The 69179-nt window shown below is 50.3% G+C and overlaps 5 protein-coding genes and 1 pseudogene across 13 annotated transcripts in view; 3 read left to right on the forward strand and 3 right to left on the reverse strand.

Annotated features, from left to right (window-relative positions):
- The window catches only part of LOC100822618, a 6868-nt gene extending 5072 nt beyond the window's left edge, over positions 1-1796 (forward strand). For 3 of the 5 annotated variants that reach the window (XM_024457941.1, XM_024457942.1, XM_024457944.1), the window contains 4 exons: positions 1-10; positions 167-434; positions 793-1119; positions 1363-1796. The exon at positions 1-10 is cut by the window's left edge and continues 80 nt beyond it. In XM_024457941.1, coding sequence (XP_024313709.1) covers positions 1-10; positions 167-434; positions 793-941 — 427 coding nt within the window. In that variant the 3' untranslated portion in view covers positions 942-1119; positions 1363-1796. Of the gene's footprint in view, positions 11-166; positions 435-792; positions 1278-1362 lie in introns of those variants that run through there. The other 2 variants (XM_024457945.1, XM_024457943.1) reach the window with 2 other exon arrangements.
- A 2809-nt stretch (positions 1797-4605) lies between these two features.
- Positions 4606-5953, reverse strand: LOC100829247 (annotated as a pseudogene).
- Positions 5954-14127: 8174 nt separating this feature from the next.
- LOC100829857 (WAT1-related protein At5g47470) lies at positions 14128-17860 on the forward strand. 2 transcript variants are annotated; one of them, XM_024457946.1, is made up of 8 exons: positions 14128-15468; positions 15570-16104; positions 16190-16255; positions 16367-16483; positions 16555-16771; positions 16860-17040; positions 17149-17300; positions 17481-17860. In XM_024457946.1, the coding sequence occupies exons 2-8, from the start codon at positions 15872-15874 to the stop codon at positions 17622-17624; spliced, it is 1110 nt and encodes a 369-aa protein (XP_024313714.1). In that variant the 5' UTR covers positions 14128-15468; positions 15570-15871; the 3' UTR covers positions 17625-17860. The 2 variants fall into 2 exon arrangements, with proteins under 2 accessions (XP_024313714.1, XP_010238289.1); XM_010239987.3 differs by having other exon boundaries at positions 14128-16104; positions 16879-17040.
- Positions 17861-18078: 218 nt separating this feature from the next.
- Positions 18079-24688, reverse strand: LOC100830162 (asparagine--tRNA ligase, chloroplastic/mitochondrial). Of its 2 annotated transcripts, XM_003560154.3 has the most exons (15): positions 24257-24688; positions 23380-23448; positions 22774-22878; positions 22265-22372; positions 21580-21717; positions 20572-20646; positions 20278-20355; positions 20109-20177; positions 19945-20019; positions 19715-19798; positions 19508-19594; positions 19001-19096; positions 18845-18919; positions 18594-18720; positions 18079-18425 (listed from the first exon to the last, which is right to left on the reverse strand). In XM_003560154.3, exons 1-15 carry the CDS (start codon positions 24671-24673, stop codon positions 18310-18312), a joined length of 1719 nt encoding a protein of 572 aa, XP_003560202.1. In that variant the 5' UTR covers positions 24674-24688; the 3' UTR covers positions 18079-18309. The 2 variants fall into 2 exon arrangements, with proteins under 2 accessions (XP_003560202.1, XP_014752205.1); XM_014896719.2 differs by lacking the exons at positions 19945-20019; positions 20109-20177.
- A 123-nt stretch (positions 24689-24811) lies between these two features.
- On the forward strand, positions 24812-28180 carry LOC100822932 (beta-ureidopropionase). The gene is made up of 6 exons (XM_003563062.4): positions 24812-25164; positions 25847-25954; positions 26170-26358; positions 26893-27120; positions 27213-27437; positions 27564-28180. The coding sequence occupies exons 1-6, from the start codon at positions 25027-25029 to the stop codon at positions 27927-27929; spliced, it is 1254 nt and encodes a 417-aa protein (XP_003563110.1). The 5' UTR covers positions 24812-25026; the 3' UTR covers positions 27930-28180.
- A 19-nt stretch (positions 28181-28199) lies between these two features.
- LOC100830472 (probable trehalose-phosphate phosphatase 10) lies at positions 28200-30900 on the reverse strand. 3 transcript variants are annotated; one of them, XM_003560155.4, is made up of 11 exons: positions 30539-30900; positions 30154-30449; positions 29923-30063; positions 29750-29821; positions 29538-29660; positions 29379-29435; positions 29207-29308; positions 29033-29110; positions 28808-28948; positions 28641-28733; positions 28200-28528 (listed from the first exon to the last, which is right to left on the reverse strand). In XM_003560155.4, exons 2-11 carry the CDS (start codon positions 30340-30342, stop codon positions 28469-28471), a joined length of 1056 nt encoding a protein of 351 aa, XP_003560203.1. In that variant the 5' UTR covers positions 30343-30449; positions 30539-30900; the 3' UTR covers positions 28200-28468. The 3 variants fall into 3 exon arrangements, with proteins under 3 accessions (XP_003560203.1, XP_010238301.1, XP_024313715.1); XM_010239999.3 differs by having other exon boundaries at positions 30545-30595; XM_024457947.1 differs by lacking the exon at positions 30539-30900 and having other exon boundaries at positions 28228-28528; positions 29923-30010; positions 30154-30344.
- Positions 30901-69179: the final 38279 nt, after the last annotated feature.

The raw sequence follows: 69179 nt of genomic DNA on the forward strand, positions 1-69179 counted from the left end.
AAGGCATCAGGTCTTTATATGCTACTGACTCATCTTATTCATGTCACAAGTCTAATTACTGGATTGTTTTGATTTTTTTTTCTCGAGCAGGGGGGAATAACGCCCCCTGACTTTTCAATTAAGTGGGTGAGTCGTATTTGTTTGATTTGATCTTGTGTATGATCAGCTAGTGGAGAACGACCGGATGAGGAATGCTAACAGGGAGGCCCTGACAGCTCTCCGTAAAAGAGCCAGGACAAGTAAAACTAGTGTGCCATCTCCATTTGAGATCATAATGAAAGAGATGGAAGGATCCTCTGGCAAACATCTGGTAAAGGAGATATGCCCAACTTGTGGGAATCATGACCCCAAAGAAAATACCTGGCTAATGTTTCCCGGGTCAGATATTTTTGCTCGTGTTCCATTTCATGTAGCGCACACTGTTCTGGATAAAGGTACCTTCTTGGATCTTGCCTGCTCGTTCCCTTTGTGTGTTCTAACATGCATTTTCCTTGCAACCTGTTTTGAATGCAAACTGTGAACATGGCTATATCACAAAATTTTGCTTTAGTCTAATGCTTGTTTATGTTCACCAATGCCATCTCTGGTGCTCGTAGCCCTCTTTGTCACTGCATGGACCCTTGAAATTGTTTTTGCTAAACTTCTGTGACAGTTTCAAGAACTTTCTGTTGACGGTTTCTTGTTGGTGACATTTTCCGTTTTTGTGCAAAACTAGTACTCTTTTTTGTAACCAACTATGCTTGACAAGCTAGTTGAGATGATGCTTATGATTGCAATTTTCTAATGATGCAGATCAAGAACGTCTAGACTATGACACCAAGAAGCTGCAAAGCTTTGTCAAGGAGAAATCATTTGTGATCTCGGAGAAAGGCGCCCTTGCGGACAAAATCAGCCCAGGCATCGTGAAATCCCTCGTCAGCCTTACGGATAAACCCAAGTAGGCACGTGCGACAGACCAGAGGTCAGATCATGTTCACTGGGCCTGGTCTTCAAAGAACTTGCACTAAAATGAAGCTTCCATCGGGCTCACCAACGTGTTGACAAGCATCTCCAATGGTGTTTTGGGAACATGTGGCTTAGTTTTGGTGTGCTGCGAACATTAGGCTGCTGCTGACAGAAGTAGGCAATCTCTAACCCTTGTTATCACCATGCGATGATTTCCTGGACCTGTAGCTATTTTACATTTAGCCATGTCGAAAATTCCATGTGCAAATAGTACTAACTATGGGAAAGAGTGTTTCTGTACTAGCCCGAAAACTCTTTCCCCCATTTGTGTTTCTTAGTCTTATTCTGCTCCTGTGCATAATTCCATTTTGTTCATGGAATAACCATTTTGCTCCGGTCGCGGCGGGGGTGCTGCAGGTCGCGGCAGCAGTGCAGCAGGCGCAGCGGCGACGGTGGAGGAGCAAAGCGCCATGGAGCAACAGCAGGCAAGACGGCAGCAGAGGTTTTGATGTTGATTTGGTTCCTCGGCCCTTCATTTTTAATCGCTCATGATGGATGTGGTTGACTGAAGATGATGGATTGACGATGTGTTACAGCTATATGCTTACTGATCTTGTTGTATGTGCTTGCTAATCTGATTAGTACCCGTCTTTGTTGGTTGTTCGTTCATTACAACTTAACACTGGCTGGTTGTAGTTAAGATTCTGGGATTGCCGATAAGAAGCAGCAAGAAGTGAATATGGGTTTTGGACGACTACTGCCATGCGGTGTCCTAACTAATTGTCATATTGTTGAGTCGCGTCATATCTAGCTTTCCGGGCTGGGATATAAATATATTACTATCTATTAAATTGGCTATTCCTCTACTATTTATTAAATTGGAGTTGGTGGTGTTGGTCGTGGGCGCCGTACGTCCCTCGAGCGACGTGGCCGCTGCATCCCTCCGCGTGAACCGCCGCCTCCCTCCGCACGCGCGAGAGACCGTGCCTGTCGCTGTCCCACATTCTCCATCCCACGCCTAACGGAAAATCTCACGCGCTTCGCCGGCAGCTCTCCACCTCCTCCTAGGCGCCGCCCCTGGCCCCCTCAACACCACGCCACCGCCCCTTTGCGCTTCTCCCTCATCGGCGATAGATGATGTCCCCCTCCTATTGATCCCGCGCTGCCTTCTCTCGCTTCCATCCGTGCGTCCGCCTCAACCGCCACCCTCGTATCCATCTCCCTCGCAGCCGCCACAAACGCCGCACCCTTAGCATCTGCCTCCCTCGCCGCTGCCGGTGTTCGCATCCATTTCCTTCTCTGCCGCCGCCACAAACCTCGCACCCACCTGCAGCCTCAACCGAGCCCATGAGCTCATAACGTCTAAGAAGCTTTCCCACCTGAAGTCCTCGTGCAAACTCCGATGCGTGCTCGCCCAGTCGCCCTCCTCTCCAATGCCAGCCTCTCCCACTCGAAATTAGTCAATTACTCACATCCTCGCTGCCGCCGCTGCTCCTCTGCCCCAGGGTGGAAACCATCTTTCCCCGTTTCGCCACCTTGCCCCTTGGCGGCTGCACATTCCTGTCCGTGCCGAAGATCGCTTGCTTCCTCCTGGCCGGCTTTGTGGCCCTCCGCTCCAGGCATCACCCTTCTTTGGTTCCTTCAACCAATTGATGAAGAAATGTGTTGGTTTCTTTCCAATAGTTAGTACTCCCTCCGTCTCTAATTAATTGACGCCAGTTTTTTTGCAAAAAAACACCTGTAAATTTCCGAAATAAACCTACGGCTCACATTCTATTGAAACTTTTGCAAAAAAGCCTAATTTTTTTTGAAATTAACGTGCAGTCCATGTTTAATTGAAGACGTGGACTGCAGGTTTATTTCGGAAATTCACAGAGGTTTTTTTGAAAAAGGCCGCGCCAATTAATTAGGGACAGAGAGAATAGCTGCATGATGTGTTTCCAACCAATTATGGCGAGAGGATTAATTTCAGCAGAACCGAACAAGGTATATTTCAGTCACAAGGTCGCTTTTCTTGGGATCCCGTATACTTGTGCTGCTTATTGTGCTAGACAGATGCCTCCTGAAAACCCAGACTTTGATATCTTTCACACGGAGATTTGGACGTCCACAATACCTCATGATCTGTTAAATGATTTTTTTTAGAAACACGGTACAAACGCAGACGCTGACACATGCGCATACACTCATCCTTATGAACGCACACACGCACATCCTACCCCTATGAGCACCTCCGAGAGACTGAGATGGCAATGTCAATAGTTGCGTACAATTTTCAGTTATGAAAAAGAAAAGGATTTCTCCACTCCCAACTCACTGCATGCTGTGTTTCCAGCTGCTGAAACACAAGACGGTTTGTGTGAGCAATTGTTTCTTTGCTGAAATTAGTAGACAGGTAAGCACTGTTTCAATGTATTGTTTTTCTATTTTGTCGGCATTTGGTAGTTTTTCTTTGAGGCTCATGGCATGTAGTCATGCACCAAGGTTGTTATCTTAATCAAACAAACTGCTGGTGATGATTAGTATGCTTGGAACCCCTAAGGCTGATGTTAGAGGGAAAGTGCCCCGAGTCATTGATACTCTGTGTGCTCAGCCAAAGTACAAGCAGGATGATTTTTAAGTAGAAATCCAATCCAGAAAAAAAAAGCTCTCAAGGTTACGGTCGGTAAGCATGTATAAATCTGTTGCCGCTTCTAACTCTTTTTTAATGGGTGAAATGAGATAGAGAACTAAAAAAAATTAAGCGATTTAGTCTCAAAACTTCTTTCACTAGGTGATGTTATTTAATTTTCAGAAGAAAATGTATTGTTGTATTTTCAGAGAGTAGAGTATGGAGACAAAATCTTCAGAAGAAACCTTTTTTAAAGGATGTTTGGTGATCCTTAAAGAAGACCAAAGAGAAGTTTTGATCCATGTTTTTTAATGTATCATTTTATTTTGTTGCTCCGTTGCAACGCACGGCATTTCAGGTAGTATTACATAGTTGTCTTGTTGTTTGCTCTTAATTGTCATTTGTTTGGTCGTAAATGTCATGTTGTGTAGTTCTACTTGCCATTATGTGTACTACCTAGTGGCCATGTATGTGTGTATAAGCCGCTAACTAGACGTGAATAAACCGATAAGTTGATAAGTATAAGCTGGCAAGTTAGACATAGTTAAATCGGCAAGTATGCATGGCAACTAGCACATTTAACATGGCAATTAGACATAGTTAAACCGACGAGTAAGCACATTTAACATTGCAACTAATCATATTTAACATGGCAAGTAGACATAGTTAAACTGGTAAGTAAGCATATTTAACCTGGCAAGTAGCTACATTTAACATGCCAACTAATCACATTTAACATGGCAAGTAGACATAGTTAAAAGGGCAAGTATGCATGGCAAGCAGCACATTTAACATGACAACTAGACATAGTTAAACCGGCAAGTAGGCCTACTTGACCTGTCAACTAGATACAATTAATCTGACAACTAGTCACATTTTACATGACAAGTAGATATAGTATTAACGGGCAAGTAGGCATAATTAACCTGGTAACTAGCCATAGTTAACTCGCATAGGCATATTTAACCTGCCAAGTAGGCATAGTTAAACGCCCGCCGCTGACACATAGCGGAGGTCAAGGAGAGCATAGTCTAACGCGGAGCATACAATTATATGGTCACAATGAGGAAACCTTTCTTAAAGGGATGTTTGGTGCCGTCCCCCTCCATGGTTTCATACACCCCGGTGTTGATGTTGACCCTGGCCACCTTCCTCTCGAGCAGCTCCTTCCCGATTCCTATGAGCACGTGCATGTTCTTCTTCGTGGCGATGTCCACCGACGAGGTGTCACCCTCAAGGGAGTCATGCTGGATCCGGAGGTAGTTCTCCTTGACGCAGAGCGCCTTGAAGAGCACAGCGGCATGGATGTCCACCATGTCGGCACTGGCGTGGGAAAAAATGTCGATCAGCGGCGTGAACCCGTCGTCGTAGAGCCAACGCAGCACGCCCCACTTGGCACACTTCGGCGCCGGGTACTTGCGCTTGGCGGATCCTGTCCCGAGAGAGATGATTAGGTAGTTGTTGAAATCGGCGGGCTTCCCGAGGGAGAAGTCCAGGTTCCTGCCGAGCACCTCCTTGGTGGTCATCGTCCTCCTTAGTGATCATCGTCATGGCCACCATGGTCGGGTTGTTGGCGGCGACCCCGCCATCGACAAGGTGGTACTCCCACTCCTTGACCTTCGCCTTGGGGTCTGAGTCATAGGTTTTGAATAAGTGTGCCGGGAAGTACGTCGGCGCCGCCGAGGTGCTGATGCAGATGTCTGAGAGGTGCGCGTTCTTGAGGGAATCCTCCTTGGCCTCGTAGGTGGAGAAGATGATGGGTTGCAGGGTGTTGACGTCGAAGGTGGGCACGATGATGTTGGTGATCATATCCTTGATTTTGGCCTTGTGGGTGAGCTCCTTGATCTTGTCATGGAGGAATTTCCCGTCATATTTCGGACCCATGACAGCGCCGAACATGTTCGCCGCCGGGTTCAGGAACCCGAGCTTCTTCCGCGGGAAGATCTTGGGCCCGTTCTCCAAGTAGAAGTCTTTGAGCTTGCTGGCTGCGAAGAGGGGCCGCTTGTTGGGTCCTGGCGCCGCCAGCATGGATGTCACAAGTGCGCCAGTGCTTGTCCCCGAGATCACGTCGAAGTAGTCCGCGATCCGCGCCTCCGGCCCGTCTATCTCATTTGAATTTATCAACAAATTAATCAACCCAGATTCCTGATTATAAATTTATAATTACATGAGGAGGAGCTGAGGAAGAAGAACAACAAGAAGACCGACGCGGATCAATAGAACTTGTGAATGTACATACTACTTACTTGGAGCTTGGTCTCGAGCTAGGCAGACAGGCAGTCGATGATGGTAGAGGGAATGAGGCCGCGGATGCCGCAGCCATCGATGCTCAGCACGGTGATCAGCCGGCCCTGCGATGGTGGCGGGCACGGCCCCGTGGCGGGGTTGCATTTGCCCCCCTCCATTGCTCTACCTGCTCCAGTGCTCCACACCACCGGTACGTGCTCTGCTCTAAGCGTTAAGCTTAATTACTAAGCTGGTGGACTTTGATTTGGATCGAGACTTTGCCGGGTGCTGCTGATATAGTATAGACTAGAGGCTGCTGTACACTGTAACTATTGCACAAGTAGAGTCATCAGTGGCGGTTTTAGTGCGGCAGATTCCATATGCACGTGTCTTTCAAAACCATGCAAATAACTATTTTGTCCTCGCTGGGAGATAAAGTGGCGCGGCAGATTTCAGAGGGAGGAAGCGCTGCAGGTAAGCAAAACCATAAAAGTACTCCCTCAGATCCATGTTACACTTAGTACAAATTAATTTGTGCTAAATTTTAGACACTTACTCCCTCTGTTCCTTAAAGAATGTCATATTAACTTTTATTAAGACAAGCCTTTGATCATAAATTACTATGCCAATATGTGGTTTTTATGACATGAAATTAGTATCGTTAGATTCGTTATCAAAAGTACTTCATGATACTTGTGATTTCATGTCATATAAACCACAATTTAACATAGTAATTTGTGGTCAAAGCATTATCTTAATAAAAGCTAATATCCCAATCTTTAAGGAACGGAGGGAGTATTATGTATTGGAGGGAGTACATCTCACTTGAGGCTAACAAATGAAAATCATCTCATTAATTGTGTCTCAGGGCTGTCTGCTCATTGCCAAGTCCATACTCTTGGTTCATTGAATTTTAGACACTTAATTAGCTCATCACACTGAGTTGAATCTAGGTTATGAGTTAACTACAGTGACTAAAGACTATAAAATCAGCATCATAGAATACATAGTCACACAAACAAATCATGTATTTGTCGACACACACGTATCGCTAATGATGTTTAAAAACAATTACATTAAATAGTGAATACATGTGAAATATCAGCGTGTCATATGATTGCTTCTAGGGTATATCTCTAACACCTCGGCCACACGGCGAGGCGGAACGACGTCCCAGCCTCACCCTGCCCCAATTGAGCTGTTGATGGGGTACATTGCGCGGTGGGCTTGTCGGATGGCGGAGGACGGTTTACGGTGGTTGGCGTGGATGAAGAGGGGAACATGAGAAGATGGACCCGTAAATCGTCCCCTGTGCATCGTGTCAATGACCACGTCAGGGTGGTTGGGCCACATGGTAAGGCTCTATTTGGTAGGCTTAAACGTGACTTCCGACTTTTGGCTTATAAGTTACAAATACATCTATAGATACATGATTTGTTCGTGTGACTATGTATTCTAATTAAGAATATCAAATCAAAAGCCAAGCTGATAGCACATTTAAGCCAAAAAACTAAAAACCACATTTAAGCAAAAAACCCCAAAATCACATTTAAGCATAACCAAACAGAGCCCAAGTTATTTCATCACTGGTGTGGTGCAGTAACGACGACAGCGAAGGAAAGCTATTGCACGACAATTGAACCGTATAAAATTTTTGTCAGACCGTTGTTACCAGCCATGTGCATGCTCGCGTTGTTAAGCTTACAGTCAACGAAACTAGATCTGACTTGCTAGCATGAGTACAAAATTCGCATGGAGAACTCCGGCTCTACCGAAGTACCGATGCTAAATTATTAGCGTGTTCAACGTATGTGCTACTAGTTGCAAATATTCTTATTAGATCCTAGCGAGTAGCGACGATCAATCAATCAATCAACGAACCTACAAGCTGTCAGTAGGGTGACACTAGCTTCTGGTAGCGGTAATACGCTACCGTGATACTCCAGCAGTACGTCAGCTTATCCTACTCTACTGACGCCGGTTAATTAATTTACCTGCAGCTTTGCAGAATCAAAAGGAATCAATCCTCCCGCAAAAAAAAAAAATTCAATCCTGTGAAGAAGAGGACGTGCGAACGTTGGGTCTCAGGTAGTCGCATATGCCGTCCAATGCCATGCATGCACATGGGCAATCACGTGGTCGTGGATAATTGTGGACACCGCCCGCTCACGTGCGCTGCGAGCTTCGGTCTGCTTCACGAGTCTAGCCGATCTCCAGCCGTCCTCCGTGAAAGCCCTCTAAATGGGTTTGGGGGCGTCGGCGCCTAAAATCCGATTCAGCCGGCCCTCTCAATTTTTTTTTTCATCCGGCGCGGTCTAGAAAGTTAGCCGGCGCTCCCAGGTCGAACCAAATCCACAGGGGGTTGAGCGGGGGCGCCGGCTGGGGCGCAAAACCATGCGGGCCAGCAGTGTCAGCGGCACAACCCCAAAAACAAACCCTATTTGCCTCGAATCGCCGGCTTCCGCCCCAAATCGACTACTTCCACCCCGCATCGCCGCCGGAACCAACCCTCTCACCGGCGACTTCCACCCCTGAACCTGCCGCCGCATAGATCTTCCCTTGCCGCCACAGTTCCAGTTCCGCCGTTCGTCGCCGGCCAGTTCCAGCACCGCGTCGGTGCCCACACAGCGGCCACCTCCATGCTTCTTGCCGTCAAGGTGTTCGACGATTTGCCAAGGCCATGGATTCGGACGACAAAGAGATGCTCGCCGCGCTTTTTGACGAGGAAGTCACCGCTGCCGATGATGCTGCCTCCGGCGGCGAACAGGAGCATCAACTCATCGTCTCGTTGCCTCTCGCCCTCATCGCCAAAGATGCAGAACCGCCGGGAACGGGAGGATTGAGGAAGGGCCGCCGCAAGAGCAAGGCAGGGCAAAGGATGGAAGGCTACTGCTTGTTGTACGCCGACTACTTCGCCGATGATCCATTGCACAACGATGTGATCTATCGGTGCTGATTCAGAATGTCTCGGTAGCTTTTTTTGAAGATCGCCGAGTACCTCCGGAAGTACGACGATTACTTCAAATTGAAGAGGGACACCGTCAGCACACTCGGTTTCACATCAATTCAGAAATGCACGGTATCCCTACGTTTGCTTGCTTATGGAATTCCTGCTGATACACAGGACGACTACCTCCGCATGGCCGAGTCCACGGCCATCGATTGCATGTACATGTTCTGTAGGGCAATTTGTGGCGGTGTTTGGAGAGCAGTACTTGAGGACACCCACTGTAGAAGACACGGCTCGGTTCATGGCACAGAATGCAGAAAGAGGATTCCCAGGTATGCTTGGCAGCATCGACTTTATGCATTGGTCATGGAAGAACTGTCCATTTGCACACCGGGGCATGTATAAAAGCCACAAAGGATCATGCAGTGTGGTGCTTGAGGCGGTGTACGATCAGGATCTGTGGATTTGGCATTCCTTCTTCGGTATGGCGGGATCGCACAATGACATCAATGTGCTGCAATGCTCGAATGTGTTTGCCAAGCTTGTTGAAGGCACTGCTCCTCCGGTGAACTATGAGATCAATGGCCATGTGTACAACAAGGGATACTACCTGGTAGATGGCATCTATCAAAGATGGTGGACCTTTGTGAAGACAATCTCAAACGCACCCGCAGGAGGAGCAAGATCTTGGTTTGTGATGCAACAGGAAGCATGCAGAAAGGATGTTGAGCGGACATTTGGTGTGTTGCAGGCTCGATTTGCCATCGTCTAGTACCCTGCTCTCATTGGGTCGAAAGATCAGATGTGGGAGGTCATGACTGCCTGTGTGATCATGCACAATATGATCATTGAGAGCGAGCAGGAATTTCCGGTGTTTGACACTGAACCGTATGAATGGACCCAATCACCAGGTGCCGGCCGCCTTTGCTGCTTTCCTCGCCCGGTGGCAAGAAATTCAAGACGACGGTACTTATCAGCAGCTTCAAGATGATCTGGTCGAGTATTTGTGGAGGCTCCGAGGAAACGTCTAGTTTTTCTTATTTATTTGCTTGAATTTGATTAATCTTTTTTGAAACGTGATTCAAAACTTATCAAATAATGTGCGTGTTTTAGTTTGCAATATTTGTAAAATTTGGTTTGCAGAGGCGTTTGGGGGCGCCGACTGGACCTTAAAAACAAATTCTAGCCGACGCCGCCCCCCCCCCCCCATACGGCTGAAAAAAGTGGCAGGCTGGACGCAAAATGGGGGGCGCGGCTGGAGATGCTGGTGTGCAATTGTGGCTTTTATACATGTCCTGGTGTGCAGATGGACAGTTCTTTCATGACCACTCCATACAGTCGATGCTGCCAAGCATACTTGGGAATTCTCTTTCTGCACTTTGTGCCATGATCCGAGCTGTGTCTTTTGCAGTGGGTGTCCTCAAGTACTGATCTCCAAACACCGCCACAATTGCCCTACAGAACCTGTACATGCAATCGATGGCCGTGGACTCAGCCATGCAGAGGTAGTCGTCCTGTGTATCGACCGGAATTCCAGAAGTAAGCAAACGGAGGGATACCGTGCATTTCTGAATTGATGTGAAACCGAGTGTGTCCACGGCGTCCCTCTTCAATTTGAATTAATCGTCGTACTCCCGGAGGTACTCGGCGATCTTCAAAAAGAGCTTCCGAGACATTCTGAAACAGCGCCGAAAGATCATATCGTCGTGCAATGGATCATCTGCGAAGTAGTCGGCATACAGCATGAAGTAGCCTTCCATCCTTTGCCTCGTCTTGCTCTTGCGGTCTTGCGGAGGCCCTTCCTCGATTCTCCCCTTCCTGGCCGCTCTGTATCTTCGGCGATGAGGCCAAGAAGCGATGAGACGATGAGTTGATGCTCCTGTTCGCAGCCGGAGGCAGCATCATTGGCAGCGGCGACTTCCTCGTCAAAAAGCGCGGCGAGCATCTCTTCGTTGTCGGAATCCATGGCCTTGGCAAATCACCGAACACCTTGCGAGCAAGAGGTGGCCGCTGGGTGGGCACCAACGGGGTGCTGGAACTGACCGGTGGCGGACGGCGGAACTGCGATGGCAAAGGAATATCTACGCGGCGGCAGGTTCGGGGGTGGAAGGTGCCGGTGAGAGGGGTGGTTCTGGCGGCGATTCGAGGTGGAAGTCGGTGACTCGGGGCAAACAGGGTCTGTTTTTGGGGTTGTGCCGCTGACAGTGCTGGCCGGCTAACTTTCTAGGCCGTGGGTTGGGTTCGGCCCGGGGGCGCCGGCTAACTTTCTAGGTCGCGCCTGATGAAAAAACAATTTGGGGAGGCTGGTTGGGTCCGAATTTTCACGCCGGCGCCCCCAAGTCCGTTTCGTGGGCCTTTAGGGGGGACGGCTGGAGATGCTCTTAGAGCATCACCAGCGGGGAGACCCATTTTGTGTCCGATTTGTTGTCTTTTTTAGTCCGTTGTCCGTTTTGGATTTGCCATTGGTCCAGCGGAGGCCACCCATTTGGTCCACTTTATTACTCATAGACATGCGGGCCAGGCGAGGAAAAATGATCAAGATGCGGACCGAGCGTGGTACAAAAATGACCGTCCGCCCCGACCCATTCCTGGAGCAAATTTGGGTCGGAAATGGGTCGCGTCCGGACCAAAAAGCGGACTGGAGTGTCCATTTGGTCCAAAACGGACAAATGCGTCGCCCCATTGTGGATGGCCTTATACAATGGGAGGGTGGGTATTCCCCATTGTGGATGGCCTTATACAATGGGAGGGTGGGTATTCCCCATTGTGGATGGCCTTATACATTGGGAGGGTGGGTATTTTGTAGTATTTTGTACATTAGCAGTGGTTGGATCAATAGAAAATACTATTTTTTATGACTCAAAGAGGTTTTACAAGAGGGAAAAGTTCTTAGAGCTGGGTCCAATCAAGACCCACTCTGGGTCTTAAACATTGTAGTCATAGAACATAAGGTGGGATCCAGCTTATGACCTAGATATGAAACAAGCATTGGAGATACCCGACAACAAAACTGAAATTGAGATCGGGGATTTAACTGGAACCATAAATGCTAAGTTTTTGTTTTGTCTCTTTGAACACATCACTGGGTTTGAAGATTATTTTTCATAAAAAATGAACTTTTCTGTTTCGGTGATGCTGTGGGATCAATGCCTAATCAATTGCTTAGGCTTAAATATTTGAGGAAGTGTACTCTTGGTCAGGGTGAAAAGAAAACTGGCCAATACCACTTCTGGAATTCAAGATGGCAATGGATAGTCAAAATGTGGATATCCAGCCCATGGATTACAGATATGGAGCGGATTTTTGATCCATGAATATCCACAAATGGATACCCGTCAACTCGTGGAGCGGGCACGTATATCACATTTGGTCCATGGATACCCGGGTATTTATTAAAATAAATAAATCACTAACATGTTGGTCCATTAGTTAGCTATACGAGTCATATAAATAGTCCCTTTTACATTCAATCCTAACCTAACTCCCTCCTCTCCCTCGGTCCCACACTACCACCCCACGAGTCAAGCCACCGCCCCGGATCTGTCCTCGACTCCCGGTTCCCCCACCGATCATATAAATAGTTGATGATGTATATGCTGTTGTATATGTTGTTTATGATGTACTATTGCATGTATATGGATAATCCATGAATACCCGGATACCCGGTGGATATGGATGTGGATATTATTTTGTATCTATGGATATTTTCTTGGATGGATAGTTGGTTTGATGGTTGATATGGATATGGATTTGGTCGACCCGTCCAGACCCACCCCACTGCTATCCTGATTTGGAATGGGCTAATGCAGGTTAGAGAGATCTATGATTTATATAGTAGGAAGATTGTAGGTAATGGTAAACATATTAGATTTTGGAAAGATGTGTGGGGATGCAGCTTTTACTAGCAGGTTCTCTAGGAATTATAATTTTTCTCTCAATCATAATATTATAGTTCATGATGCTCTTGCAAGTAATTTTCAGCCATGTCCTTGAGGAGAAATTTTACTCCTGAGACTTTTGCTAGATGGCAGGACCTTAATCGCCGGTTGTGTTCTGTTGTGGTGTTAAATGATAATGAGGATAGGACTAAGTGGTTACTAGAGGAAAGTGGGAAATTCTATGTTAAGTATTTTTACAATGTTTTAATTACTCACCATATGTAGTTTCCCTTTATTCATTTTTAGAAAGTTAAAATACCTCTAAAAATTAGGGTTTTCATGTGGTTGATAACAGGGGCGGAGATACACCTGGGGCAAATGGTGTTGTAGCCTCAGGTGTAGCCCGATTACTGATCATATCATTAACTTGTAATTTTTTTCTAGATTACTAAGGAATAGCTCTATACTACAAGTTCAGTTCAGTTACCTTAGTTGTAGCCCTAGTATTTAGAAATTCCTAGCTCTGCCACTGGTTAAACCGGCAAGTAGGCACGAGTAACCTGGCAAATAGACACAGGTCCCAACAAGTAGGCATGACTAACCTGGCAGGTACGCAGTTAATATGACAAGGAGGTCTGGATACATCGGCAAGTAGGCGCAATTAAATTGACAAGTAGGTACGAATAAGGCGGCAAGTAAACAAAGATAAAATGGTAAGTTGGCACCGATAAACGGGAAAGTAGGTGTGGATACGTCAATATGTAGGCACATACTCTCGTTTTCCTGGGACCGTTGGTATATTGATGAATTTCAACACTTGATTGATAGAAAACACACACCGAAAAGTTTTAAAATTAGAGCTACACCGGGTGTACACAACAGGACGTAGTAAGAAAACAGAGCAACACGTAGCAGTAGTGATACAAGGTGCTTGCATTGATATGCCTGAACTAACACGGCTTAGCATTGAGCGCATCAGGGCATGTACAATGGCGCTGATTTATGTGTTTACGAGAGGTAGTTTTGATGATGTGGAGAAAAAAGAATGAGCTGTTTGTAGTTCTACCGAAAATCTAATAGACAACCTATAAACAGATTATTTACCATTAGATCCATGCTGTCTGTATATTATAGTATAGATTTTTTTAGACAACTGTAAGACACATGCAAAACACTGTAAACTGTTGGTTGTCTGGAGCTTTGTACATGCCCTGCCCCCACGCGAAAGCCACGTATGGCAGATGCCGATTGGTAACGTGCTGCTGGGCTTGTGGTTGGGCGGAACTGCTTCAGGGCGGGCGTGCGTTGTCGCGCAGGAGTTGGCTCGCGGGGGCAAGCGCCGATGCGGGTGTTTACGTGGGGCACGCCGCTGTGTAGTCAGCCCAAAATTTACCATGAATTCAGGAGTGGCATAGCCTAAAGCTCGCAGAGTGCAGCATTTGTCCGGGCATCTCGGAATTTCTACACACCCCAGGCCCCAGTAGCCTGTTGATTTGCTGCACAAGGCACAACTCGCTCATTTATAATATCACACGCAACAAAGCTGAAAAATACAACTTGGGCAGAAGATAATTTGAGATTTCACATCGCCTGCCACAAGTTGAACAGATGTTCCCAGACGACACATAACTTGTGGCCCAATGCTGCATGTTGCTCTCCTTGACAGCTGATACCGGGATGATCTCGCAGCATCAACTCTGGCTGCTGAGGCATTCCTTCTCATGTTACATAGAACGCTAGCTTTGATCTGCTGAGGCGCAGAACCAATGCAGCCCCCGCGTCGCTCCCACCCAAGGGCGACTCGAACCCTAGCGCCGCCACCACCCTCCCCCACGCCCTTTCCTCCCCTCGCCGTCGCCAGAGGATGCCGACGGACGAAGCCCCAACGGCGGACGGCGACGGCGGGGATTTTCCCTGCGGTGGTTCCTATTTCTCCAGGTGTTGGCGGCGCGGCTTGGGCGTCGTCGGGCCAGCAGTTCCGGGGCGAGGCAGCGGCCTGCTTCGTGTGGATCTAGGGGATCTTGCCCATATCTGCTAGGGGAGGCCGGCCAGGCTTGCTGGGTGCCCGGCGCGGTGGCCGGCAAGGCGCGGGGAGGCGGGGTGCGGGCCGGCAAGACGCAGGCAGGCGGGGTGCGGGCCCTTTGTGGGTGCGGGCGGGAGGGGGCGGGCGGCCGACGAGGTGACTGGGGCTGCAGATCTGGGCCGTGCGCGTGGATCCGTGGCTGCTGGGGTTATGGCGTTCCGGCCGGTCGGTATCAGGCTCTGTGGCGTGTGGCAGGTCTTGTCGACGCGATGGAGCGGTGGTGGAGGAGGCTTTGGTCAAGTGTGTCCTCTCTTCCTTCCATTCGCGATGGGGTTGTCGGTGGTTGCGAGTGAAAGCTCTGCGCTGACGTGGTCGGTGCGTAGGGCCTATCGGTGCGGCGACGACGGGTTCCGCGGACGTCGTTCTCCTTCTTGGAGGCGTCATCATGCATCCCCATTACAACCCATCCTTGGCAATCGAGGTGACTCCGAGCGAAAGCTCAGATCCGATTTTCTGGACCGGGCAATGGCAGCGTCTTCGGACGTCGTTTCCTCCTTGAAGGCGTTGCCTTTGGAGCCCTTGCTTGCGGCAGTATGGTCAGCCTGGATGAAGCTTGGCCAGGGATTGTGGCTTCGAGTGGCACGGGCTCACTGGTGCACGAGTTGTACCCGTCGGGGCGACCTCTCCTTTGCTCCGGTCGCCGGAGAAGCCCAGCTCTACCTACTTTCTCTGATGTTAGGAGTTGTTCCCTATTCGGTGTCATTGGAGCGGAGGGTGGTTCGTTTTTCGGGTGCAACTTGTTTGTCGGCGTTGCTTTGTAATGCTCGTAGTCAAGGTTTTTGTGCGTTTGTCCTTGAATAAGCTGTGCATTGTACGGTTTTCGGCTCAATTTTCTTCATAAACAGAGCCATTCTATTTTTTTTTAATGAATTGCAGGATCACGCTGGCCTCTCAATGAGGTTCCGTGAAAAAAAAAAGAACATGGTTGCTTTCCTCCCACAGCTAAAATAGGAAGACGAGGATCGAGAGATAACGCGCGACGCGCGCGTCGGAGAAGGGGGCACCGCACTTACGCGCGCGTGCACGCCAAAAAGAAGGGAAAAATCAAGGAACAGAAAAACCCACCGGCAATTAACAGGCAACCTCTGGGGCCTTCGACGACCCAACGATCGACAGAGTAAACGTAGTTAGCCTTAGCTAGGTAGCGCGCTCCGGCCGGCCGGCCGGGCTTGCCATACATGCATGGCAGCCACCGTGGCCGGCTCCCCATGCCGGCCCCGGGCACGACGCCGCGGTGGTGGGAGGACGCGGCGATCTCGCTGGGGCTGGTGGGCGTGCAGCTGGCCGGCGCCGCCTACATGGTGGTGCTGACGCCGATCCTGGCGCTCGGCCTCGACCCGCTCTTCCTCGTCACCTTCGGCAGCCTCTGCACGGGGATCCTCACCTTCCCTTTCGCCTTCAACCTCGAGAGGTAGCTATCCATATCCATTCAACAATCCAGCACTGCTAAATCCGGCCCATTTATTGCTGATTTCTGTCCAATTAACATGGAGCAGGAAGAAATGGCCATCGCAGCTGAGCAACCGGCTGGTCCTTCAGTTCGTCTTGCTGTCTCTGGGAGGGTACGCAATTATGCAACTGCTGACATTTCTTGATTGCATTTGCATGAGATGAATCGCTTTGTACCTTCCAAGAATAATTCCATTGCCCTGCATGTACGTTTTTGCTTCCAGGGTGACCCTGTTCCAAGCCCTCATGCTGCACGGCATGAAGATGACATCCCCCGCCATTGCCTCCGCCATGCCCAACCTTGCCCCGGGATTCATCTTCGTTGTCGCTGGCTGCCTCAGGTATATCCTTATCTGTCTGCCAAATTCTGTTTCATGGCCAGATAAGCGTGAACTGGTATGTACTTCTGCAGGTTTGAGAGGGTTGATTTCAGGTGCCACTACACCAGAGCCAAGATACTGGGGACCCTTCTCTGCCTGGGTGGAGCCATCACCATGAGCATCCTGCAGAGCCCCGCCGCTCCATCTGGCCGAAGATCGCCGGACCTCAAGTCACACCAGGACTGGGTCATCGGCTGCCTGTGCCTCCTCGGGGCGGTGCTCGTGCTCTCAGCCACAATAATATTGCAGGTTCGGTAAACCCATCACCATACACATAAGCAAACTTGATCACCGGCCTTGGATATATGGCTATGTTCTTCTTACCTAGGCACAATAGCTCTTTCGCCGAGCTGCAGGCGGCAACCATGATCCATTTCCCTGCACCCTTCACCCTCTGCTCCATGACCTCGTTGATTGGTGCCGCGCTGACGGGGATCTTCCAGGTGGCCACCACAGGGAGGTTCAGCCCTGGGACACCCCAGATCAGCATTCAAATCATCCTCTCCCTTGTATTTGTGGTACGCACCTACCAATAACTGCAAAATTAGATTGAACTCCAGACATGAAAAAAATCTGTGCGAAGGTGTGAAAATTGACCAGCCACTGGGATCCACGTACATGAACAGGGCGGGCTGGTGAGCTCGGTGTGCATCATGTTCCAGACGTGGGCGCTGGAGAAGAAAGGCCCTGTGGTTGTCTCCCTGTTCAGCCCGATGCAGACCGTCGGTTCGGCTATCTTCTCGGCTCTGTTCTTGGGAAGGGAGGTGCAACCAGCAAGGTTAATTCATGCTCCGACCCGACCTCTGAAAAAACAGACTACACTGCTTCCATAGATGGCATTCGGAACATACCAACTCTTCTGCATTGATCATAGATGTTGGATTCACATGTGATTTTATGTTTTCTATAGAAAAATGGCAAAGAAAAGGCTGATTTTTTTTAATGTTTTTCGCTGCAGCATGCTGGGGTTGGTATTTCTTTTCTCCGGCCTTTATGTTGTTCTGTGGGCAAAAAAGAAAGAAGGCCAAGTTCTTCCTACACACACAGCGGTGGCAGAAGGAACAGCAGCCGATATAGAGAAACCACTTCTGCTTCCAGATAGTTTGATTCTCTTGTAGTATGCTTTTAATATCTCAGACAGGCAGGGTACAGCAATAGTCAAAGAATGTATAGTTCTCTTCCTTTGGTTCTTGTAAACATGTAGTTGTATGTTTGTACAGACAAAATACAATATTAGATTGAATAGTTGAGTAGTATCAGATTGTAGAACACTAACATTGGTAACAAGAGAATCATTTGGGAGGAAGAGAATACCATATACCTCGCCATCTGTAATTACTTGCCAACTTGTCATGCTCCAGTGTCCTGTCCACTGTAAGGGCATCTTTGATTTGCAGAAACAAACAACTTGCTGAAAAGAACAAGTCTGAAATTGTACTTCATTGAGCTTGAATCTTTCAGGTGCTATGGATAAGAGAAAATTTACTAACAGTAACATTAATCAGCAGGACTGTGGAAACGTCATTCAAGCGATAATTGCAACAGATTCAAATCAGTTCACAAGGAAAAAATGGCATGTTCATTAAATAGTAATGTACATTCATAATCCATCAGCTGAAATTACAGTAACTGGTGAAATTTATAAGAGCAAACAATAATTTACTGCTTCATTGTCTTCCTCAAGATCAGAAATTAGTCAAGTAAATTCTGTACAACACAACCGTATGGTTTTCTTCAAATCCCAAGCAAGAATGCTTCTCATGATTATACCCGACACTTGACCAGTGTTAAAACTCTGCAGAGCCAGGAACCCTGGGAAATGGAATGGCATCTCTAATGTTGTCTATTCCAGTTGCAAACTGTACAAGCCGTTCAAATCCAAGACCAAAGCCAGCATGAGGAACTGTAAAAAAGAATGTAGAAGTTCATTAGGGCCCGTGACAGGAACAAAAAGCACACAAGAGTAAGATGTAGGTATATAAGAAATTTTGAATAGCATGTAGCAAAAGATATATAAAATTGCATTCTCCAGATCTTATCAATTTTTTTGCATGGTTAAGTCATATTTAACCTGATCCATATCGCCGCAGATCCAAATACCACCAGTAGCTATCCTTGTTAAGATTTGATTCATCCAACCGGGCTTCAAGGTGATCAAGACGTTCTTCTCTTTGGCTTCCTCCAATAAGTTCACCTACCTGAACTTCAACAAAAACATAATTATATTGACGAAGCTACCGTTTCAAAATAGAAAAAGGTTTTGCTTCACTTAATTCGTTCCTATGAATGATCTGATATTCAAGATTGCATCTATGTGCGTACCCGGGGAACCAATAGATCCATTGCAGCAACTGTTTTCCCATCATCATTTTGCCGCATATAGAAAGCTTTAATTTCCTAAAGAAAATGAAAGTTAGTTCAAGACATAATTACTCTCTTGCTGAACCAATTAAACACTGGGAAGTGGTCAGTACAAACCTTTGGATAATCTCTAATTATTACAGGGCGCCCGCTGAAGGCAACTTCTGTGATATATCTTTCATGCTCACTTTGCAGATCCAACCCCCACTTTACCTGTGTAAGGTATTTTCAACAATAATCACTAACATTTCTGCCTTTAGCATTTGCTTGTGAAGAGGAGATTTGAAGTCTAGACAAAACTACGAGTATTAGACTTTACAGTATGTGGAACTTATGTTTGTACAAGTAGAAAGAGCATATATGATTTTGTACATACTAATCCAAACCCATCATTTCATCCTCAACTTATGTTCAGTCAACATTAAGCCAGAAATGAAACTGGCAATAAAAAGGCCACTAGTGCCACAGCAGCATAGGGCCAACCATAACCCCATATTTAGGCAATATACTAGCCATTTTTTATTATGCAAAAGTACTTGAACTTCATAGACTATTAATGAAATTCCGATTACAAAATGCACGCAGGTAACAGTGGGAACATTATGCATAGAGGTCATGCATTACCGGGAACTCAAATTTCTTGTTGGACCTAATAAGTAGCTCGATCGCATCAGAATATGACATTTGAACAAAATTCTTCTCAGCTACATCCTGGGAGCAAGAAAGATTTCAATATTTCAGCACTCATCAGAACCAAAGTGTGAGTCAAACAAAGGTATACACTCCAGCCATAGATGCAACAACAGAAGAAGCTATAAATAAGAGGTTTACACTTAGTCTATCTATGATTCCTTTCTCAACCCATGTATTAAAGAAATCCATATCTTCTTTGCAGTTCTCCAGAATATACTTTACCTGCATGAAACAGAGCAATGATTAGATAAAATAAGGGTAGACATTTGCTTGATGTAAATGTGGAGCATCCATATCAGGTTCGCATAAAAGAGATAACTAAGAATAGACTAGATGTTAAGCAAAGTTTGATAAACAAGGGCACCTACTACATACTGGAGATATGCACTTGCACAAGCCATGTCATCATTTAGATCAGCAAAGGCAAGTTCAGGCTCAATCATCTTCATCCAGAACACAAGACACAAAAAGTTGTAAATTCAGTGTTCTTAAATTTAAAATTCTAATTTTTTTTAAAAGAATGTTTGGATACCCAAAATTCTGCCAAATGTCTTGAAGTGTTCGAATTTTCTGCCCTAAATGTGGGACCAAAAGTGTAAATCTGTAGAAAGGAAATAAATTTCAGGAAGTGATTAGATTGGTTACAGCTGGCAAAAATTACAGGGCAGCCATTTCGAACAAATCTGGCAAGTATAGTTTACATCAGATAGAGCTGAAGCGTATGTTTCGCCATTCAGTTGTCCAGACACCGTCAGGAATGCTGGTTTGCAGAAGAAATCCTAGCATAAGTACATCCAAATAACAATTGTTACAGAAATCAGAACACACTGGAAGCATAAAGATTAATTTTAAAAACGTGAAGTCAAAAACAATGCAGAATAGCAGAGCATATCAACAAAATCATACAGATAAAATTGCTTATAAGGACAAAAGAGTATTTGATATTTGAAAACTATCAAAGATTCATGCATTGGACAATCAAACCTAAAGTTTACCTGTGACCAATCGACCCTTCCATCCTTGGAGGGAATGTTGTTGACTAGGCAGCCACCTTCAGCAGTATTTGAAAGCTGTAAAACGAAAAAAAATTGAGCACCTTACAATACAAACATATAAGGAACAACCAGCACTAAGAAGCCAAAATGTAGAGTGTCTAATCATCCTAAGAAAATCATCTCTTTAAATATACATGTGGACTAACAATTGTACAATTTAACTACTTACATTTCATTCAAAAAAGACTAAATGATCAATGAAAACTGATCTAGTAGCGCACCCATTCAGCACTTATCTTCCACTTCTGTTGCGGATACTTTGTAGGGGAAGACCTAACAGCATTGGTCTTGGCAAGAGTTAGCACCAGAAGCAGCGGAATAGCTTCGGAGTCATAGTCATAGATTCATAGTCCTAGTCACAGTCAGCTAAGCCTTCCATATTGGTCAGGGTGATCCCAAGTTGAGTTTCGTTAGCTAGTCCCAGTCTTATCCTTATTGCTAAGGGGTAACAAATAAGGCCAGTCCCTCACAATCTTTTCAGTCAAACAATAAGAGTCCAGAAAATCCAAATGCGAGGATCAGTTTTGAGCATGGGGACAATCCCCTGTGCTGGATGGAAATGCCCTCTGGTGTGAGGAGGACAATTATTTGGCCCCACTAATCTTCTGGGCTCAAATCCCAGTTCCACGACCACCTTCCATATGATAATTTGTTCGACACAATGTGAAGTTCTACTAATAGGCCATAAAGGTAAAAAAAAAACTAGACATGTACATTATACACACGAGGAACAAAGGCACCTGACTAATCTAAATGGTTCTTTTTATTTGGAGCAAAAAGCCCAGTAGGGATTTTGCGCTTAACATATCAAAGGTGTTTGGCGTCAATAGCATTACAATATGAACACAGGAAATCAACACAGGGAAACACATTATGAGCAGAACATTCCACACGGCAAGTTTTCAACTGTGCCTAGTCTATATAGAAGCTTATTAAAGACATACTAACCAAAGTAGTCACATAAAACTGCTCCCCTGCTCCTTCACAATCTGAGGCAGTAATAATAGGGCTCGATACCCAAACAAATCCATTGTCTTGGAAAAATTTATGAGTTGCGAATGCCAGAGCATTTCTCACTCTTGCCACCTACATGAGCACCGCGGTCAGTGAGCAATCCACAGTAGAAACATATAATTGAGAAGAAACATAGAACATTAGCCAGCTTCTTATATTTGTAACTTTGTGGTAAGAAAGACATGGTCCAAACCAGAATTCATTTCATGTTAATACATAAAACTATTAACACGTGCATATATTATTATAAGAGTCAAACACGCCACTAGATTTGCAGCAAAGGTTGCTACGTCGGATTGCTGCTAACATGAGAACCATACACACATTGCCTTGGCACTACATTGGTAGACCTGCTCACCATTGGTAGACCTACAAAAGGTTTACATTCCAGCACTACATTGGTAGACCTGCTCACCATTACTGGCAAGAATGTCCTCTATAAACATATAGTACAAAAGAGGAGGCTGTGGGCACGCAATGGAAGGAAAGGACATGAATAATTTCCAAAACTGATCACATTTATGCATCTCTAAACAGAAACTCAAACCACTATCAAATTGGTAGGTCCTGAAAAAAGAAAAACAGAAAACAAAAACGCTAGCATCAAGTAAGACCATACTGCACCAAAAGTGTTTGTCCGAGGACGGAGATGTGCCACAGTTCTCAGAAATTCTCTTGATGCTCGCTTCTTCTGTATAGGAAAAGATGTGGGATCACTTTCCCCAATCTGTAAGAAAGAAGGTAAAAAGAATACATCAGAGCACACAGAAAAGAAATAAGAAATAGCACTAGAAGTATGTTTATGTGTGATTTTTGTTGACAAAATGAACAGGCAACTCAGATGCTCAATGAAAACTACCAGTGCGTGAGTGTTTCATTTTGTCTAAAGATAGCATAGAAAATACAGGCTTTGCGCCCTGACTTGGCTATACTATCTTCTTTAGAAACATTAGCATTCAAAAGAAAGAGAAATATAGCTCAGCTATTATTCCTGTTATAACTAATTTACAAAATAGAAAGCCTTGACAGTTCGGGAGAAATGCAGAACTTACAATTTAAACAGGGATTTAGTAGGCATGAGCTACAAAAAAGAAAAGGAAGGAAAAATATAGAGGAAGAAGCAATTACCACAACGATCTTTGAAACCTTTAGTTCCACTTTCTGCTTACCGCCTTGGCTGCTTGCTACAACTCCCTCCACTATCACTGAAGCCCCAGTAGTGACACAGTCTATCTGACATCCATTATTGAAAAGATTGAACAGTGAAACATATAACGGCCATTTACCATTAACTGCAACTAATGCAATGCATAATAAGAGGCATAGAGAAAAATAACAGATCACAACATCCGCAAGTATGGATAAAATCAATACTTCACCCCACTCATATAGAAGTATACTGTAAACAACAAGCTGAGAGCTGAGGTGCATCCTGGAGGCACATAAATATTTCTCTATTCTTTTATTTAATGTATCCTTGACCAAATGGAATAATGGATACTAAATAGAAAGTATCATTAACCTGATTAAGATTTGTCAGTGGCACAAAACCATTACCAGAGTCTGCTATGCTTTTTTTGACAATGTAACACTTTGATTGATTAACATATTTTTCCTGACCATAAGATTAGGAAGAAGCATAGCATAAGCTGTGATACTCTGTACTCCAGACGACCATTGTTTCTTAATACAATTATTTTAATTTCTAGGCCTAACAAGTAGACAAATGCATACCTGGTCATAGCCTTCTGTATCAGGAGTCAACACACATTGCATATTGGACAAGCAAGAGCCATCATTAACCTAGAAATTAGAGTTTTAGGATGCATTAGACATTTCAAGGAAAAATAATACACCCATTTTTCAGCCTCCAATGCAAGAAATTGACTACATTTTGTTATAACACTAGCAAATTAATACAGCGGAAAGAAAATATGCAGTTTAGGACTTGTTGCTCCCTTTATAAAGTTTCCTTTTAATTTTGGTCTTGCCTCCATACAGTTAATTTAATTTATTAATCACATTTCTCTCAATAGAAACCTGCCTACTGTTTTCCTCAAAAAATTAAAATAAACTGTTACACCTGCCAAGATAAACTCAAGATACAGTGGTATTGGTTCCTAGATGTTTTGCTATTTTTGGATACATGAAGAAACCATTGACTTGGCAGAATCACAGGTGTGGTACCATTAACTAACTAACTAGATTCTACAGATTCTACAGCACAAGAGGCCCCCAATATAGAATAGGGTCTAGTAGACATTCATCATCCAATGATTTGCCAAGCCATTGCAACCCAATCTCTGTGATCTACATTCCATCTGCTCCTAAGCTGACAATCCTTTTTTCTCTCTCCAGGAAACACAGGTGTGATATGGTAAGTTTAACGCATGATGTTCTAGAAATGTCAAACGACGATCCATCTCAACACCAAACTGTCCAAAATTAAGATATAATTATACGTAACTTTATCCAACTCACGAGTTCTTAGATCATAAAGCAAAACTGCTAGCTGTATACATCAACATTTCCACGGATGAAAAACCACTAACCATATGCCTCACCACTTCAGTCCTAGAAACTCGAAACTATCGCAACATGACCTACTCACCTCGACGAATGTGACGGTCCTCTGGGCGCGGCAGGTGCGCACCCACCCGCGAACGGTGAGCTCCTTCCCGACCCACGCGGCGCCCTCGTCCTCCCCGCCCTTAACTTCCGCCACCCTCAGCCTCCGCCGGAACTCCCCCACGGCCTCCCCCGCCGCAGCCGCGGCGGCGGCAGCGGGTGGAGGGGCGGAGGCCTGCGCGGCAGCACAGTAGCTGCGCCACCCCGAGGAGGCGGAGAGTGGTGTCGGAAACAGGGAGAGAGCAGTAGGCGCCGAGTGCCTTGGGCTCCGGAGACGGCGAGGTGCCAGCCGGAGAAGGCGACAGGCGGCTGCGGCGGCCGCCATCGTCGTGAAGTAAGGAAATCCAGGTGCGCTGTTCACGCTGTCGCGGCCTATCTGCTTGCTCTTTGAGCCGTCCATTTTGATCCGCTTTCCTAACGTTTTGGCGTACTCTAAATTTACGCCTTCCACCTCCGTTCGCGTACTCATGTCCTATTTTGACAACTTCGTTTGCGTACTCTGTCTCGCTGCCGTGGTGCCGTGGTGCCGTGGTGCTAATCTTACGAGGATCACATGATCACGTCACATGCGATTACCTCCAAATCAAACAAGACGCCAACCGAATCACACATGGGAGGAGGAATTGTATAAGAGGAGGGAGAAATCAATCGCTCGTGGTCTCGTGGATTGCGATTTCTCATCGGTGGAGAGAGAGAGAGTCCTGCTCGCTTCTCTCTCCTCTCGCAAGTCCAAATCCCCAGCCCCAGGACAGAATGGAGAGCTCCAACGGCAAGCCGCCGCAGGGGGAGGAGGAGGCGAAGGCGGCGGCGGCGGTGGCGGAGGGGTCGATTGGAGGGTACGAGTCGCTGCACAGGCTGCTAGAGTCCAACCTCTCCCCCGAGCTCTTCAAGGTACCCTGTCTCTTGCTCCCTCTTCAGATTCACTCGCCTTGCAGTCGCGTGTGTGCAAATTTGAGCCTGTATGTGTCAAGAAATGATGTTTGGTCTCGTGTCACGACGCTGGTTGGGTGAATTCGGAGATACTTGTACAGAGAAGATTATGAGGGACCTGACGAACTTTGTTGAACAGTTCAGGTGGTTGTTTCCCACGACACAACACAGTTCTCTGTCAGATAGCCACAATCTTCTACTGAAACAATCTATTCATTGCGAGAAGAATCCTACATAGCACCTATAATGATGCCGAATTACTTATTGATCAGAATTTACATGCATGTCCCAACTATGTGCGAAATCTGCTTCTTATAAACATTTAAGGAAGTTGTTTTTTTTTTTGAGGAAGGAAGTTGTGTGTGTTTTGCGAGTTCCTAGTCGAAGGTACTGTTGGTTATTTAACAAGATCAGATGATATGGACTTTAACTATCTCTGATGTCACTTTCCACTTAATATTTATCTCCAAATTGATCCCCAGTTGCGTCATTATGTGAATTTGTGTGAGATTTAGTATTCCAGCACACCAGCACTTGTATTATTCACCCTATGCTTTTATTTCGGATGTGAGTACTGATGATATTTTGGTTCAATTTATTTATACTGAGGTTTTGTTAACTCGTATTCTCTACTTGCTTACAGGAAGCAAGCCGGTTGCTGTTGGGGCTGAATTGTGCACTCCCTCTTCAGACTATTTCACTGCCTGGGGTCACAACAGCTCTTGCAGAAGAGCATGATTTTGATGTGCAGGTTATTGACGAATAAATTGCATTTATTTTAAATAGCAGTGGTAGATTATCAACTGATTGTTTAATTTGTTGACATCATATTCTTTGAAAAGCAGATAACGATTTTTTTTTGTTTGTCCTTTCTTGTGATGAAAATTTAAACTGTTTTTTTAAGGAGGGGATTGCCACCGGCCTCTGCATCGAATTTTTTTAAACTGTTAGCTATTTGTATTACAGGCATACCGTTTTAATGCTGACAAAGAGTATATAAGGCAACCACGAATTGTTCGAGTTGGTCTAATTCAGAACTCAATAGCTGTTCCAACGACTTGCCATTTTGCTGATCAAAAGAAGGCTATCATGGAGAAAGTAAAACTCATCATAGATGCAGCTGGTGCTTCTGGTGTCAATATTCTGTGCTTGCAGGTACCTTCTGAGATCGGTGATTTAGTTGTCGTTTTCTCTTCTAACTGGTATCTACATCTTCATTTCCAAATCTGGCGTTCTCTTATTCTTACTCTCATTAGTCTAAGCATCAAATACTCTGCCCGGCCTATCCTGAGCTTTTATTTCTGCCAACTAAAAGCTCAAATCAGAGCTAAACAGTCGTCCTCTCTGCCCATAATCTTGAGAAATTGAAACCCACCTATTAGAATAAGCCAGAAGCAGTCGGGAAGACCATTTTATGGCTTCTGCACCTTTTCAATCTCCTATCCCAAATACCACTGAAGGAAAATAAAATAGTCCATTGTATTTGAATTCCTCGACAACAAAAAAGTCCTACATGCTGATATTGTAAGTCTTACCAAACAGCCTCTCCACCATGAGCACCAAAAGTTAGCTTCTTGCACAAGCTTAAGCCAGTCCAAACAACTTACTATCTTGTTTATGTTTGCTTATATTGATATAATATTACCAAAGAAGATCATTTGGTGTGTGATTCATGCACGCAAATTTCAGGAAGCGTGGACAATGCCTTTTGCGTTCTGCACGCGTGAGAAACGATGGTGTGAGTTTGCCGAGCCCGTTGAAGGAGAGTCTACTCAGTTCCTTCAAGAGCTTGCACAGAAATATAACATGGTAATTATTAGCCCTATCCTTGAAAGGGATATAAACCATGGAGAGATTATATGGAATACTGTTGTTGTAATTGGAAATAATGGCAATATTATTGGCATTCATCGAAAGGTATGCGCATCAGTACATTTTTCTTTTCCGTGCTATCTTTTTTCCCTTCTATCTGAGAGCATTTCCAGTCTGTAACCTAAACACTACTCCAGAATCACATCCCGAGAGTTGGTGACTTCAATGAGAGCACATACTATATGGAAGGCAACACTGGGCATCCGGTGTTTGAAACAGCATACGGAAAAATTGCTGTGAACATCTGCTACGGAAGGCATCATCCCCTTAATTGGCTTGCATTTGGCCTCAATGGAGCTGAAATAGTTTTCAACCCCTCTGCAACCGTCGGTGAACTCAGTGAACCAATGTGGCCTATTGAGGTCAGACAAAACTATCTTCATAATGATGGCAGTCACAGTATATGTTTCCTGTAAATTCATTTAATTTTTGTGGGATGCATATGTTAATGTGGGCCGACCCTTAAGCTTATGTTGGTGCCATTTCAGGCAAGGAATGCGGCAATTGCAAATAGCTACTTTGTCGGATCAATTAACCGGGTAGGCACAGAGGTATTCCCGAACCCATTCACCTCTGGTGATGGGAAACCTCAGCATGCCGACTTTGGACATTTCTATGGATCCAGCCATTTCTCTGCACCTGATGCTTCGTGCACCCCATCACTATCTCGCTACCGAGATGGCTTGATGATATCTGACATGGATCTCAACTTATGCCGCCAGATCAAAGACAAGTGGGCCTTCCGCATGACTGCTCGTTATGACATCTATGCTTCCTTGCTTTCAGAGTACTTGAAGTTAGATTTTAAGCCTCAAGTCATCGCTGATCCCTTAATCAATAAGAGGAGGGCATAATGCTGAGATGATGCTGGATCAGCTGGATCTACAAGTAGGGCAGCCTGGCACTTGTGCAGTTAGCACTTTGGAGGAATTATCTTTCAAAGGTGCGATTTGGAAGAATTCGATGCCTTTTCTGTTTTTCACTTAATGTATAAAAATAAAAATAAATATAAATCAGTGTACATTCTTGCTTAAGGTTCTTCAAGCTGACTTTACTCAATGTTGGGAACGCTGAACATCCATAATCATTTCTTTTATGTTGTAAATTTGTAAGCAAATGTTCGGTGAAGAAAATGCACCACGTAATCTCCCATAGTTCAAACGAATCTCAGTTGCATTTACATCTATGACATATACACAACTGAGGATCATTGTTCAAAGAACCAAACAACTGGTATAGAATGGTGTGCATTCTTTTTACACTATAAAATGGTTTGCCAGTCTAAGAAAAGGATTTGCTTTAGGGACAGAATAGCCCATTAGATATTATTCAACACTTGTCATTTTAATTATTCTTTTGTTAGAAATCTACCCTAAAGTTAACAACAGACATATCATCTACTTGTTGCTTCTTGCTCCTTCCATATCATCAATCTCTTCAGGAAGTCCATCACCTGAACCGGAAATAGCACAGAATTACATATCTGAAATTCTGAATACAATAGGTTGCTGAAAATTAAGAGTGATCACATGAGAAAAGATCTACAAGAGAAGTCATTAACCTACCTCAGATGGGTCTACTAAAGAATAAAGGGCATGGGATTCTTTTGGTACAGATGACACCAGAATTCCAATACCTTGTTTACAGTCTCGAAGGACCTGTAAAATCAACCTGTCAAGATACATGAAAAAAGCCATATGGATTTCTTTGCATCAGGAACATAATGGTGCACCTTGAATGCATCCTCATCGGTACGGTCATCTCCAATGTAGATGGGGAGCACACTGTCGCTGTGAGCTAACCCCAAGGAGTCCAACAAGAACTCCACAGCCTTCCCCTTGTTCCAGTCTATCACTGGACGAACCTCAAGAACCTGCATTGCACCAATCAGAACAACAGGTGCCAACTTTAGTCATCAGCTTAGCCTTTAGGTGGACCTTAAGTTATACAAGATTACCTTTCGTCCATGACAAAGTTGCAGACGAGGGTACATCTTGAGGATGTCATCTGTGCACTGTGCAACGAGCGTCCAATCCTGAAAGTCAAGTGAATCAGAAAGCAATTAGCTGTTTATGGCCTGCATTTATTCCCTGATTAGTGGCCTTTTGGTGGATGAAACCTCCTCCCTCACCTTCTCATCGACATTGCGGTAGTGTACCGACACACAGAACTTGTTGTTCTCAACTTTTGCACCATGAATTCCCTTTGTACTTTCAACGAGCAGTCTAAAAACCTGAATCACATGACACTGGTGAATAGTAACTGCTGAGAATATGGAGCTGCGAAGTCTGCAATTTTCTTACCTCTTCGATCACCGGTAAGAATTCGGTAGCAGCCTGGAAAATCTTCACCTCCTTGCCCTACAAAATTAGTAGGAAGAAGAAACTTTTCATGTTCAAGAAACAGCTTTTATGGTAAAAATATACTACTTGCTGAATGAAATGCTAAAAGCTTTTCTACACCTTGTTGGAGTTGGTGCAGCTTCTATGGTCAGCAACACTACTAGATTTCCCCACTGGACCCATAATGTCCATTCCATGGCTACCAGCATAGTATAGTTCTGTCAGTTTAACAAAATCAAACACCTAAAATTGATACAAGGGAGTAAAGTTAAAACCAGGAAGAGAGGAAAGAACGACAATTTATGTTGAAATTTTGTCGATAACATACACACCTTATCAACAGCTCTTCCACTGATAATCGCAGTGGGGAGATGTATGGCAGCATTTCTCACCACCTCGCGCATCTGAGCATGTGCCGTTGTACATATGTTCAGTCAGAGACTCAGCACACAGCACGGCAAAGAGAAGGATACACTTCAGAGTTCAGATGTAGATGTTGTAATACCTGATCAGACATGACAGCATTGTCAGGCTCGTCAACGATTGGAGAAAGGGTGCCATCATAGTCTAAGAATAGCGCGATCTTCTTGCCTCTGCCGCAGGCAACAATTTTGTCAAACACATTTAGAGCTGAAGGATACTTCTTCTGTGATAACAACGAAATATGCACTAGGGTCAAAACTTCCAAGATCAACACGACGGTAACAAGTTTTCAGTGAGGCAAGAAGTTACTCACGATCCAAGCTCGGTAAACCGGATTGAACAATGTGCCAGAAATATCATTGTTCATAGGGGAAGCAGTAGGTGAGGACACCTTCATGTCATGGAGCCAGCCATTAGCACGCAATGGTTCCAATCTTATAGGAAAACCTGGTCCGTTCAGGTTCAGCTCCTTCACTGGTGGAGAATCATCATAGGAGCCCATATATGCAGATCTCTTGCTATCAAGGTTTGGAAGTTCTTGTTCGTGACACGATTAGACGCCTCTCTTGCCTTATTCCTTCAGTTTCTTGTTGCCATCACAGCTCATTTCTGATGAAAGAAAGCATATCCATGCAGTAAGTACAATTGCTTCCTACATAATTAGTAAATGCAAAAGCGAAAGGAAAATGCAAAAGTACATTTACTTCAAGTCTTCAAGGCACCCTTGAATCTCCACATGATCAGAACAAAGAAAAGCAATCTTGGTGTTTATATAAATACCCAGGTAGTAGTGACTTGCAGAGGAATCTGATTGCGATTCAGCAAGTAACTTCTGGGTTTGGAAGTCAAAGAAGCTTACGTTAGCTGTACATCACGGACTAAAGAAATGGGATGGCTTCAAGTCAAGAGCGACCGATATCGTAGACAAAGTCTTTTGAAGAACTGACAGCATCATCCATACAGACTAGATACACAAACAGCAAGAAAGATAGGAAGATATGTAACTCAGAACAATAAAATTAGAATTAATTCAGAGGTAGCAGGGAGTTTCTGTATGAATATTCGGTGCGCAGCCATGAAGACTATATATTGATCCTATATTCTAAGTGTAAAAACCAAACAAGCAACAATTCGAGTAAAGAAGTTTAGACACTCCAAGGCAGATCAAAAGGCAATTCATATTCATAAAGTAATGAGGATTGTATGACCATACAGTTTCAACAGACAATGCAGTAAGCACTGACATCTGCTGCAACTTTGGTTCCACCATAATTCTACTTTCGGACTTTCTCCAATGTTCTTGTAAAACCATACAGCTTAAGTTCTCTATATCTTATAAATTACTTACTTTGGTTGTTTATGAAGTTCCAGTCATTTTCTTCTTTTATAATGTTGGAATCACTTTCGGGCACTGTCCCCAGGGAGGAAAGAGGTACATAATTCCAACACAAGAAACAAAATCTGAAGAAAAGGGAGAACAGAGTCCAACATCCAATTTAAGTTCTGCCTTGAAAGCTTGGCACAATAAGGTTCAAATAAAAAGCGCAAAAAAATAAGAGACATGGACACGGCATCGAATTTTAGCGAGGGTTTGAAACTTCAGGTGCAAACAATTTCAATTAGGAAGTCCCTTTCACCTAAACTAAGCGTCCTTCCTGTAAACCCCAGCAGACTAGTACTAGTACTACACCAATGGAGTGCACTCCTTTTACCAATCAAGGGACATTTGATGGCATGAAGCAAAACCCAAATAAAGGATTTTTGGTACAACAATGGAGCGGATTGCAAGCAACAGATTAGGCAAATGCTTCTCAATCAAGGATTGTGCAAAAGTTGAAAAATTAATGCGGGCATTTTGTCCTAGCTAGCTTTTCAAACGACCCACGAAGAAATGGAAGCAAGTCAATGACTCAAGGTACTAGTTTGCATGCAAAAGTCTTACTTTGATTGAGTCTAAAAGGATATAGTGTGGACTTGTTCTACTAGCTCTGGGTTCTAAAAGGATAGAGTGTGGACTTGTTCAAAAAAAAAAAAAAGCTCTGGGTTCTCCATAGCACTGAGAAACGGTTCAGATTTAACGGAAGAACTGAGAAACGGTTCAGATTCAAGTAGAAAATTAGTTTATAGTGCCGTGTATGCAAAGATATAAAGTGTAATAGAGGAACGTAAGTCAATTAAATGCGAGCTTATGTAAAATAGTTTATGTAACGAAATTGAAACTTGGTATAAACTTGTGCTTACAGGGGGCGCGCACACGTATCTGTGTGCGCAGTTGTCTGTCTGTCTTGTACTCACAGGAATGACAGGTTAAGAACACGAATCAAAATGGAAGAGGCATGCACATCGGCTGAAAGGTGACCCAAAATTATATGCAAATTTGGGCCTAATTTTTTGCATTTCTATGACCCAAATTAAAAATCTCACACTCCTAATGAAACAAGAACCAATATAAAAAAGTGACTTGAGTATGCACTGTTTCCACTAAAGATCAAAAGAATATGTAAATGGAGTTGAATAGTCAAATCTCATCCACAATATGACATCCATCTGGGAGAAGAGATGCATTTCATTATCTAAAAACTGGCATCTATCTGGGACCAAAGCTAATTACAGCGCATGCATTTCATCAATTTACCCAACATCTTTTAATCTATTCCAATAGCCAAATCGTGCATGATCTGTTTAATTACCAACTAGTTTTGCCCATCCACTATCTGATCTAAGAAGGTTAGGAAATTCTCACCTGAACTGGAGAGGAGAGAGAGCTAGAAATATGGAAATTGGAAACCGGTCCTAGCTACAAATGGAAGGAGAGCAAGTTGCATGTAAATATGTAATGGTCAACGAAATGAGGCGAGAAGACAGGAGAGGGACCTACAAGGAGGGCATTTATAGACGGAGAGAATCAGAGAGATGATGTATGCATGTCATCTCGTAGTGCTCTAGCAATTAAAATGTTTACACCCCTTAAAATTATCTGGTGATTTAAATTTAACAAAAAAACGTGTGACTAAAAGATGGCATCTGAAAGTTTTTTTAAAAGAGACGACGTCTGATACAACGGAGAAAAAAGCCTTTACTTGGGCGCCAAGAGATAATCTCTTGGTTGAGAGAAAACCGAAACCATTTTTCGTATTTGAATTTATAATGAACGAACGTTCGCTCCTTAGTCTGATAGGTCAAGCTGACAAAGTATGTATTTAGAAGGTACTCCCTCTGATCCTAAATTCTTGACTGAAATTGTTCAAATATGGATGTATCTATTTTTAAAAAGTATCTAGATACATGTAATATTTCGACAACAATTTAGAATCGGAGGGAGTTGCAGGAGGATTGTTCAATCCAAGGCAATCCCGTCGGCAAGGTTCCTATCCATGGTCCCGGAAAAAAAATCCAATAGAACACAGCAGCTGGACCCATCGCGGGATTGTTGGATCGTACAAAATGAATCCCAACTTCTGTTGGCTCTCTTCTTTTTTTGGAGAAAACTCAAAAGCTTTGCGTCTCGATGCATTGATAGAAAGAAGTTTATGTACAAGACCACAAAGGGCCACACCCGAATTACAACGCGACGCGCCTAACTAGAAATTGCCGGCAGTAACACCCCTAGGCCTGCACGCCCGCAGTTGCCCAACACCTAGCATCAGTCTTGACCTGGTCAGCGAGGGAGGTGATGTTGGGGCTTGCATTGTCGAAGACGGCGGTGTTGCGATGTTTCCAAATAGACCACACCGTAAGCATGATCAGGGACGCCGTGCCCTTCCGTGTGGTGGGAGGGGAGGAGCGGATGGACTCCTGCCACCAAGTCACAAAAGAAACGCCGGCGGTCGACGGGACGTAGGTGGAGCGGATCCACGAGAGCGCTTCGTGCCAAAGGACATGGGAGAACGGACAATCCACAAGAAGGTGGTTCATGGTCTCCAAGGTCTGGTCGCACAGCAAGCAACATGGCGCTTGGGTGAAGCCATGACGTGCCCGTCTCTCAGCAGTCCAGCAACGGTCCTGAAAGTCCAACCAAATGAAGAATTTCACCCATGGTGGGGCCGAAGATTTCCAGTTCAGCTTCCAGGATTCGGAGGTTATCCCACCCTGAAAGAGGGCCCGGTAGCAAGACTTGGACGAATACTGGCCATCCATCGTCCAACACCAGGAGAGGACATCGGACGAGTACGAGAGGCGAACGGTGCGGGTCCATCTCCAAACCTGGATGTAATGCCAAAGAGCCAATAGCCCAAGCCCTGGATATCACGGATCCAACGTCTACCCGTGAGGGCTTCGCAGACCGTGCGGGTTTTCCGAATGCGCCTCGGGACGAGAAGGTGGAGGTTTGGGGCCAGCTTAGATAAAGCCCGGACGTCCACCCACCTGTCCTCCCAGAACAGGGTAGTGGCGCCATTGCCGACTACCATCTTGGTAGAGGCGAAGAAGATGCCTCGCTCCATGTGAGAGAACTGGAGGTCCAAACCATGCCAAGGTCGGAGGGGATCAGTTCTCATACGCCAAAGCCAGCGAGCACGCAGACTGCCAGCCTGGCGAGGTCCGGGATACTGAGCCCACCATAGCACAATGGGCAGCAGCACTTCACCCAGTTGACATGACAGTTTCCGGCCCTGGCCTCAGCCCGTCCCGACTAGAGGAAACTCCGCATGATCTTCTCAACCTTCTTCTGCACTTTCCGGTACAGACCTAACACCGTCACCTGGTGTACGGGCATGGCAGACAAGACCAATTTGATCAAAGTCAGGCGTCCCGCCTTAGTCATCATTCCTGCCTTCCAAGATGAGAGATGGTCAGCAATTTTATCGACCAAGCAATCGAAGGCCTCGGGGGATGGCTTTCGCAGCGCCAAGGGATCATCTCATTTGTGGGAAATGGTCAGCAATTTTATCGACCAAGCACTCAAAGGCCTCAGGCGTCCCACCTTAGTCATCATTCCTGTTGGCTCTCATTGCTCGCCCCGCCCCGTCAATCTAGATCTAGCTCGAGTCTCGCCAAAACAAATCCTCTGCCGAGAGTTTTAAGGCCACTGCTGAGTGTCCATGGCACTCGGCAAACTAGCTTAGTCCAGTAGTTAGCCGCTGGTGTGTGCAGGACACGATGGCCGATTGGCCACCGGCTAGAGTTAGGCGATGGTGGTAAGTCTCGACAGTCAGAGATGACATACGAGTAGATAGAGGAATCGAGATCTTTCTCGAGGAAAAGAGCCGTGGACGGTTGAAGTCTCTTGGACGTGCGGACGAGAGAATTTCGAGTGCTCCCAACCCCTCAGAGACACTCCAGCTGTCCCCCCCATATGGCGTCCGCCCTGCCAGTTTTTTCGGCCGTATGGGGGGCCGTCGGCTAGATTTTGTTTTTAGCCCCAAACGGCTCCCCAAGCCAAATTTTACAAATATTGCAAATTGAAACAAGAACATTATTTAATAAGTTTTGAATCACAATTCAAACAAATAAGAAGAACTAGACGTTTCCTCGGAGCCTCGAGGGTGGAACTGGCCGGCGGCGGACGTCGGAACTGAAACTACGGCGGCCCTTGGAAGATATATGCGGTGGCAGGGTTTTTTCTATCGGCTGTGTACCGTCGCCGGTGAGAGGGGTGGTTCCGGCGGCGATTCGGGGGTGGAAGTCACCAAAGTCGGCGGAGAGGAGTGCTGGCCCGCGAGGTTTTGCGCCCTAGCGGGTGCCCTCGACAGCGCCCCCCCCCCCCCCCATGGGTTGGGTTCGGCCTGGGGCCGTGCCGGCTGAAAAAACAAAATGGGGGCGCGGCTGGGCGGGTTTTTTGGCGTCGGCGCCCCCATTTGGCCTTTGGGGGGCCTTTAGGAGGGCGAGTGGAGATGCTCTTAGGTGCTATAGTGCTACCAACGCACGGTAGCACCACTAAATTTTTTTTTAAATTTTTTGAAATAAATTGAGTGGGTTCATAAGATATGTATCTATCACCTTGCAAAGTTTCAAACCCATTATTCATGCTTGCATTTGTCTTTTTTGTTTCTCTATGCATATAATGAATTTCGGGTTGAAACTTTGCAAGATGGTAGACACACATTTTATAAACCTACTTAATTTATTTTGGATTTTTTAAAAACTTTTTAGAAATGCTACCGTGTGTTGGTAACCCGGTAGCACCTAAAGGGTTGGGAGCACCGGATATTCTCTCGCGTGCGAGGACGTGCAGTTCGGCTAGGCCTAGGCGATGCATGCGGCCGGCCGCAGGTGAGGTTGGGCTGTTCTTTTTCTGATGGTGGTAACCTGAGTCAGTTATTCGCTCTTTTTTCGGTTAACAGAGGCAATAATCAAACTAAAAGAATAAAATTCGGTTCTTCAGGAACGCTGACTGAAGATTTACACGGTTCCTCAGTTTCTTTGGTTTCTGGTTCTCCAGTGATCGGCTTTTGTTTTTCGGTTTTTATGCCCACACTTAGGTTCAAGTATACGGTTTTTGCCTGTATTTCTAACTTTATTTACACTAAAGAGGTTGTCGTCTTGAAACAATTCCTTAGAGTAATTCTTCACTCAGGAAAAAGACACTTGCCAGCATAAACAAAATATGACACATTTCTTGCCTTTTCATATCCGAACAAGGTAAAAGACTGCAAAAGATTACTCCCTCCGATCCATAAAAAATATCGTCCATCTGTTACAAATTTGTACTAACTTGATACAAGATGGGCGACAATTTTTATTAATCAGAGGGGTATCTAACTCAGCTCTCATGCTAGGGAAGAAGTAACAAAACACATATAGACGCAACTTTTTTTAAATGCAATGAACGGACGGGCATAAAAAATTATTAATCCGTAGGACGTGCCGAAGCAACAAAACAAATAAACTCTGCTTAATCTCGCAACGCGCCAAAACTTTGCTGATGATCGTCACACTCACTTTACCGCACCGCTGAAACAAACGGAAGTTTCTCTATTCTCTTTAACGGAACGAACGTGTGCGCCGCGCCGGGACAGGGTGCCTCACTGGAACCAGAACATAGGCAACACCCTAGACACAAAGGCCCCGTGCTAGCACCAGTGAACGAAGCCCCACAGCACGACACCTCAACAAGCGGCCATGTATCTTGTGTTTTCTCGATATTGCATTTTTTTCTTTTGGGTAGCCCGCTTTCAACGGGCTTGTCTCGTGTGGCTCAGCTATTCTACACGCCTATATAGAACGCATTGCCAAACAGTGGTCCGTTGTATTTTAGCTCATGTGCAACCGCAGGCGTTGCTCCGGGGTTCAATTTCAGGGTGACATGGATGCGTGCTCTGTCCGTGTCTCATCATGCGCCCCCGGAAGACACGCTCGCTTGCGCACACCTGCCCCGTGAAAGGCACGCTGACGCGTACAACCCCCCACCAACGGTCAGCCGCACTCCCTCGGTCTACAAACAAGCGCAGACACGGAAATTCCATGAAAATCAAAAAGCGAGACGGCAAATGCATCAAGAAGGTGGCAACCAGACGGCTTCCTCCTCAATTTTCCCACCACCGACAAGCGAGGTGCACAAAGGGATGCATGTAACCGTGTTTAACCCCAGCCTAAAGTGCTCTGGAAAGAAAAATGCACATTCTTTCGTGGGCAAGCCTAAACCCAAACGGCCATCCATCCGTGGACGGAGGGAGCAATCGTTCCCGTGAGAACTATCATCCGCAACAATTGGCACATGCACAAGCACTGGCCAGTTCGTAGAAACAAAATCGGGCACACGTGCATTGAAAAGAAACAGAACGACGTTTGACACGCCCTTGGACCCCCGATCTCGAGAAACGAACGGCCTCACGACTCGCACCTTGCGTGCTAACTGCAAGGGACACGAGCAGATTCCCACCCCGCTCGTTAACCGGGACAGTCCAAGAGACACACGAAAGCACGCCTCTTAAACGCGAACAACACCCGTTTCCCGGGGGCACAGGCACAAACCAGACCACCCTTGATCCCTCCTAGAAATTGCTTTCTCCTGATACCAAACCTTGCTCAGCCAGCACCCATGGAGATGGAGGCGGACACTCCTCGTCCCAGAGAGCGAAACACGCCGTCGGAAGCCGACAACACCAGAGAAGCAGTGGCGGCACCGGTGACGCCCGCATCGTCCGAAGACGGCGGCGGCATCGACCTAATCGGGAGCCTCCCGGACGACATCCTCGTTGAGATTATCTGCCTCCTCCCCATCAAAGAAGGCACCTGCACCCGCACTCTCGCGTACAGATGGCGCGACCTGTGGCACGTCACGCCGCTTAACCTTGACTGCTGCCGATTCCTTGGAATCCCTTCAGAGAAACGGCATCGGCGTCTCGTCGCCAACATCGTAAGCAATCACCGAGGCCCCGTCCGCCGCTTCCGTTGCATAGGCACCTGGGTTATGGACGACCCTGCCATGCACGGCTTGCTAACGTCCAGTCGCTTTGATGAGCTCCAGGAGCTTGCGTCTGAGTTCATGTTAGCCGCGCCGTACCCTGACAGATCCTTCTGGTTCCGCTACTCGCACACAATACATGTTTTTAGCCTCAGGTGATGCCTAATCCACGACGACCACACCCCAGAGCTTCACTTTCCTCGGCTAACGCAACTCGAGCTTGCCCGGGTCGGCATCTCGGAACAATCGATTGATAACCTGATCGGCGGGTGCCCTGTTTTGGATTCGCTGAACATCAAAGGTTGCTTTGGTTTCACTTTCCTCCAGATCAGATCCCAAACTCTCAGAATCATGGTCGTCGACAACGACACGTATGATGAAACCTGGCTAGAGGAATTGGTTGTAGAGAGCGTCCCTTCCCTCGAATTGTTGCACCATTTGCAGACGACGGATCTGGTACTACGAATCATCCATGCGCCTAGGCTTGAGAACATAGGCTGCACCTCCAACACAATGCCTTTCTTTGGTCCGACAGCTCAGGTATTTTTCTACCCCTAATCCATTATTGCGCAGAGATCAAACGCAGAGGAGAAACATGTACACATCCGGTTGGCCTAATACCATGTTTCATGCTTCATGAAGGAACTCGGTCTGACGATGGTATCGCTCGCGATCAAGACTCTAACCATCGGTGTCAAAAGCGACGATTCAAGTATGGTTATTGGGATACTGAAACGCTTTCCATGCCTGGAGAATCTGAAGATCCTCCTGGCGGTGATCACCCTGAACTGATAACTCATCTTGTTCACGTGCTTTTCCGATCGTATAACTGCTCTAAGTATCTCATTTTCTGCGATTCTTTCAGAACAGCACTACCGACCAGGGAAAAAATAGCTGGAGCCATGAAGACCGGAGGCCACTCGATACCCACGTGAAGACCGTAGAAGTCTACTTCTTCAACGGGAAAGAGGTGGATATTCCGGTTATCTCGTTCTTCCTGACGAACACAACACACCTACAGTCGATAACACTTCGGGGCTGGGACATAGACGAGAAGTTTCGCGAAGAACTAAAAACAATATTAATTCTGCAAAGCCAAACGGCCCAACATAAAGCAGCCACCCCAACCATGAGAAGCGGTTTCAACCTTAAATTAACCTCCCGTAACCAGGACCCTAACATATGAGTAACATCACGAGGGGGACAAAGATTCACTACTACAGAAAGGCTTATTAGTAACGGTCGAAAAACAACATCAGTAACGGTCGGGGCCGTCGTTACTAACTTCGTGTTACTGATGATGGATATCATCAGTAAACGGTTGCTGCGACCGTTACTGATGTACCATCATCAGTGGCGGGCGGCCTGACCCGACCATTACTGATGAATACCATCATCAGTGACGGTCACGTTTCCGCGCCCGTCACTGATGATATCTACATCAGTAATGGTCGCTTTGCCACATTAGTGTCGGGCGAGCGACCGACACTGATACATTTTTGGTAATTAAAAAAATAATTAAAACCACAGAAAATGCACAGAAAAATATATATTTGAATACACGGCACAACACATCACAGCACAACACAGAAAAATACACAGCCACATCATTTAAAGCATACAAATGTATATAAAGCCGCATCATTTAAAGCATATAAAGAATACAAATGTATCTCACTTCACGACATTGATTACAAAGTGTCAAAATTTCATAAAAACATATAAAAAATACAAATGTATCTCATTTCAAGTTTGAAACTATTGTTGTGGGTGAACCCTAGTCACCACTTGTTCCACGCGTTCGTAGAAGTCCCCACTAGACTTGATGACCTCATTGTTGATGAGATGGGCGAACTCCCTTTGAATGTTATACACGACCCATTTAGGTCGGTGTGCCAATGTCATTCGAGGCCGCTAGTACTCTTCCGCAGCCGCAACTAACCCCTTCCACTCAGACTTGAACATGCTGGCATTCTCCAAAAGGATGTGACAGCAGTAGTAGACACAGTACACACTGTCGGCCGGCTGTTGCTGGCAAGGGAACTTATGGTTGTGATGAGGCTTGTCTTTATAGCCTTAGCAACTAGTTTTCCCTTGGTCGCCACTTTCCAGACAGTGTTAATGAGTGATTTGATGGGTTTCCAGTACCGACCTCGAACACCCTTCTTCGGAAGTAGTGAATCGAAGTAGTACACCATGGACCAAGGCAAACAAATGAGTAGTGTCACCCAATGGTCTCTGTTTTCAAAAGAAACAAACTTTAGTATCTAAGGGTGTATAAGAAAGACTGAATTAGAAAAAACAAACGGTTCCATATATAAAATTCAACTTACTCCAAATTAAGGAAGAAGCGGATAAAGTCGTGGTCCGCGTATTTCTCCAGACATGCCACCAAGTATTTAGATGCCAGGATTCTTGAGGGATCCTTTCTGGCTCAAGACCGATGTCACCGTAGTTGAACACCGCAGGGTCTAAAATGGCTATTTTTTTGATCTCCATTCGCCGCATTTCCCTTATTTGCTAGGTAGACCACAGCCTTAAGAGGTTGATATCAAGCTTTTGGCGGTTGAAGAGGTGGAACAGTTCGTTGAACTCCACACCAAAGGTGATAGGACGTTCCTGAATGTTCCCATTTTCTTGGTCAAAGAAGTTATAGTCTTGTGGGATTCGAATATTGATCTGTTGGGCATGCTGTTGAGAACCAGCTAATGCTTGCATGTAGAACTGATGAAGCTCTTGCATCACTCTGGACACGGCATACATGGAATCTTCGGTGACCATCGGTCTTCCAGGATAGTAAATAAGCACCCGGTCAAACTCCCTAGTGTCGTCGCTCGGTGCTCCGACACCGGGGGCGTGCAGCCACGTCCCCCTTTCAGGTTCGGTAGGGGCGTCTGGGGTGGAGACCAGATGATCGCCGGCACGGCGGGCGATGCCCTACTAGGCCGGCGAGGCAAAGTGCTAGGGGTACGCGCTAATCCAAGAACAGACGTACGCACGATTTTTACCCAGGTTCGGGCCACCCGGAGGTGTAAAACCCTACGTCCTGCCTGTCTGAGCTAATATTGATTACGGATCAAATGTTCACAGGTTGCCAGGTAAGCTCCCGGGCTTTCTCCCAGTGGCTAGGCACTCCTCACCACTCTCCGCTGGCTGCCTACTGGAGCCACTAAGCATCTATCGAGCGAGTTTCGTCCGAACGAACGAACTGACCAACTGACTAACCCGTCAAACCTCTCTCCCCTCTAGACCGTTGGCATGGGTCCTCCTTTTATACACAAGGGGATGCCACATGTGCCACGGGGCATGGGCTACAAGTGTCCAACGGGGAGGCATGCAACTCTCCCTGGTGAGTTGGTGGCATGCATGGGTGCCACCTCCGCTGCTAGGGGCCTAAGACCCTAGGGTAGGATTGGACAACCACTGTTCCTTCGACCCGACGGGTAACTACCCGTCGGTCGGCTCGTTTACTGAGCCGCGCGCCTTACTCCTTGCCTTGGTGGGACCGTGTGTTCCGCGCCCGCCACGCGCCCGTGTGGCGCTGTCCAGTGGGCCCCACGACCCGAGGCGGGGGCACGCGTCCGGGAGCCTCCAGTCCCCGCAAGTCGGCCCGGGAAGCACCCGGACCCAGCGCGCCCGGGAACCTCCTCCCGGAAAGCAGCTTCCCGGGAGGTGCCTAATCGGGAATATTCCTGAAAGCCCCGCTAGTCCATTTCGGGCTGGTAGCTTGCCGGGAAGCTCGTTGGTGCTGCCCGGGATGAGACCTTCCCGGGAACCCGGGGCAGGGGGCCATGCGTCGCGCAGCGGTGGTACCCCGGGTGCAACGGGTGCGACAGTAGCCCCCGGGCGTGGGCCGGCATCACCTGTCCCCGGAAGGGTCTCTTCCTAGCCGGTTGCCGGGCTACGCCCTTAACCGACGCGTGGGCCCCCGATCAGTTGCGGGCCCGCGTCCCTTCGCTGCCCCGCGTACGGCACCGCCAAAAGCGGAGTAGTGGGCGCGAGATTTCCGCCCTAATCCCCCCCCCTAAATGGGGTAGTTATGGCCACTCCGCGCATTACTCCCAGTGATTAGGAGTTATCCCCGCGCACCCGTAGGGTACGGAACCGGCCGTTACCAAATGACCGGGCGTCATAAAGCTTCCACTGTTGGCAACGGGGAGCAACACTTTGCCCTTTCGCCTCCATCCTCTTCCGCATCTCGCATCCCTGCGCTCTTGCCAGCTTCCACCTCGCTCCTCATGGCGCCCCCCACCACCAGAAAGGGGAAGGAGGTCCAGTCTTCGAAGAAGCCCGCGACCAGCAAGACCGAGGCAGCACTCAAAGCGGCCGCCGCCAAGGACCAGAAGAGGCGGGAGATGCGCGCGAAAGTAGCCTTCTTCCGCCCCGGCTACAACGGCGAGGCGCTGGGGAAGCTCCGGCACGCCGTCGCTTCCAACTTCAACGAGCACGGGGAGACGCGGATCTTCCTGGCGGGCGTCCAACACCAGGATAACGACTTCCGGGTGTTCGCGCGCTTCCTCCTCTGCGGCATGGTGCCGCCCTACTCTCTGTTCCTCCACGCACTGATGGAGTCCTATCAGCTGCGGGTGGCGCAGCTCCACCCCACCTCGCTCTTCCTCCTCGCCACCTTCCAGTTCCTCTGCGAGGCGTTCGTGGGGGTGATGCCGTCGATGGGGCTCTTCCGGCATTACTTTTACCCGCACATCGACAATGCGAAGACGATGTCGTTGGGGGTGGTTTTCCGTGCCCGCGACCAGATGAAGTCGGAGTTCATCGTCCGGTGGGGGAAGAAGATCGAAAAAGAATGGCGGGGTGACTGGTGCTGGGTCCGAGTGGAGGACCCCAGGAGTTCATCCAGCCGCCGACGGGGCTGCCGGTGCCCCAGATCGGCTGGCAGGATAGGTACCACCGCGACGCCGACCTCCTCCCCATCGTGGAGAAGATCAAGGCGTTGCGGCTAGCGGGGCTCACAGATGTCGACGTGGCGCGCACCTTCGTCCTTCGGCGCATAGCCCTGCTGCAGCTGCATTCCCGGCCCGCGTGGATGTACACGGGCTCCGGGGACAGGACACGCCTGCAGGCGGACGGCATGGACTTGGAGTCCCTCAAGACATGGGTGAAGGGGATCTCCGGTGAGGTCTTCCTGTCGATAGAGTTCCCGCCGGGGGTCTCCGCTCTCCACGCCGGCGTCAAGGCGCTCAGCGACATCGTCGGCGCCTTCCCGCCCTGCAACGAGTGGGGGCTGATGGACGACACCCCCACCCGCGTCCCGCACGCTCCCCTGCAAGCACCCCGCCGGAAGCAGGTGCTCGAGGAGAGCGAAGGCGGGTCCGAGCCCAGCTGGCCCTCCCTCCAGTCGTTGGACGACGAGGCGGGCCAGGTGGCTGCGTCCCCGGAAGTCGTCGCCGTGGAGGACGACGACGATGAAAGTAGCGACAGCGCGCCCCTGATCCTGAGAAGGTCGAGGGCGTTCGCGGCGGCCGCAGCCACTTCCTCAACAGCGACGTCTGCCCCGGCAGCGGCCCCCACCCTGGCGGCGGCCGCCGCTCCAGGGGCGCCCGCGGGTACCACGACGGCATCCGCGGCAACAGGGGCCGTGAGTGCCTCGGCGGCGGCCCCTGTCTTGCCGGTGGCCGTCGGCTCCGCGGCAGGAACCGGCTCCGGGGTGCTCGCCAGCACCCCGGCAACGTCAGCACCTGCGACGGCCTTCGCTCCGGTAGCGGGGGCCTCCGCGAGCTTGGCGCCCGGCGGCGCGGCGGCATCGCCATCGACACCTGGAGCTCTCCGGGTCACGACGACGCCGCGGGCGCCCACGGCGCCGCCCGCCCGGGGGGTCTTCTGGGGCTTCGCGCTCCGGCGCAACCCTCCGAAGTCCTCCTCGCCGGCGGGCGCTAGCAAGAGGGTGAGGAGTGATTCCCTGACAGGCTCGCCAAGCAAGAGGACGCGCGCGGACACTGGCGGCGCCACTGACCTCGCTGCCTCGGGGGCCAGCGTCGGCACGGGCGCGCCCCTCGGCGACCCAGCCCAAGCGGAGACAGGGCCGGCACCAGGTATGTCTTCGTCGATTCCCTGCAACTGCAATTCCTGCTAGCCAAATTCACAAACATGCCTTCTCTTTCTGCAGCGAGCGGCAGCTCGCCCGCGGCAAGACCCTTGGACGCTCCTGCTAGCGCAGGCGAGGTAGCGGAGGCTGCATCGGCAAGCCCGACGGCCGCACAAGGTAACCGCCCTGGTCGCCCCTATTCGCCTCCGATAACACCAACCATCGCCGACCCTCATGCTTCTACACGGGTGCAGGCAGAAGCGCGCCCGCACCCGGAACGGGCACGGCCGTGGTCGACCCCGACACGGTCGTCGGGGCCACGGGGGCGGAGGTGGAGTCAGAAACGGCTCCCGGGTCCGCCCCCGCCGCGACGGACACAGCGGCAATAGTGGGGACCGCCGCCGCCGCGGCGGCACCCGGCGACGCGCCAGAAGCCGTGGACGTGGCCGGCTCAGGCTCACCCGCCGTCCAGCAGGGGACGACCCCCGTCGGAAGCAGGGAACCCTCTCCAACCCCGGTGTCCCGGAGCCTGGGCGCGGGGGAAGTTGTCGGGGAAGGACGGCAAGACCCCAGGGAGCAAGTTGGCGACCCCGCGCCCAGCTCCACCTCAGCAGCTGGGGCTTCGTTATCCTCGGGGGCTCTCCCCGGCACCGACCTCGGCACCCTCGCCGGGGTCGCTTGGAATCCTCTTACCTGGGATCTGAGCGTCTTCGAGCGTGGGCACCAGTTCCTGGACGCCGTCCGGGACCAGCAGTTCGCCTTCGTCACCTCCTACAACGAGGTGAGGGAGCGCCACACCGCCGCCAAGAATCAACTCGGCGAGGTGCGGGAGGCCATCGAGAGAGAACGGCGCGAACTCTCCCGGCTGCGCGAGGAGACGCGCCTCGCCGAAGAGGAGGCGCGGCTGGCCCGGCAAGCCCTGGCTCGGGAGCTGGTGGTCCCGGAGACCGAGCTCCGTCGGCAACTGGAGGTCCAGCGCACGGAGCTCCAAGGTAGGCTCGACGCAATGGCGGCAACCCTAGAAGCTTCCCGGAAGGAACATGCCGAGGTGCTCGCGACGGCCCAGGCGCGGCTGGACGAGAAGAGCGAGCTGATCGCCAACTACCGTGGCGAGATCGAAGGCCTCCGCGTCCTGCTGGAGGTGCAGGTCAAGGCCGCCGAGGGCGCGACGAGAGCGGCGACTCAGCACGAGGCCGAGCTAAACTCGGTTAAAGGCAAAGCGGCCGGGCTTGAGGATGAGTTGGCCGCCGTCCGGGAAGAGCTCGCCAAGGCCGGCGAAGCAACCGCGGCCCAGGCCTTAGAGCTTGCGAAGTTGGAGGGCCGCGTCAGCAAGGCCAAGAAGGCCGCACAAGACGCCCGACTCCATCACAGCACGCTGATCGGGAAGCGGCAGCTTGAGACGGAGAAGCTGGCGAAGATCGCCGGGTCGCTGCGCGACTTGCTGCCCAAGTTCGAGCTGCAGGCGGCGGAGGTGGACGGCACGGACGTCACGACGCTGATCCCCTTCTTCTCCGACTTGTTGGGGAAGCTCGGGGCGCTCGACGTCTGGATCGCCAAGTACGGCGCCAACGAAGTCGCCAACTGCGCCTGGGAGGTTGCCGGGACAATCCTCCCGCGGATTCATCTCCGGGACCCAGAATTCCCCTTCGAGTCCCTGCTGGACGCTTGGTCCGACAGCGAGGACGAGCCCACGCACAGCCAGGCAGTGCGCGAGTTCGTCGACGAGGTCGTCGAGCGGATGCAGATGAAGCCGGAGCCTGAACCCCCCGTCGACCCCCCGACCGAAGACGACGACAACTAGCTGCCGCGGCCCCTGGCTATACTCGTTGCTTCCCCTGTACCTCTTTCTTGTTTGCTTTACCTGCAAGTATGGCGCTTAGCACCGTTTGGACAATGATCTTTTGGTTAGTCCATGTAACCACTCGACACCTAGTCAATCAAGCTCGTTAGTTTGCTCAATTTTTGTCCTTTATTCCCGAGGCCGCCTCGCGGGGTGGTTCCCATAGCCTGTGCGTGTCTTGCCTTGTGTTGCGGGGGGACTCGCGCACGCCTCACCCTTGACCAGACCAGGGACCCGGGACGGACCCGCGGTACCGACCTGGGGCCAAGCGGTAGCGGGGAGCCACTCCGCTTGCGGGGTAACCACCCCGAGCCGTGTCCTCCCGGGGCGGACCCGGGAGCCACACGGGGAGCGCACTCCCCCCGCAAGCGTCCCTTGTAACACTCTGGCTACGCGCGGGATCCGGGGCCGCACCCAGCGGGGCAGTGCTCAGTTTCGTTCAGCTCTTAGCGAATTCAGCGTTCATGTTCAGATACTTAGCTTTCCGTTTGGTCCAACGTTCCGCGATGCTCTGCGGTAGAGTGCAGACGGGGCACCGCCTTGGTAGGGACCCTCCCGGGGTACCTGTTCAAGGGAAACGATTTCTAAGGGATGCAGCAGGAGCGCGGGGGCAGGATCGCCGCCCGCGGCAACCGCCGCCGACGATGCTACCACCATGCCCATGCGGCAACCCTCGCCTTCAGGGACAGACCCTGGCCTTCAGGGGGGAACCCTGGTTTAGGAGGACTCCGCCCCGGGAGCAGCCGCAAGACGGCTATAACGTCCTCGCCGCCAGCTGCGCCCCACCCCGAACGGCGGGCACGGGTGGCGAGGAAGTTATAGCCTCCCTGCGACAGCCCCCGCAACTGGGGAAACCTGGTTTTTCTGGGGAACTCGCCCCAAGGGATGCGATGACCCTTGTTACCCGGGAGCTAAACTGCTCGAGGGCCGCGGCAGGGACGCGGTGATGGGCCGGAACGAGCGACGAGCGCCGGCACCGGCGCCCTCACAGCGTCCTCGCAACGACCCCCGCCCGAAAAAGACTCTCTCAAAGGGAATGCGGCCGGGTCTCTGTGGCAGTGCACCCGCCGGCACAAGGCACGGATGGCACGCACTACCAAAGAGTCTCTGCGGTCGACCCTGCTCCTTCCGGAGGTGTCCTACGGAGGGGGGCGACAAGGGCACTGTAGCAATGCACCCCGTCGGCGCCGGACGCGGACGGGACGCACCGCCATAGTGTCTCTGTGGCGACCCTCGCCCTGGAACCGCCCCTTTGAAGAAGCGCAGCAGGGGCACAACGGCAGTGCACCTGTCGGCGCGGGACGCCGATGGCACGCACTACCCCCGTGCCTCTGCGGCACCCCTCAGGGTGGGCTCGATGGGGTGGTGCGGCAGGGGCGCGATGGCGGCCCATCCGCCGGCGCTAGGCGCCGGCGGGAAGCACCACCTCCGCGCCTCCGGCGCACGACCTGCTTTCACGGCCCCGAACCCGGCTTCGCTCTGAGCAATTCCGTGGTTGGGGCGCGGCACCGTGGCGCCTTTTCCCCGAACACGGCGCCGTTTCCGCCGCCATGCTTACCGGGTAACCACGACACACGTGGCGGCCAGCCGACAACCCAGAAGCCTCGGAGTGCGGTGAACCCCTTGTGTTGCGGTCCCCCGCACCACAAGGCACTGGTGTATGGTGCGTCCCGTGGGCAGCTCATGGGCACTACAGTGTACAAGATTCCTCCCTTTCCTGTAGGTTAGACTCCTACCAGATCCGAGGTGCTGAAATTTTTTCGAAACTTACGAAAACAAGTAACACAGGTAAATCAGATAAATCTCATCTTATCTCTCCTGCTTCCCAGCCCCCGGCACAAAGGGGTCGATGCCAAACTTGGATGTGAGCATTTCCTTCCCGGGCGCAGCGACTGCGCGGTGTAGGCGGCGGGAGGGCGAGCAACCACACGCCTAGTGGTGCACGTTGCGGGAAGCCCGGCAACGGCACGACCAGTGATGCACGCTGCGGGAAGCCCGGCAACGGCATGCCCAGTGCCGGAACGATCCGGCAACGGGTTTTCGTTTCGGGGCCACGGCAGCCCCTTGCTCACAACCAAGTAGGGAAAGACACCTTTGTGCATTTAAAGCAGGAGGCAAGAGGGGGAAAACAAGCGAATGAACAAGGCAAGAACAAAGCTCAGGGGTGAAAGACCTATCTTTATTCACAGTTAACTAGCGGTTTACACACGGGGGCTGCCCGGTTACACTAGTTCGAGAGGTATGCATCGGAGGCATCACCTGAGGGTCGGGCTCCGCCGCTTCACGGGTAGAACTTGCGCAAGTGTTCAATATTCCAGCTATTGGGCACCGGCAAGCCGTCTTCGGTTTCCAGGCGGACAGCCCCCGGCCTGGTCACCTGCACTACCCGGAAGGGGCCCTCCCATTTCGGAGTCAACTTGTTCCTGGCCTTCGTTCCTTGTATCCGACGCAAGACAAGGTCTCCGTTCTCGAGCCCCCGGGGACGGACTCGTCTGTCGTGATAACGACGGAGTCCCTGCTGGTAGCGCGCGGCTCGCACAGCAGCCCGGCACCGAAGCTCTTCGATGAAGTTTAGATCGTCGACCCTTTGCTCGTGTTGGCTGGCGTCACCGTACGCGCGTACTCGGGGAGATCCGTACTTGAGCTCGAGGGGCGGCACCGCTTCTGCCCCGTAGACAAGGGCGAAAGGAGTTTCGCCCGTTGCCCGGCTAGGTGTGGTCCGGATGGACCACAGCACGGGCTGGAGTTCTTCGATCCAGTGCTTCCCGTGGCCTTTGAGCTTGTCAAAGGTTCTCGTCTTGAGCCCCCGCAGAACCTCTGCGTTTGCTCGCTCCGCCTGTCCGTGGCTCCTCGGGTGAGCGATGGACGCGAAGCGCAACTTAGTGCCCATGTCTTCGCAGTAGGCGCGAAACGCTGCGCTCGTAAATTGCGCGCCGTTATCGGTGATGATGCTATTGGGAACCCTGAACCGGCACACAATGCCCTTAAGGAACTTGAGGGCCGCCTGGGCGGTCACCTTGCGCACTGGTTCCACCTCCACCCATTTGGAGAACTTGTCGATGGCCACAAACAAGTATTCGTAACCGCTAATCGCCCTTGGTAGCTTGCCGACAATGTCTAGTCCCCAGACCGCGAACGGCCATGAGGACGGGATGGCATGCAGGGCCTAGGCTGGTTGGTTGCTCTTCTTCGAGTGGAACTGGCACGCTTCGCACGTCCTCACCAGCCGCTCTGCGTCGGCCAGGGCCGTGGGCCAGTAAAAACCATGCCGGAAAGCCTTGCCGGCCAAAGCCCGGGAGGCCACATGGTGTGAACATGTGCCTCGATGTATGTCCTCCAACAGTGCACACCCTTCCTCCTGCGGCACGCAGAGGAGTTTTACACCATTCGCACGCCTGCGGTAGACGCTGCCGTCTATCACGGTGCACATCTTGGCTCGCCGCGCTACGCGCTCCGCGGCGACGTCAGCAGCGAAGTTGTCCTTCCGCTTGACGTGTTCGAAGCGCAAACCCTTGAACTTCCGTTCCAGCTTGCGGACCTCTTCCACGTACGTCGCCATTTGAGGGCAATCGTAGTCCTTGTTCACCTGGTTGATCACAAGCTGGGAATCACCGCGAACAACCAGGCGCTTAATGTCGAGGGCGACCGCAACCCGGCAAGCAGGCCTTCATACTCCGCCGTGTTGTTGGTGGAGTTAGCGAAGTCGAGTTGGACAGCGAACCGCAGCTGGTCCCCTGTGGGTGACTCGATCATGACCCCGGCTCCCGCTCCCTGGAGACTGAACGCACCGTCGAAGTAGAGGACCCAGTGGCCCTCGTCCAGCTTGCCAGGAAGGCCGGTCTCCGACTCACTTTCTTCTACGCCCGTGGACGTCCACTCCGCGACGAAGTCTGCCAGGGCCGTGCTCTTGATGCTTTTGGAGTTGGCGAAGTGGAGGTCGAACTCCGACAGCTCCATCCTCCATTCGGCCACTCTCCCGGTGGCTTCACGGTTGGTGAGGGTCTTCCCGAGGCAGAACCCGGACACCACCGTGACGCGGTGCGCCTGGAAGTAGTGGCGCAACTTGCGGGACGCTAGGAGAATCCCTAGAAGGAGCTTCTGTACTTGCGGGTATCTTGTCCGCGCGTCGTGCAACACCGTACTGACGAAGTACACCGGTCGCTGCACCAACCGCTTCCGCGGCGCCGAGGTTGACGGCTCTGGGGTGGTCCCTGGGCTTGAGGTGGTTGCCGGAGGCTGCTCAGCCACCTGCCCCGCAGCCCCAATCCTCGGGACGTCTTCCTCCCTCTCGGCAACCAGCACCGAGCTGACCACCTGGTCAGTCGCCGCTAGGTAGAGTAGCAGTGGCTCGCCCAACTTGGGGGCGACGAGGATGGGCGGTGACCTCAGGTATCGCTTGAGTTCCTGGAGCGCCGCCTCGGCCTCGACAGTCCAGTCGACTGGACCCTTCTTCTTCATTACCCGGAAGAAAGGCAGGGCACGCTCGCCCAGCCTGGAGATGAAGCGTCCAAGCGCGGCAACGCAGCCGTTGAGGCGCTGGACATCTTTCACCTTGCGGGGGGCCTCCATCTTCTCGATGGCTTCTATCTTGGCCGGGTTGGCCTGTATCCCTCGGTGTGAAACCAAGAAACCCAGAAGCTGCCCGGAGTTGACACCGAAGGTGCACTTATCCGGGTTCAGTCTGAGCTTGATCTTGCGGAGGTTGTCAAATGTCTCCCGCAGGTCATCAATCAGGGAGTCCCTACGCTTCGATTTGATGACGATGTCATCCGTGTAGGCCTCCGCGTTGCGGCCTAGCTGGGGCCCCAAACATTCTCGCAAGACGCGCTGGAATGTGGAGCTCGCGTTCTTCAACCCGAAAGGCATGCATGTATAGCAGTAGCAGCCAACCGGGGTGATAAACGCTGTCTTTTCCTCATCCTCGACCGCCATCTTGATTTGATGGTAGCTGGAGAAAGCATCCAAAAAACTCAACAGGTCACAACCAGCGGTAGAATCAACTATCTGGTCGATACGGGGTACAGGGAAGGGATCCTTGGGGCATGCACGATTAAGATCGGTAAAATCCACGCACATGCGAAGCTTATTGCCCGCTTTGGGCACCACTACAGGGTTAGCCAGCCAAGAGGGGTACAAAACCTCCCTGATCGCCCCGGCAGCCCTGAGCTTGCCCACCTCTTGCTTGATGAAATCTTTCCGTTCTTGTGCCTACCGCCGGATCTTCTGCTTGACGGGGTGCGCGTCCGGGCGCACCGCGAGCCGATGCTCAATCACCTCCCTGGGGACTCCGGGAAGGTCCGACGGTTCCCAGGCGAACACGTCGGCATTTTCCCGGAGGAAGGTGACGAGGGCGCTTTCCTATTCGGCGGTCAGGTTCGCACCGACGGTAACGGTGCGCTCCTTGTCGCCGGCTTGGAGGGGCAGCTTCTTCACTTTGGCGGCCTCCTCCCGGAGCCCCCGCCCCTTGCCGGGACGCACGCTCGAGCCCGCACCTCCTCCGGCTAGCCCTTGCAGGGTGGCGCGGGCCTTCTTCATTGCCGGGGCGTCACCCGGCAGGGCGTCGTCCTCGACAACACCTTCGTCGCCGGCGTCAGCTGCAGCAGCGGCCCGGACGACCTCGCCAACGCACCAAGCAGCGTCTTTGAGATCGCACCCGATGGAGAGGACTCCGTAAACGGACGGGATCTTCATCACGCCGTAGGCGCAATGCGTAGCCGCCATAAACTTGATCAGCGCCGGACGGCCAAGAATCCCGTTGTAGGGCAACGGGGTATGCGCCACGTCGAACACTATGTGCTCGGTCCTGAATGCTTCCCGGGACCTGAAGGTGACCGGCAGCGTGATGCGTCCCAGCGCGCGCACGATCCCGGGGTTCACCCCCCGGAACGGTTCGGTGGGCTTCAGCTGCTCCATCGGCAGCTGGAGCTTTTCCACCAGCCTGGCGGACAGGAGGTTAAGCCCTGCTCCGTTGTCCACCAGGACCTTGGTCACCGTCATATTGCCAATGATCGGCGAGACGACAAAGGGTATTACCTCGGAACCGAATTGTCGCACCGGGTGGTCGTCGGCGTTGAAGGTGATCGGAACGTGCGACCACCTCAGCGGCTGTTGCGGCTCCGCATCCGGCAACAGCGCGCACACGTCGCGGGTGAGGCGCTTCACCGCGGCGTGGGATGGGAGAGCGTAAGATCCCCCATGGATACAGGCGACGCCACGAGGCTCCTGGAAGCCCGGCTCGTCGCCGCCGGAATGGTCGGACTCAAGTTGCTCCTCGGCGCGCACCCTGCCGCGCCCGCGAGGAGGGCGTTCCCGCACCGCGAGGGGCTGGCTGCGCCCTCCTTGGGGTTCGACCCTGCCGGCACCCCCGCCGGCAGGCCTCGGACCTGCTCTGGGGTCATTCGGGCAATCTCGGGAGAGATGCCCGATGTCGCCACAATTGAAGCAGGTGCCCGCGGCGCGGCGCTCCTCGTGGCGCTGCTCCCGCCGCTGCTTGATCCCTTGCAGGACGCGGCAACTCTGCGCATCGTGGGTGGAGTTGTTGTGGATAGGACAGCGGGACGCGTCGCCCTGCTTCCCGCCAGATTCTCCCCCCGGCGAGGCCTGCTTCGTGGGCCTCGCGGCAGGAGCCCCCGAGTCCGCAGCGAGGACTTGCTTCCCGCTGCGCTTACGGGAGCCCTTCTTCTGCGAGCCCTCACCCGGGCTCGCGGCAGCCTGGGCTGCCAGCTGAGGCGCTAGGCGCCCCTCCTCGGCCATGGCGCACTTGTGCGCCAAGGCGTACAAGTCCTGCGTCGTCCGGATCCGATGCGTGCTCAGCTTCTCACGCATCTTGGGATCGCGGACGTTGATGGCGAAGGTGTTTATGATGGCGGCCGCCTCCGCCTCCGGGATAGAATAGGAGAGATTGGAGAAGCGGTTGACGAAGGCCCGCAATGTCTCTCCCGGTTTTTGCACGATGGTGTGCAGCTCCGCCATGGTTCCCGGGCGCTTATAGCCGTCCCGGAACGCGCTCACGAACTGCTCGCGCAGGTCTGCCTAGGTGGTGACGGATCCGGCGGGCAGGTTGAGCAACCAGGTTCACGCTGATCCCTTCAGGACCATCGGGAACCAGTTCGCCCTGACCTTGTCGTCGACGCCGATGGCATGCATGCCCAGCGTATAGGTCAAGAGAAAATCTTTGGGGTTAGCGGTCCCGTCGTACGTACCGAGCGCAGGCGCTCGGAACTTACGAGGCCACACCACCCGCCGCAACTCGCGCGCGAACGCGGTGCAGCCGTCTTCTGGGCCCAGGGGAGCATCTTCTTGCTCCAGTGGGTGCCGGCGCTCCAAGCGCCGGCGCAGATCCTCCTGTTGTCGGGCATTCAAGATGCCACGCGCATCGCCCCCTGGGACGGTGGGCGATGAATTCGAGGACCCCTCCGGGCTCCCGTCTACCAGGCCCCGCTGAGGAGGGGGAGGGTTCTCCCCCTGTCGTGAGGTGGGCGGCGCGCCTTCGCGCTCTGAGTTCGGCCCGTGGCCGGAGCCTACCGGGGCGCCCTCGCCTTGCGGCTGTTGGGCGGCCAGGGCGAGAAGCGCTTCCAACTCCTCGCCCCACGTCTCGTGCGCCGGCGTGCCCTGCTGCGGCTCGTACCGCACCATGACGCGCGCGGCGACGATGGCTTCAGCCGGGGTTCGCACAGGGGGCAACCGGTTTCCTGAACGGCTGCTTCCCGCCCTGGCCCCGGACGCCTCCGGGCGTGCAGGGTGCGAACCTCCAGGGGTCGCCCGGGACGCGCCGTGCTCCGGGTGCCGCTGTCGCGGGGCATCCTCGGGTCGCGTCTCCACCCGTTGCCTGGCCTGGGCGACGTCATGCGTGCTCGCCCGACTGCCCCCAGCGCTGGGGGCAGCCGGTCCCCTCGGCCGATTGTCGGTCGACGGTCATGGAGGCGGTGGAGGCAGCTGCGTTTGCTGCACCCTCGAGGGCTCGGGATTCTCTTGAGCTCCCGATTCGGGTCGCACGTCGTGCGACCGCGTGTGCGCCGCTGGGGCCTCATGCGGGTCTATGCGTGAATCACCAGCCCGCTTGGAGGGCATGGTGACAAGGCTCGTCGACAAAGAAGAGTGAAGCCGATGCCGATGGGAACTTCCGCTGCCGGCGATCTCTGGTGCCGTCCACTCCCACGCCCCCTACCTGGCGCGCCCGATGTCGTCGCTCGGTGCTCCGACACCGGGGGTGTGCAGCCACGTCCCCCTTTCAAGTTCGGTAGGGGCGTCTGGGGTGGAGACCAGATGATCGCCGGCACGGCGGGCGATACCCTACTGGGCCGGCGAGGCAAAGTGCTAGGGGTACGCGCTAATCCAAGAACAGACGTACGCACGATTTTTACCCAGGTTCGGGCCACCCGGAGGTGTAAAACCCTACGTCCTACCTGTCTGAGCTGATATTGATTACGGATCAAATGTTCACAGGTTGCCAGGCAAGCTCCCGGGCTTTCTCCCAGTGGCTAGGCACTCCTCACCACTCTCCGCTGGCTGCCTACTGGAGCCACTAAGCATCTATCGAGCGAGCTTCGTCCGAATCAACTAACTGACCAACTGACTAACCCGTCAAACCTCTCTCCCCTCTAGACCGTTGGCATGGGTCCTCCTTTTATACACAAGGGGATGCCACATGTGCCACGGGGCATGGGCTACAAGTGTCCAACAGGGAGGCATGCAACTCTCCCTGGTGAGTTGGTGGCATGCATGGGTGCCACCTCCGCTGCTAGGGGCCTAAGACCCTAGGGTAGGATTGGACAACCACTCTTCCTTCGACCCGACGGGTAACTACCCGTCGGTCGGCTCGTTTACTGAGCCGCGCGCCTTACTCCTTGCCTTGGTGGGACCGTGTGTTCCGCGCCCGCCACGCGCCCGTGTGGCGCTGTCCAGTGGGCCCCACGACCCGAGGCGGGGGCACGCGTCCGGGAGCCTCCAGTCCCCGCAAGTCGGCCCGGGAAGCACCCGGACCCAGCGCGCCCGGGAACCTCCTCCCGGAAAGCAGCTTCCCGGGAGGTGCCTAATCGGGAATATTCTTGGAAGCCCCGCTAGCCCATTTCGGGCTGGTAGCTTGCCGGGAAGCTCGTTGGCGCTCCCCGGGATGAGACCTTCCCGGGAACCTGGGGGAGGGGGCCATGCGTCGCGCAACGGTGGTACCCCGGGTGCCACTGGTGCGACGCCTAGCTACGAAATAGGATCCGTCTTTGAATCTCTGGCCTTGACGGGGGTTCTTCATGAGAATGTCAGGCCTATTGTCTTCCCAGACTCCAGTTATGTCAGGCACATAGTGCATCTCATCTTGATTGACATTGGAGGAGTCTTTGATGGTCTTGCCGCCGCGCCCCCTCTTTTTATGCCTCCTCTTATTGTCCCATGCCTTTTTCTCCTTTGCCTTGTACTTGTCATCGATCTTGCGGCCACCCATGGACTCAGCGGCACCCAAGAGAGAGAAGGTAGGAGGGATGCTTCCAGCCTGTGCCGACCCTGTGGTCTGGCTATGTTTGAGCTGTGGAGGCATCGACATTGCCCGCTCTTCATCTTCGCTGGCATCGACAGGAGGAAGTATCTTAGGGGAAAGGCCGAGCGGTGATTGAGAAGTACCTTTGTGGGCGGAGGGAGATGGAGTCATAGAGGGCCGGCACTGGTTCTAGAGAGATACCAAGCTCTTATCCCGGATGCCCTCGCTTGGGTCCGGTTGGCTAGCGGGGGGGTTGTCCATGCTAGGAGCCGGGCTGTAACCTGGGGTGTATGTGTCATGGTTTTCCATACGTGTGTCGGAGGCGGCGCTGCTCTTCAGCGGGGTGCTCTTTTGCGGGGGAAGAGGAGGAAGGAGGTTCCTCAAACCTTCTACTCCTCCCCCGAGTATGGCGTCAAGGGCGGGGTGGTCTTTGGCCAATGCCGACACCAATTGATGGATGGCTTGCACTGCATATTATCTTGACACCTCTTGACACACCATAGATGCCTGCTCTCACGCCTCCGCCTTAGCTTGTTATATTATTTCAGTAGAAGCGGGGAGCTTTTTCTGGACCCTTCTTCGCTTCGGAGCAGGCGGGAAATAATCATCCAAGCAGGCCTTTTCGCCTTCCCCTAGAACACGGCCCGTGTGCTCTGCCTTTTGCAAGCCGGCGGTCACAGCCGACTCCCACCTCTTGCTCTGCACGGAGTCAGCGGATGTTTCTGACCTCTTGCTCTCCTCCCATTTGTGGTCATTTTCCTGTTATCATATAAGACAGGACATGAGTCTATATGGATCATGAGTGTCATAATTAACGCCGAAAAGAAATTAATGCACGTGAACCCTTACCGTAAATTTTTTAACAAGCGGCTGCATTGGCTCAATGCCCGCCCACTCCTCTGGTGTCATGTGCTGACGTGCATATTCTCTAGCACGTTGGTCCTCCAACATGTTATGGACTGGAGGCACCCTGCCTGCCGCCTCAAGAATTCGGTCCTGCTCGCGCCGGACCTTCTTCTTCCCCTCTTTCCCTGCACTCCCTAGCCCGTGGTTCAAGGGCTTCCTCGCGCGCAACGCCCTCATATGTTCACTCTTCGCAATGAAGGCAGGGTCAGACGATTCCTTCTTGAATTTTTCCCATTCGGCCTCATCAGTTATCGATGGCCATTTCTTCTTGATGATCTCATAGGGTTTGTCCATCCACTTTCTAGCGGTGGTTTTCCAATTAGCAAGACCCTTCCGCACTGCTATGTTGATGGACGCTAGGAATCGCTCGCGCCACTCGTCAGTGACTTGGAACCTCCTTGCAACATCCGCAATGCACGTGTTTCTAACGACTTTGGAGATGTCACTCCACTCGTCGGTGATCTTGCAATATTTATGTGCAACGGCTCCACAGGTCGTTGCGAAGGCCTTCTGTGCCCTCTCAGGCGAGTTCGGGCGGCCTCTGTCAGAGTGCCGGGTGACCACGTAACAAAACTCCTTCAAGTTGTGGCTCCCCCTCGGCGTCTTCTTCCTTGGCTTCTTAGCCATAGAAGCAGTTGGCTGCAGGTTACTCTCTTCCACCCGTTGCTCGTTGTCGCGCTCTTCTGAACGAGAGCTAGGTTCGCCGCCAGAGGTGGCAATTTGCTCTCCCGATGAAGACTCTTCATCGACACGATCTACCTCCTCAGGAGCTGCATCCTCAAGAACTGATTTCTGGCTACTCTTGCCCATTTCGTACCTATGCCATCAAAACCATCAAATATATATCGGCCAAAAATTTCGGCATGACCTATGATAAAAACTAGCGAATTTTCTCTACTAGGAGCTCGAAACCTACATAAAAAACCCACCCGTATATGTACCCCTTCGGCACGATGGCCGGCCCCTTCTCCAATGACCCGACACGATGGTCGGGCCCACATTCATTACTGAATTCTCCAAAATAGCATATAAAACCGCATGTATAGCATATAAAACACCTAAAATGGCATATAAAACAACATGTTATAGCATATAAAACATCATGTATATAGCATACAAAAAACCTAAAATCATATATCATGTATAGCATATAAACAGCAGCATGTATATATAAAAAACTACAAATCTTACAATGCTAACCCTAAATTAACAGCATTGTTAATTTAGAAATTGCCTACAAACTACAAATTATCTACTGATAGAAATTATCTACTACTACAAACTACAATGCTAATCCTAAATTAACAGCAAGAAATCCTAAATCCTAACCCTAAATTAACAACAAGAAATCCTAAATCCTAACCCTCAATTAACAGCAAGAAATCCTAACCCTAAACCCAACCCTAAATCAAGCCTAAATCAGAGGAGAGGGAGGGAGGCAGAGGCGTGCACCTGTGGCTCGGGGAGGAGGGAGACGGCGGCGCGAGGTGGAGGCACTCAGGCGAGGACGACGCGGGGTGGCGGCGCTCGGGCTCGGGGACGAGGACGAAGAGGCCGTCGGCGGCAGGCTCCGGGCGAGGACGGGGAGGCTTGGGCTCGGGGCGGAGGAGGAATACGGCACGAGGGCGAGGATGAGGAGGTCGGCGGCAAGCGCGGGGCAGCGCAGGGTCAACGGCGGCGCGAAAAACCGGCAGCGCTTCGCTAGGGTTAGGGAGGCGCCCACTGCTGGTCTCTCGGGTTAGGGGAGGACGCGCAGGCGAGAATGAGACTAAGTGTTTCGGCGTGTTCTCTTATATACCCTATATACATCAGTAACGGGCGGGTAAGGAACCCGACCGTTACTGATGTTCCTTCAATCATCAGTAATGGGCGTGGAACAAAACGACCACCACTGATGTGCTCATGTGAACAATGCCCAACAGAACATCGGTAACGGGCGTGTAACCACGGGACCATTACTGATGTGTTTCAATACTTGTTGAGCTTTATACCAGTTTAAATTACAGGAAATTTAAAAAAATTTAAAACCCATCCTTTTGAGTGTTTTAGGACATGGACTTGTCGCATTCAAATAGATGAAACAAAAAAGCTAAAGTTTGATGAATAAATTCATGCATTTGTCTAGTATTTGTGCTAAATTATATTCAAAAAATTCATCACATGCATACACATAATTTCACTTAGTACAAATTTTGCATTCAAATTCAGTATGAGTACATTACAATGTGACTACTAGTGCTTCTCCTTCCTTCGGTAAGTCATAACTTGACTCCTCGCAGTAGTGCTTCTAAGGTAGGTTTTTGTGGTATTTTCTCACTCTCGCTCCCATCACTTCTTCTTTTCCCTCTCCTTTTCCTCGTTAATATCGTGCGTTCCGCTTCTTCGTCATCTGCGGCAGTCATCGGATCATGGAAACCTTCGTAGTCTTCTTGTGAAGTAACTCCGTCCACTCTAACAATGCTTCTTTTCCCTTTTCTTACTACGACACGTCCTTTATTTGCTGGGTAGTCTATGTAGAATACCTGCTTACATTGTTTAGCAAAGACCCATGGTTCCTCTCTTGCCGGGATTTTTCTCACGTCAACTTGTTCACGAGGGATCTCAGGAGGTAGCACCATCCTCGTGAACCTATGACTTTCTTCTTTGTCACCTTTGGTCCATCTTACAAGGAACATTGGGATCTTTGTGATCGTGTACTCCAATTCCCATATCTCCTCAATAACACCGAAGAACGCTTTGGTTTTGCTGTTGTCGTCGGTCGCGGTCTCAGAAGTCATGACTACACCACTATTTTGATACGTGCTTTTACGGTCCTGAGACGCAGTGTAGAAGTTATACCTGTTGATCGCATATGATTGCCAAGTAGAGACGTGGTAAGCAGGTTCCCGTGACAAACATTTAACCGTCTCTTCTGATTCATTGGTCGTCTCCCTGCCGTACCAATAATTGTTCGGCCACGCTGCGAATGTTTTATTGTGCTCCCAGTGGATCCAGACTTCTCCTCTTTTAGGGTTTTCATTTCACAGTTGTTCCATGTGCATTTCTTGATAAGGCCGGCAACAATCGACAGTTTGCAACGCAACCAAATGTGCTCTTTCAAAGTTAGCTTCCCTTCCTCTTCCATAGACATTAAGGAATGTATGTCCAAGGCCACCTTCACCTTCGAGCTTGCCCTTGTGCCATGATTCAGGAACACCTATTGATTTCTAATCGGCCAACCAATTCGTGGAGAACTCGATGCACTCTTTTGCCCTAAAGCCTTCCACGATGCTACCTTCCGGATGCGATCTGTTATGAACGTAGCGCTTCAGAACCCCGTTGTATCGTTCAGGGCCATACATGTTATGCAGGAACGAGGGCTCTAGGGACAAGATCTCATCGCATATGTGGATCATTAGATGGACCATGATATCGAAGAATGATGGAGGGAAGAACATCTCGAGTTCGCACAGAATCTATATCATACTATCCTGCAGTATCTGGCATCGTCTACCGGTGATTGACTTCTGCGAGATGTTGTCAAAGAAGTCAGAAAGCTTCATGATTGTCTCCCTTACGTGCGGCTCCATGATACCCCTGATTGCGACTAGAAGTAACTGAGTGAGTATGACATGGTTGTTGTGAGACTTCATGCCAGATAGCTTGTGACTCTTCATGTCAACTAGATGCTTGATGCTCGACGAGTAGTTCGATGGGACTTTAATGCCCTGCAGGCACTGGCACATCCTATGCAACTCGTCTTTGTACAGGTTGTAACATGCAAGATGACATCGCGTGGTCACCGTCATGAAACCATTCTTGTCGGGTGCCGACACTTGATCTTTGCCCCACAAATCTTTTCTGATAGACATGAGTGCCAGGTCCTTCCGTGCATTGGGTCCATCTTTCGTCTTCTCTGGAATGTTCATCAACAACCCTAGCACGCTGTCGCATATATTTTTCTCCACGTGCGTCAACAACCCTAGAATACGGACCTCCTTTTCCACACGACGCCTTCAGGTTCCTTATATTTCTTCGCAGCAATCTTTCTGGGGACAACTTCAAGATCGTTCACAATTTCGAGGATTTGCATACCAAACTTCTCCTTCGGCGCTGTCCCGTGCTCCGTCTTCCCATTGAACCTTTCCTTGTCATCCCTCCAAGGGTCTTTAGCATGCAACCAAGCATCCAACCATTTTCGATGGCCCATGTAAACAATTTTGGATGAAGCGGCAACTTCTCCAATGTCGTGTTTTCCCTGCACTTTGTACAGGCCTTGTAGCCATGTGTCACCTGGCATGAAGTATTTCCATTCGCGGGGTAGTCATGCACGCAGGTCAGAAGCGCTGCTCTCATCGTGAAGTACTCCCTCCTATTTGCGTCCCAAACCACTCTGCCAGGGTTCCAAAGCTGCTTCAGCATCCTTCACTAGCTGCAGATACACATTTAGGTCAGCTCCTGACTGCTTTGGACCCTGTATGACAAAATGTACCCGATACCCACATACCCAACGGGTATGTACCCAGCTCTGGCGTTTTTGTTCTTGTATCTCGATGCACCGCATATGTGGCAGCTCTCATGGTTCTCGTACTCTCCGATGTATACCATGTAGTCGTTTGGACATGAATGATGTTTCACGCAATCTAATCCAAGCGGGCATGTAATCTTCTTCGCCTCGCATGTGCTCTTGGGCAACTTGTTTGGCTGTGGAAAAACCGAAGCAAGGTAACTCAACAAGTCCGTGAAGCCCTTGTCTGACCAGCATGATGCTGCCTTCAGCCTCAAAAGTTCAAGCGTCACTTCGAGCACATTGTTTTCTTCGCCAGCTCCATCATACAAGGGTGTGTTTGCGTCCTCCAACAAGTTTTTGAACTAAGCAGACTCTGCCTCATCTTCGGGGTCCTCCATCTGGTCCCGTAGGTACGGGTCATCTAGCATTTCGGCAATCCTGCCACGTGGAGCTCCTTCACTTTCCACATTAGCCTCCTCATCGACCCTTGGACCCTTGTTTCTTTCTCGGAATCATTCGCCAGATCATATCGCAGGACATCATCATCTTCGCTACCGCTACCGACATCAACCGCATCCTCCCCGTGATAAGTCCAGCGAGAATAACCTTCCACAAAACCCGATGCCAGCACGTGCATATGAACATCTTCAGGCTTCATCATACATGTGTTTCCACATTTGCGACATGGACAACACATCACACAAGTCCTTTTCGTTCCATATCACCTTTTGCGACTCCAAAAAAGACCGTCCATTCGGTTATCCATCGAGCATTGATTCTTTCCTTGGCGTACATCCAAGAACGGTCCTTCGATCTACAACACAATACACAAGAAAACACAAAGCAAAATAGTTAGCCTAATCATTGACAAGGGGATTAAGGTGTTAACTAACCGGGGCTAATTAAAAATTTGAAACTAGAGACATTCGGAGAGAAATTGGAGGCCGGCGAGAAAGATCGGGAGGGAGAGAGAGCTCGCAAGGGAGAGGGAAGCTCCGGGAGACGACGAGGAGGCCGCATTTTGTCCGGCGGCCGGAGCTCAAATTTTTTTGAAATTGGAGAACTTCGGAGAGAAATTGGAGGTCGGCGAGATAGATCAGGAGGGAGAGAGAGCTCGCAAGGCAGAGGGAAGGTTCGGGCTCGAAGATCGGAGCTCGCTGCCCGTCGGAGCTCCAAAATTGTAGCTCGCCGGCCATGGGGATGGGGGCCGTCGCTGCGCGCGTGGGGGGGGGGGGAGAGGAGGAAGGGAGAGGGAGGAGGGGTACCTGCGGGGCTCGCCGCCGGCCGAATCGGGCATGGCTTCGCCGTCACCGGGGAGAAGGGCCGTAGCTTGTCCGTTACGACGCATCGCGCGGCCAGCTGTGGCTCTGCCACGCGTACTTAAAACGCGACAATCATCAGTGGCGGTCGGGACTTCGGCAATCGTTGCTGATAAGTACTGATGGATCAGTAACGGTCGCTTCAGTTCGGCCCGTTACTGATGTATCACACATCAGTAACGGTCGGGCCGAGGCCGCCCGTTACTGATATGTACCACACATCAGTGGCGGGCACGTTAGGGCGACCGTTACTGATGTGTGGTACATCAGTAACGGTCGTCTCTTACTCGACCGCCACTGATGTCTCTCGCGAGGTATGAAAGTACATCAGTTGCGGTCGCCTCGCGTGACCGTCACTGATGTATGGCTGGGCGGGGACGGGCAGACCCCGCTATGTTCATCAGTAACGGTCACGGCAGCGACCAACACTGATGTTAATCATCAGTAACGGTCGCGTCGGACCCGTTATTGATGTGCCGTGACATATAGACCATTTTGTAGTAGTGATTAGAAGCTATTTAGACCATTGACCACACACAGTGAGAGACACGACACCAAAAAAAGGTGCGTAATGGTCTCATCTTCATGACAGAAAATACATTTTTGGCTTCCCTTCCAATTCCACTTTAACAGGTTGTCTTTAGTTAATATGACCCCCCGCTGCAAGAACCGAAGGAAAATTTTAATTTTTAAAGAAACCTTTAGTTTTCATAACCCATCGTTGGCAATCGGTACATCAGAATGAACCTAAGCCTGGTACATCGATTCTACCGAAAACGCGCCATTGAGATGCAGCTTCCATCAGAACTCGTCTCGTCCAAAAGGTAGGTTCACATAAATAAGGTGATTAATGAACTCAGTCCAGGCAACCACTTTGGGTCCAACAAGGCTACGCCTAAAAGACACATTCAGAGGAAAGGAAGGGAGAACCTGAGCCAAGGTGTCACTCTTATTGCGCACAATGAGAACTAGGGCCAGATATTGCTCTCAGAGGGGACGACCCCCAAGCCAAGAATCATCCGAAAATCTCACTTGAGAGTCGTCTTTAACAGAGAACGAGCCAAAACAAAAAAGAAAAACGTTTGGCTTTCATCAGACGTTCCCAAAAATGGGAATCACCTGGTTTCCATTCAACTTGAGACAAAGCCTGTGAACCAATGTACTTATTACGTATCAAGTCCTGCCACATACCGTCCTCGGACAAAAGTTTGAACAACCATTTGTTAAGAAGTGCAGTAGTTTTGGCGTCGACGTCCTGAATACCTAATCCGCTTGGTCCTTTGGCCTAGAAAGGGTACTCCATTTTGCGAGCCTATATTTCTTTTGACGAGTATCATTCTGCCAGAAAAATTTAGACCTAAAATAGTCAAGCCTATTGAGAACTTCACGTGGAATCTCAAAGAAAGACATCATAAATATGACCATACTACTAAGAGGAGCTTACCCTTCCAACTCGCAAGTCTCTTCTCGAGGCGTTCTTCCACACCCTTCCATTCAGAATTTCGCAATTTCCGATGATGGATTGGGATGCCTAGATAGTTTATCTTACTACAATTGAATGTTATAATATGGTTAACTAATGGACACAGGGTAGAAACACCCATGCTCCTATTAACCTAGAGCACATTGAGTAGAAACATCAAGTGCCCCTACCTTGTTCAAACCATTCATTTTATTTAAGAAGTTGGAATGAGTGAGACCTTCCTTACAGCCCCAATATCTAGTTGCTCATAATTGTCCGTAACCGGGGACATGGCTAAGTACTTAGTTTGACACTCTCGAGAGGTTGTACACATTCCCCACAAGAATTTGACGTGTTAATCCCTTGCTGTCCTCCGGGTGGAGTAGCAACGGCATCGACTTCAAGAATTTTCAGAACATGTTCACCTAGACCACCTGAGGGACCCGCGCTCCCACCTACACAACTACCTTAGTACAATCCCTCGGATCTGGGTAAACATTTCTTACTCCATCCAGGCAGAGCCCATATTACCATGTGGTTGTACTGGAAGCTACTAAACAGGAAACTAGTCCAGTCTCTGATACCCCAGGTGGCATTCCACATTTGCGACGCAAGCGCTCCCCGAATCCACGGAAGAGACGTCCATGGACGATCCATCTCCGAATCCACGGAGACTCGACTCAAAGGGACCCATAGAAATGGACCTGACGTCGCATAACATCTCAAAATCTCAAAGCAGTCCACCCAGGATGGTTCATTAGGGTTGTTTTTGCCAAGTTTCCAAAATCACTCCACATCTTCATTTCACAGTGATTGAGATTCCCTCCCACGTTTACTAACATAGCATGGCTAAGCAAAACTAATCACGATGGCTATTGGTGGAGGATTCATGGCAAAGGTAACCCTATAGCTAGTAGGTCAATCATAGCTAGCATAAGTACGAGTAATAATCCTATCAATGCATTTCTACAAACAACTCTAATGCATAAGTATTTTAAAAACAGGCAGTAATAGCATATGATCAAAGTGAACTTGCCTTGGTAGCAGTTGGAGTTCAAACACTCGTCACAATCACAAGGTTCGCACTCCGAGAAAACTATTCAAATACAAAGAACATACACACACATAAACACACAATTCAAACATGACAAAAGAATGTATGTTATGATGCGATGCAAGCATGTGATATGATTTGGTTTATTTTATTTGGGTGATCTACTGATCTTAAGCATTGGTAATTAAAATAAAGCTTAGGGTTTTAAACAAATGGCAAAGGCTAGGGTTTAAACCCTAAAATGAGGTTTTATTGGCATCAGCCAAACAAACTAATTCAAAATATTTATTTCTCTATCCCAATGTACAGAGGATAATAAAACAAATTTTTGGGCGCTGGTTTCATTCAAAAAGGACTTCTAAATAAATAGTTATGATTTAAATGGTATTAAACCTTATTCTGTAATTTGAATGTGATTAAAAATTTCAAATTTTAAAATGAACAGTGCGAAAAGATTCTACATTTCCTAAGGATTCGAAAAAGGTGTGGATCATTAAATTTGGCCAAACAGATTAAAAGATATGATCATTTGAAGTTATAGGTGCCTTTCTGCAAAAGTGCCATTTCTAATTATTCCGGGAATTAAAATTAGATTTTCATTTTATAACTTGGGTGCCACGTGGCAGCATCTAATTGGACGATACCGGTTCGTTTTATAAGGAATAAAATGTTCTAATCTCGACGGTTGATCAAGATCCAACGGCCGAGATTGGAGAGGGAGCTCACCGGCACTAGGGTTTCGGCGAGGGGATCCGGCTAGCGGCGGGGAGCGGCGGCGGGGGTTCCGGCGACGGGGACGCGACGGGGAGGCATGCGTCGGGTGCGGCTCGGCCTGGCGGGGTCGGGGACACGGCCGGCGGCTTGCTAAGCCTCGAACCGGCCAAACCGCCAAATTAGTCCAAATAAATTCCAGAAAGTTGTAAATCATGTTCTATCATGATACAACTTTTGGGACTAATTTCCCCTCAAAAGAAAATACACAAAAATACATTTGCCCTATAAATGCCTTTAGGGCTATATAACTATTTAAATAAAATAGTTTTTCAACTCCAAATAATTATTCAAAAATTATGTGATAGCCTATATATGCAATAAACCCATTTTATAAATAAATCCTATTGGTTTGAAGATCCATAGCTCAAATCGGTCTAAACCCTAGAGTTTAAATTGAAACAAAGTCTTTTAAAGCCTTTGAGGTTCAAATTTGAATTCAAATATGTAATTGTGGCATGATGCTCATGGATGCAATGCACATGTAAAAGTTTGAAAATTTGGGATGTTACATGCTGACAGGTGGGGTCCACCTGTCAGTGGCGGCGGCGACAGGCGCGCGCGGGTTGGGCTGCGGCCTGGTTCGGTGCGCGCAGGTGAGTGGGCCGGTTCGGCCCATTTGGCCGGGCCGGCCGCTATTTTTTTCCCTTCTTTTCCTTTTCTTTTTTCTATTTTATGTTTTTGAATACAAATTTTGATTCAAAGCTCCAATTGAAACCAAATAAAATGCAACAAAATTTGTAAAATCATATTTTCATATAATTAAACTTTTGGGACAAGAACTCCATCAAAATAAAATATTTAAAAATATTTTAGCCTATAAACTAGCCCTTAGGGCTTTTTAGCTATTAAAATAATTAGTGTTTAAATCAAATTCAAAAACCAATAAATGGGGTAGCTTTATAAATGCATTAAACCCCTTTTTATGCCAGAACTCTCATGGGTTAAAATGCAATTAATCCAAAAGCAAGAAAAAGGCCAGATTCAAATAAAAGCATTTTTGTTAAACGGTTTTTCTGAACTAAACTTTAGGGTTTTAAATGTGATTAAATGCAAAGGTGACATGATGCTTATGAAATGCAATGCATATGGAGAGTTTTGAAAATTTGGGATGTTACAACCCGACAGCCGCTCGAAAATACAAAGCACTAGCTTCAGGCTTCGAGCCTTCTCCAAGTCATGGTCCATGAAGATGATCGTGTCATCTGCATATTTGTCGCACCAATGGCACTCGGGGTACCACCCCTGCGCGACGCGTGGGCCCCGTCTTCGAGTTCCCGGAAGGATTCCGTCCCGGGCAGCAGCTACGAGCAGCCTGGCAAGCTACCAGCCCGAAAGGGCTAGCGGGGCTTCGGGTAACATTCCCGCCTGGACACCTCCCGAGAAGCCACTTCCCGGGAGGGGGGTTCCCGGGTGTCGGGCCTGGGCGCTTCCCGGGGAGCGACTTGCCGGGAGGAAGAGTTCCCGGGCGCAAGCTCCCGCCTCAAGGGTGGGGCCCAGCGGACAGAGTGACAGCACCACGCGGGCGTGTGGCGAGCCTCGGGTGCGCAGCCTCGTCAGGGCGAGGAGTGAGGCGCACGGCGCATTAAATCCTACCTTTAGGGTTTTAGACCCCTAGCAGCGGAGGTGGCGTCCATGCGTGCTACCAGCTTACTGAGGGGGAGTTGTATGCCCACCTGCTCGACACTTGTAATGCATGCGCCGCGGCACCTGTGGTATCCCCTTGAGTATAAAAGGAGGACCAGCTCCATCGGTCAAAGGGTTCGTTTTCTGTTCGGTTCTGGTGGATTTAGTTGGGTTCTAGTTTTCCTACTAGTCCTAGCCAAAGGATAGCAGGTAGCACTTAGCAAGAAAGGAGAGAGCGCCCGGGGACCCTCCCCCGGCAACGTGTAAACACTTTATCCATTGTCAATCCTAGTTCAGACAGGCAGGATGTAGGGTGTTACACCTCCAGGTGGCCTGAATCTGGGTAAAAACGTGCGTGCATGCGTTCTTGACTTGCGTGTACCTTGGGTATATCACTTCGCAGATTACGTAGGACCATCGGCCACGCCGGCGATCGCCAGAGCGATCCCTGACGCCCCTGCCAAACCTAAAAACGGGGTGTGACCGCACGCCCCCGGTGTCGGAGCCCCGTGCGACGACATCTGGCGCGCCAGGTAGGGGGCGCGAGAGGAGAGCTCGTCGGTGACCGCCGGCAGCAGTGTTTGCATCGACATCGGCTTCATCTTCTTCGCCGACGAGACCGGCCACCATGCCCCCCAAACGGGCTGGTGATCCTTGGATAGACTCGCGTGAAGCCCCAGCGGCGCACACGCGGTCGCATAACGTGCGACCCGAGTCTGGGGCTCAGGAGAACCCGGAGCCCTCGAGAGTGCAGCAATCGCAGCTGCCTCCCCTCCCCCCTCGGCCGTCTGCGGACAATCGACTGAGGGGACCGGCAGCCCCCAGCGCCGGGGCCAGCCGTGCAAGCGGGCATGGTGCCGCCCGTGCCGGCCAGCGAGTCGAGTCGCGGGCCGAGGATGCGCAGCGACAGCAGCACCATAAGCATACCACGTCGCCAGCGACGCCCGGGGGCTCACATCCCGCGTGCCCGGAGGCGTCCGGGCCAGAGCGGACAGCAGCCGCTCGGGGAATCGGCTGCCTCCCGCACGAACCCCGGCGGAAGCCATCATCGCCGCGCGCGTCATGGTGCGGTATTAACCGCAGCAAGGCACGTCGGCGCACGAGACGTGGGGCGAGGAGTTGGACGCTCTCCTCACTCTGGCCGCCCAGCAGCTGCAAGGCGAGGGCGCCCCGGTAGGCTCCGGCCACGGGCAGAACCAGGAGCGTGGGGACGCGCCACGCGCCTCGCGATAGCGGGAGAACCCTCCCCCTCCGCAGGGAGGCCAGGGAAACGGGGGCCCGGAGGGGTCCTCGGACTCGTCACCCACCGTCACGCAGGGTGACGCGCGCAGCATCCTGAATGCCCGCCAGCAAGAGGATCTGCGCCAGCGCTTAGAGCGGTGGCGCAGGCGCGAAGTAGAGCGCCATCGCCCATAGGAGCAGGAAGATGCTCCTATGGGCCTCGAGGACGGCTGCACTGCGTTCGCGTGCGAGTTGCGGCGGGTGACATGGCCCCGTAAGTTTCGAGCGCCCGCGCTCGGTACGTACGACGGGACCGTCAATCCCAAGGATTTCCTCCTGACCTACACGTTGGGGATGCATGCCATCGGCGCCGACGACAAGGTCAGGGCCAACTGATTCCCAATGGTCCTGAAAGGATCAGCGAGAACCTGGCTGCTCAACTTGCCCGCCGGGTCCATCGCCACTTGGGCGGACCTGCACGAGCAGTTTGTGAGCGCGTTCCAGGGCGGCTATAAGCGCCCGGAAACCATGGCGGAGCTGCACACTATTGTGTAGAAGCCGGAAGAGACGTTGCGGAGCTTTGTCAACTGCTTCTCCAATCTCTCATATTCTATCCCGAAGGCGGAGGCGGCTGCCATCGTCAACACCTTCGCCATCAACGTCCGCGATCCCAAGATGCGCGAGAAGCCGAGGACGCATCGGATCTGGACGACGCTGGATCTATATGCTCTGGCGCACAAGTGCGCCATGGCCGAGAAAGGGCGCCTAGCGCCCGAGCTGGCGGCCAAGGCTGCC

The sequence above is a fragment of the Brachypodium distachyon genome, chromosome 1 (assembly GCF_000005505.3).
Source record: "Brachypodium distachyon strain Bd21 chromosome 1, Brachypodium_distachyon_v3.0, whole genome shotgun sequence".
Lineage (NCBI taxonomy): Eukaryota > Viridiplantae > Streptophyta > Magnoliopsida > Poales > Poaceae > Brachypodium > Brachypodium distachyon.

Excerpts from the sequence above, each read along its gene's own strand:
- LOC100829857 (XM_024457946.1), top strand. The coding sequence starts at position 15,872 with ATGCATGGCAGCCACCGTGGCCGGCTCCCCATGCCGGCCCCGGGCACG. Across the intron at positions 16,772-16,859 it reads CAGCCACAATAATATTGCAG|CTCTTTCGCCGAGCTGCAGG; the intron begins GTTCGGTAAACC and ends TAGGCACAATAG. Across the intron at positions 17,301-17,480 it reads AGGGAGGTGCAACCAGCAAG|CATGCTGGGGTTGGTATTTC; the intron begins GTTAATTCATGC and ends TTTTCGCTGCAG.
- LOC100822932 (XM_003563062.4), top strand. The coding sequence starts at position 25,027 with ATGGAGAGCTCCAACGGCAAGCCGCCGCAGGGGGAGGAGGAGGCGAAG. Across the intron at positions 26,359-26,892 it reads TCAATATTCTGTGCTTGCAG|GAAGCGTGGACAATGCCTTT; the intron begins GTACCTTCTGAG and ends CGCAAATTTCAG. Across the intron at positions 27,121-27,212 it reads TTATTGGCATTCATCGAAAG|AATCACATCCCGAGAGTTGG; the intron begins GTATGCGCATCA and ends ACACTACTCCAG.
- LOC100830162 (XM_003560154.3), bottom strand. The coding sequence starts at position 24,673 with ATGGACGGCTCAAAGAGCAAGCAGATAGGCCGCGACAGCGTGAACAGC. Across the intron at positions 22,373-22,773 it reads AGGTTTCAAAGATCGTTGTG|ATTGGGGAAAGTGATCCCAC; the intron begins GTAATTGCTTCT and ends TCTTTCTTACAG. Across the intron at positions 19,595-19,714 it reads GAATCATAGATAGACTAAGT|GATGTAGCTGAGAAGAATTT; the intron begins GTAAACCTCTTA and ends TCTTGCTCCCAG.
- LOC100830472 (XM_003560155.4), bottom strand. The coding sequence starts at position 30,342 with ATGGGCTCCTATGATGATTCTCCACCAGTGAAGGAGCTGAACCTGAAC. Across the intron at positions 29,436-29,537 it reads GCTGCACCAACTCCAACAAG|GGCAAGGAGGTGAAGATTTT; the intron begins GTGTAGAAAAGC and ends CTAATTTTGTAG. Across the intron at positions 29,309-29,378 it reads TCTTACCGGTGATCGAAGAG|GTTTTTAGACTGCTCGTTGA; the intron begins GTAAGAAAATTG and ends CATGTGATTCAG.